This window comes from Triticum aestivum, chromosome 6A (assembly GCF_018294505.1).
Source record: "Triticum aestivum cultivar Chinese Spring chromosome 6A, IWGSC CS RefSeq v2.1, whole genome shotgun sequence".
NCBI classification, from domain to species: domain Eukaryota; kingdom Viridiplantae; phylum Streptophyta; class Magnoliopsida; order Poales; family Poaceae; genus Triticum; species Triticum aestivum.
In genome coordinates, this window is record NC_057809.1 from 13,771,814 (window position 1) to 13,843,902 (window position 72,089).

Genomic DNA, 72,089 nt, shown 5'->3' on the forward strand with positions numbered 1-72,089 from the left:
AAAGAAATTCAGATCTTATGATGTTCCACAAAAGGAACAGGATAAAAAGTTGTGGCATGGAGTACGAAATTCACAGAGGAGGAAACAAAGTATAAAACATGCATTGATGAAGTTCCTTGTTCTTCATGTGAAATTTTCAGACAACGCTTACCAGGAACTAAAAGTGGCAAAGCAAGAACAGGCATAACAGTCCTGTCATCTTGACCACTCCCATGACTCCAAGAATAAATAGTCCCGAAAGCAAGTAAGCAAGCATGAAATTGACGCATCAGAAGAGGCCACACCCTATCTTATAGCCTCGAAAGATGAGTCCTAAAAAAGTCAAAGAAATGATTATGTGATCCTATCTAGAAGATATGCATATTGCAATTCTGATATTCTATCTGAAAGATTTGGCTATATCTGCATGGAAGCCATTATGAAAGAAGATACGACCACCAAATTTATGGAGTATAATACTGTAAACATTTAACTTTTACATGCATGCTACAATTCTGATATTCTATCGACATGCGGCTCTATCTGCATGAAAACCATTATGAAAGAAGATACGGACTGAATTTATGGAGTATGATAATGCACTAGTAGAAAAATGCCCATTTGTCCCGGTTCATAAGGCCTATTTCTCTCGGTTCGGGAACCGGGATTAAAGGGTCGGTACTAAAGCCCAATACCTTTAGTCCCGGTTCTTATACGAATCGGGACAGATGGGGCTCCACGTGGGGCCTTTTGTCCCAGTTGGTAGTATCAACCGGAACCAAAAGACATCCACGCATCAGCAATTCAGGGGTTGGGGTTTTTGTTTTTGTTTTTGAAGGGGGGGGGGGATTGGGGTTTTTGGGGTTTTGTAGTGTTAATATAGGGGTTTCATATATTGTGTTAGCTAGCTAATAGAGAGAAGTGTCCTCTCTTATCTCCGTGCTTGGTCGACGCTACGTACTATACGTATAGAGAGGACTCGACACGCTAGCTAGTAAGCAAATGAAGGAAACCATTAAGTACAGAAGATCGTCATGAACATATACAGAGAGAAGTGATCGACCTCTCCTTCTTCGAGATTGGTCGAAAAACAAGTTTTCGTATATCTATCCGACGCTACTGGCTACATATATACAATATTAAGATCTCTTATAATTCCCTAACTTCTGAACTCAAGTTTCACATGGGATTCTTCAGCTTTACTGATGACGCGGTCAAGAAAGAATCCCGCCAATTTCTCTTGAATTGCTCGTATGCGATCTTGTGGTAGGAGTTCATTCCGCATCTGCCACGTCTAATTTGAAGAAGGGGTCAATACATATATATGAATGAAACTCAACACAAATGATGGTATAATAAAATGAAATTGTGAATATTATTGCTTACGCACTTCAAATTGTCTTTTAGAGTAGCCCCGCTTATTTTTGCAAGTCGCATTGTGAATGAACTCGCAAACATAGTACCCACAGTAATTATTCCCAGGTTCCTGCCACAAGCACTTTACGAGAAATAGAGGTCAATCAAACTGATAATAAAGCATTATAAATGGTATTGATAAAAGTAGTTAGAATCAACGGGAGATGCGCGGAACTAGCTAGCTAGTAGTACTTATTTTCGGGCATGTGGCAGTCCTGGAGCTTGTGCGGTGAATACTTTCCAAGCCCTGCGGGACAAACAAAACAATCACTTGATATCAGAAAATGAACAAAGTTGCGGATATGATGCGATAATGATCGATTGAACTTACTTCTCGAGCATTTTAGTCATGTCCGCATAGTCCTCGGGATTTTTTCGTCTCGAGTCTAAGACGGTTATTAGTCCCTTCTCAAGCTTAATCTCTAGGAGAATAAAATGAAAGTTGTGCACGCATGCATAACTCATCAATTACATTACTCGGACGACCATTGAAATGTAATGGCCATCAAGTTTGAATGCTCATATGATGTAGGAAATGTCGTACTCGGATGACGAAAGTCTCCCGGGGAGTGCGACTGGTGCCACGACGACCGAGGTATGTGCGACAGGCCTCACCTAGACGAAGATCGGCGCTTCAGCATTAAGCTCGAGGAGACTTTCGATGTTGAAACGGTACACAATGATGACAAGTGTTTTTTTCGTAATTAAGCACGACTTCAACTATTTCAACGTGTAATTTTCATCTTTTACAATTCGACTAGCTTATCCCATGTCATGCAAGACGCTATGTCTTGGAGAGGATGGGTTTTGAAGATCATGAAAGGATGAAAACAAAGAAAATTCACCTAAGGACCCATCATGGTATGGATTTCGAAGTAAAACTGTACAATTCTGAGAGCATCACCCATTTTGGTTGCACGGAGATAAGAGTGGACACTTCTCTCTATTGGCTAGCTAACAACCTAAATTAACCCCCAAAACCCCTAAACCACCCCCTTTCAAAAAAACAAACCTCAGCTCCTGCCAGTTGTTGACGCGTGGATGCCTTTTGGTCCCGGTTGGTGCCACCAACCGGGACCAAAGGCCCTCCTGCCTGGGCTCACCGCAGCGACCACGTGGAGGCCCATCTGCCTCGGTTCGTGTAAGAACCGGGACTGAAGGCCTAGGGCATTAGTAACGACCCTTTAGTCCCGGTTCGCCAACCGGGATAGATGGACCTTACGAACCGGGACTAATGGCCCTTTTTCTACTAGCGAGGGCCCGCCCTACACATATTACATTTTAATTGGTCATGTTTTCTTACAACCGGATACACAATATATTTGAAAAGTAGAAATCCTTTAGTGTTGAAGTTAACGACAATATAAATCGCGAGCGAGCGAAGGGAGGGAGCGAAGGGAGGAAACTAGTTGGAGGGTATCCTTAGCGGAGGATGAAGGGGTTTGTGTGTGGGCCTGATACGTATCAAATCGCGAGCGAGCGAAGGGAGGAAGCAAGAAAAGGAGGACATGCCGTTTGGCCTTTTGGATGCATGCAGCTCCAGAACGTCACATATGGATTCTACTACTAAGTCATGGTGCTTGATGCAATGAAGTACTGTATTTCTCTATCACCTCGTTTGGATGTTGATATTGAGGCCTAGATATTGATATTAGCATTGGGCGGCCCAAATGCCATTGTTTAGATGGTCAAGGAATTGAGTCGCTGAATTGGCCTAAGATATTCGTTGGCCCGCTCTCGCAACCCGCGTAGCTATTCCCGAAATCAGAGGTCAGGAGCTCGACTTGGGCTGATATTCGGGATCAAACGCTCGACTTACCGCTTCGCCAGACTCGAGGAAAGGAACAGACGAAAGATCAAGAGGGGAGGCGGACAGAGGCGCGACACGAAGCTCCTGACGGCGCAGGTCATTCCCTCTCCGCCGTCCTCCTCTCTCTCCTCTTCGGCGGATCTGCACCTCCTCCGCGTGCGCCGACCTCCATGTACGCTCACCTCCCCTGGCCGTCGTCTTCCTGACCCACCACCACGCGCTTGCCGCCGATGGCACGGGCAACCTCCCCCCATTGATGTTTCTTCCTCTAGCCCCATGGCAACCGTACCCTAACCCTCTAATCTCCTCTAATTCCCACATGTAGTGACTACCCACTGTATGTGCTTGTATGCTGAGATTTTTCCACTTTTGCAGGTCAATGGATTTGAGCATGGATCCACAACAGGCGGATCCAAAGTGTTTGATGTGGGTCATGCATGATGTGGGTCTGTTAGCCTTGTGATGTTGATACAAAATTTGGTTTTGGTCCTTTTCATGCTTGATTGATTGTACAATTTGTTGATTCATATGTTGTACAAATACTTGATGCTTAGATTTGTATTTCTGATGTGTAATTATTCACATATAATTTAGTTTTAGACATTACATCAAAGTACAATTTTCATCTGAGAAATGAGCAACTCCAATGTATCGAATGGACATCCATACAAGCTTCAGAATTGAGCCTCTTATGCGAGTTCCAAGTGTGAATTCTTTGCACATCTGAACAATAGAATTCTGGTTCAATGTCAATATGAAAAGGTCAGTGATATTTGATACTGAGCCCGATTCAATTCCGTGGCCTTGAATGATATCAACATCCAACACAAAGCATATGATCTATTGCGCTGCTATGCATCATGTCTGAGTAATTTCCTTTGTCCTCGTTGAAAGATCGTGGATGTCGCCTAGAGGGGGGTGAATAGGCGTTTTAAAATAATTACGGTTTAGGCTTGAACAAATGCGGAATAAACCTAGCGGTTAATTTGCCAAGCACAAAACCTAAAACAACTAGGCTCACCTATGTGCACCAACAACTTATGCTAAGCAAGATAAGCAACTATGTGATAGCAAGATATATGACAAGAAACAATATGGCTATCACAAAGTAAAGTGCATAAGTAAAGGGCTCGGGTAAGAGATAACCGAGGCACGAGGAGACGATGATGTATCCCGAAGTTCACACCCTTGCGGATGCTAATATCCGCTTGGAGGGCGTGGAGGCACAATGCTCCCCAAGAAGCCACTAGGGCCACCGTAATCTCCTCACGCTCTCGCACAATGCAATATGCCGTGATTCCACTAAGGGACCCTTGAGGGCGGTCACCGAACCCGTACAAATGGCAACTCTTGGGGGCGGTCACCGAACCCGTACACTTTGGCAACCCTTGGGGGCGGTCACCGAACCCGTACACTTTGCCAACCCTTGGGGGCGGTCACCGGTACCCGTCAAATTGCTCGCGGCGATCTCCACAACCTAATTGAAGACCCCGATGCTTTCCCGGAGCTTTGCACCACAATGATTGAGCTCCGAACACCAACAACCGTCTAGGGCGCCCAAGCACCCAAGAGGAACAAGCTCAAGGGTACCGAGCACCCAAGAGTAATAAGCTTCTCAACTTGTAACTTTCACGTATCACGTGGAGAACTCAAACCGATGCAACAAATGCAATGGCAAGGGCACACGGAGTGCCCAAGTCCTTCTCTCTCAAATCCCACCTAAGCAACTAATGCTAGGGAGGAAAATGAGAGGAAGAACAAGAAAGAGAACACCAAGAACTCCAAGATCTAGATCCAAGGGGTTCCCCTCACATAGAGGAGAAAGTGATTGGTGGAAATGTGGATCTAGATCTCCTCTCTCTTTTCCCTTAAAAACTAGTAAGAATCCATGGAGGGATTGAGAGTTAGCAAGCTCGAAGAAGGTCAACAATGGGGGAAGAACACGAGCTCAAGAGATAAGGTTGAATGGGGAAGAAGACCCCCTTTTATAGGGGCTCCCGAATCCAACCGTTAGTGCTCAGGTCGTGTACAAGCGGTACTACCGCTTGGAGGAGCGGTACTACCGCTTAGCACGGACAAAACAGCCCAACGAGAGAGACAAACACGAGCTGTAGATCTGCCAGAGAGGTAGTACTGCTCTGGGGAGAGGTAGTACCGCTTACCACTTATAAGAGGTACTACCGCTCGGGAGGAGAGGTAGTACCGCTTACCGCTTATAAGAGGTACTACCGCTCTACTACCGCGAAACCCGACATGAAAAGACGCATCCCCAGAAGCAGCGGTAGTACGCGCGGCACAGGGCCGCGGTACTACCGCTCTAGAGAGCAGTACTACCGCTTGAGGCTTTCACGAACACAACAGAGAAAACACAGGATGCAATAAAGCCTAAATTGCCACAACTTCTGCGTATGAGCTCCGAATTGAGAAAACTCAAGCTTGTTGCATAGATGATGACAAGTAGCATAAAAAATGACCTATTACAGCAAGAAGGGCCAGGGGAGGTATGCCTAAAGAAATAGAAGAGTGAAACCTCCAACAGAGAAGAACCGGCATAACCTCCAACACCGAAAACATCATAGAAGAAGCATGGGAACTCCGTTTTTGATGAACTCGAGCTTGTCATGAAAATGACCATAAGCTTCAAATCTCACAAGGAGAGGAACCAAACAAGAACCAATAAAGATGATGCAAGGATGCAATGGTTTGAGCTCTCTATGAAACGATGCGATCAATCTACTCATCGAGAGCCCCCCTTGATAGTACGACAATCGAACCTATAACCCGGTCTCCCAACTACCACCATGAGACCGGTAAAATAGAAAACTTATCAAGGGCAAACCTTTGCCTTGCACATGGTCCACTTGAGCTGGATGATGACGATCTTGACTCCCTCAAATTGGACCACCTTTCTTGATTGTGTTGACTCGATGAAGACTAGTTGATTGCTTCCCCATACTCCACTATGGGTGAGCCACTCTTCCGCACATCTTCACAAGTCCATTGTCACCACAAAGGACGGCAAGCTTCAAGCATTTGATCTCTTCATGATGCTCCACTTGAACTTGCACACCGCAACCTTTCTTGATTGTGTTGACTCGATGAAGACTAGTTGATTGCTCCCCCATACTCCACTATGGGTGAGCCACTCTTCCGCACATCTTCACAAGTCCATTGTCACCATAAAGGACGGCAAGCTTCAAGCATTTGATCTCTTCGTGATGCTCCACTTGAACTTGCACACCGCAACCTAACCCTACAAAGAACTATCACGAAGACCATGGGTTAGTACACAAAGCGAAATTGACAATGCTTACCATACCATGGGATCACTTGATCCCTCTCGGTACATCTTCTGCGCTTTGTGAGTTGATCAACTTGATTCATTCTTGACTTAATCTTGATCAACCTTGAATCTTTCCAATTCTCTTCATTTGGATGATGTCTCGAAGGTAGACATGAATGATCACACAATCTTCTTATTCAAGACATGCTTGCAATAAGCTCGACACTCACATGACCAATCTTTGGATAATTCCTTGAATGGCACCTTGGTCGACACAAACTCTCCTTGAAACCAACACATGTACTCCAAGAAAAGCCTATGGACAAAACCTTTAAATATAACTCAAGGCAACCATTAGTCCATAGAGATTGTCATCAATTGCCAAAACCAAACATGGGGGCATCGCATGTTCTTTCACTCGTGGCACTGGTGATCTTATATGACTAGACTTTTTTTTTGAGAAAAATCTTATACGACTAGTTTTTTTAGGGATTTTTATACGACTAGATGACCCGTTGCGTCAAGGCCGAATGCAGGGAGCAACTAGTTAACGAGCGCTTCTTTGGGAGCCTCGCAACGATCAACATCACTTGGTGCGCTCTTGGCCATTCGCCACGTGTCGCGCTCTGGACGCTTCCACCGGATTTTTTTATTTTTCTACACGCATTTTCGACTTTTTAAACGGTTTTTTTCTGTTTTTTTTCGATGTTTTGGTTTTCTCTCGGTCTTCCATAGCTTTTCGATCAAAAAAATTTCGATTTTTTTTACGCGAAAAAATGCGTTTTCTTTTTTTTCTTTCGCGAAAGTCACGGTTTTTTTTCCGCGAGACACGGTTGTGCTTTTTAATTAGTGACGTCGCCAAATGCAACCGAGAAGGTTGGCCGTCTTATCCCCCTCTCAGGCCCACCAAGGAAGGCCCGAATGATCGTGCTGTACAGCTGACCCAAACGGGCCGGCCCAGGCCCCGATCTGGGTCGGTTCCATTCCTGTCGTCTCGAACCGACCCGGCCTGGCCTGAGCTGACCTAGGCTATATTCCCGAGTCCAATCCAATCTCCGCCCCGCCGCCTTCTCTTCCCCCCAAATCCATCCCCTCTTCTCCCCCATCTCCGACGCCGACGACGCCGCCGCCCGAGGCCGCCGCCGCCGCCGCCACCACCCGAGGCGGCGGGAGCCGCGCCACGAGCCGCCCCCGCTAGCCCCGCCCGCCGCCCGACCCACAGGTAACAGCCGGCACGCCCCTCACTCCCCTCCTCAGAACCCTAGCTTCCAAAACCCTAGCTCGATCCGCGCCTGACCGCTCCCCCGCAGCGGCGAGATGGCGAACCTGGGAGGCGGCGCGGAGGCGCACGCGCGGTTCAAGCAGTACGAGTACCGCGCCAACTCGAGCCTGGTGCTCACCACCGACTCGCGGCCGCGGGACACGCACGAGCCCACGGGCGAGCCCGAGACGCTCTGGGGCCGGATCGACAAGAGGAGCTTCGGCGACCGCGCCGTGCAGGCCAAGCCCCCCGAGCTCGAGGACCGCCTCACCAAGTCCCGCAAGAAGAAGGAGCGCGACGCCGCCGCCTCTGCCGGCGACGCCGACGCCGACCAGCCCCGCAAGCGCAGGCGCCGCTCCTCCGCCGCCCAGCGCGAGGAGAGCGTGCTCTCCCTTGCGGACGATGTCGTCTACAAGCCCCAGACCAAGGAGACGCGCGCCGCCTACGAGGCCATGCTCAGCGTCATCCAGCAGCAGTTCGGCGGCCAGCCGCTCGACGTGCTTGGCGGCGCTGCTGATGAGGTGCTCGCCGTCCTCAAGAATGACAAGATCAAGAACCCTGACAAGAAGAAGGAGATCGAGAAGCTCCTCAACCCCATCTCCAGCGCCATGTTCGACCAGTTTGTCTCCATCGGGAAGCTCATCACAGATTTCCATGATGCCAGCGACCCTGCTGCTGCTCCTTCTGGTGATGGCGGGGACGCCACCATGGATGATGATATTGGAGTTGCTGTCGAGTTCGAGGAGGATGAAGATGATGAGGAAAGTGATTTTGATCAGGTACATACCCATATCCCATTGTGCTTACAGTCTTTCTCTATTTCTCTTGCCTGTTCCTGACTGGAAAATCCCATATGTTTGCTTGTGTGTATAACCTTCAATGTTTTGCCTTGATCAGGTGCAAGATGACTTGGATGACGACGATGATGATGTGGCTGAGTTGAACCGTCCTGGAGGTATGCAGATGGGCGGAGAGTTGGATGACGATGATATGCAGAACTCCAATGAGGGCCTGAACATAAATGTGCAGGACATTGATGCTTACTGGCTGCAGAGGAAGATAACACAAGCATACGAAGATATTGATCCCCAGCAGAGCCAGAAGCTTGCCGAGGAGATATTGAAGATAATTGCTGTGGGTGACGACAGAGATGTTGAGAATCGCCTTGTCATGGAGTTGGACTATGAGAAATTCGATCTCATTAAACTGGTACTGCGCAACCGGTTCAAGATAGTCTGGTGTACCCGCTTAGCCAGGGCTGAAGATCAGGAAGAGCGGAAGAAGATAGAGGAAGAGATGATGGATAACCCAAGCTTAGCCCCAATATTGGAGCAGCTACATGCAACTAGAGCCTCTGCAAAGGAGAGGCAGAAGAATCTGGAGAAAAGTATCAGGGATGAGGCCAAGAGGCTTCTTAACAATGACAGTGCTGGCGCTGATGGTCCAAGGGAGCGCCGGGCAGTTGAGCGGGATACGGAGAGTGGATGGCTAAAGGGCCAGAGGCAGCTGCTTGATCTTGATAGCCTCTCCTTCCACCAAGGTGGTCTCTTGATGGCCAACAAGAAATGTGAACTTCCCGAGGGATCATTTAGAACCCCTCATAAGGGGTATGAAGAAGTCCATGTGCCAGCATTGAAACCTAGGCCATATGGAACTGGAGAGAAGATTGTGAAGATATCTGATATCCCAGGGTGGGCACAACCGGCTTTTGCTGGAATGCAGCAGCTGAACAGGGTCCAGAGCAAGGTTTATGATACTGCCCTTTTCAAACCAGACAACATCCTTCTCTGTGCTCCAACTGGTGCTGGTAAAACCAATGTGGCTGTGCTTACAATTCTTCACCAGATTGGTTTGCATATGAAGGATGGTGAGTTTGATAATAGCAAGTACAAAATTGTCTATGTGGCCCCAATGAAAGCTCTGGTTGCTGAAGTTGTTGGAAACTTGTCGGCACGGCTTAAAGACTTCAATGTTAATGTTAGGGAGCTCAGTGGAGACCAGAACCTGACAAAACAACAGATTGATGATACACAGATCATCGTCACCACACCTGAGAAGTGGGATATTGTCACGAGGAAATCTGGGGACAGAACATACACTCAAATGGTAAAGCTTCTGATCATAGATGAGATCCATCTGCTTCATGACAACAGAGGGCCTGTCCTGGAGAGTATTGTTTCTAGAACAGTACGGCAGATTGAGACGACCAAGGAACATATTCGCCTAGTTGGCCTCTCTGCAACTCTTCCAAACTATGAAGATGTTGCTGTATTCCTGCGTGTTCGCTCTGAGGGTCTCTTCCATTTTGATAACAGTTACCGGCCTTGCCCTCTTGCTCAGCAGTACATTGGGATCACTGTGAGGAAGCCACTGCAGAGGTTTCAGTTGATGAATGAGATCTGTTATGAGAAAGTAATGGCTTCTGCTGGTAAGCATCAAGTGCTTATTTTTGTGCACTCCAGGAAGGAGACATCGAAAACTGCTAGGGCCATCAGAGACACTGCCTTGGCGAATGATACATTGACTCGCTTTCTGAAGGATGAGAGTGCAAGCCAGGAGATCCTTGGCAGTCATACAGATATTGTCAAAAGCAGTGATCTTAAAGACCTTTTGCCGTATGGGTTTGCTATTCATCATGCTGGGATGGCAAGGGTAGACCGTGAACTTGTTGAGGAACTTTTTGCTGATAAGCATATACAGGTCCTTGTTTCGACAGCCACCCTTGCTTGGGGTGTCAACTTGCCTGCACATACTGTTATTATAAAGGGCACACAGATTTATAATCCGGAAAAAGGTGCTTGGACAGAATTAAGTCCTCTGGATGTCATGCAGATGCTTGGTCGTGCAGGTAGGCCTCAGTATGACACACACGGAGAGGGAATAATCTTAACTGGCCACAGTGAATTGCAATACTACCTCTCCCTTATGAATCAACAGCTGCCTATCGAGAGTCAGTTCGTATCCAAGTTGGCAGATCAGTTAAATGCAGAGATTGTTCTGGGTACTATTCAGAATGCTCGGGAAGCATGCTCTTGGCTTGGCTACACTTATCTCTACATCCGGATGCTGCGGAATCCAACGCTGTATGGCTTACCAGCAGATATCATGGAGACGGACAAAACGCTAGATGAGAGGAGAGCTGACTTGGTAAGTACATGCTATACTCTGTTTTTTGAAGCTGCATAATCCCATCATCCTAGTGATTTATTTTCAAGCATTGTTTCATGTGTTACACTTACATATATGGACTAGCTGTACATTGCGGTGTTCAACAGGTGCATGAGCATATAATCTTTAGTAAATAAGCAATTGTTAAATTTTCTGGCTGTACATTGCGGTGTTCAGTATTTATATGTGGAGAATAGACTAGGCAACATGTTTCTACCTGACTAGGGCAATTGCATCCAGGGGAAAGTGTCTTCCACTGGTATTAGTTTTTTTGTGTCTTCAGTATTGTTATGCCAGATGTGATTAAGTTGCACATTTTGTAGATTGCTTATATGGAAAAAAATACTCTTTGGTAATTAGTGTCTGTTTGATTTCTTGATTTCTGTGTATCAGTAACAGCATCATTGCCCATACAGATGTGGCATTATAATGGAAATTTATTTTCCAAATTTTTCTAAAGTTCAAATATGGGTAGGCATGTAGATACAAAATTTATCATGGATAATTTGTTGTAATACAGGAGGCATTTGCTTGAGATTGGTTTTTAGAATTGGGAAAAATGAAGGTGGAAGAGGCTTCATCCTATCAGTAATGTGGTATTGGGTATTTTGCGGTGATAGGAAAAGAAATTCTCAGCTATTTGCTTTTCATTGGATGAGTTACTTATTATTTCATTTGTTGTATATGGGCGCATCTTAATACTGGTCCCAACCCTTAGAGAAATACCAGAGCAACATAGTTGTCAGTTAGCTTATGATTGGCATTGTTAATATTGTTCTTCAGATGCTCTCTTGATTTTGTACTTCTTGCCTGTTCCACTGCTGATTCTTGGTTTGCTGCTTCAGGTGCACTCTGCTGCAAATTTGCTGGATAGGAATAATTTGATAAAGTACGACAGGAAAACAGGATACTTTCAGGTTACGGACCTTGGAAGGATTGCCAGTTATTACTACATTAGTCATGGGACTATTTCGACATACAATGAATATCTGAAGCCCACGATGGGTGATATTGAGCTGTGTCGATTGTTCTCTCTGAGTGAAGAGTTTAAGTATGTTAGTGTCAGACAAGATGAGAAGATGGAGCTGGCAAAGCTTTTGGATCGTGTGCCAATTCCTGTAAAAGAGAGTTTGGAGGAGCCCAGTGCAAAGATCAATGTGCTGTTGCAAGCATATATATCTAGGTTGAAACTGGAGGGCCTCTCCCTTGGTTCTGATATGGTCTACATCAGACAGGTAACATGTTCTCTATGTTCCATACAATAACTGAGTTTGAACTTTGAACTGCTTGCTTATTTTGTCTAGTATTCTTACATCTCTTATTCTCAATGTTACAGAGTGCTGGCCGACTTCTACGAGCGCTTTTTGAGATAGTTCTGAAGAGGGGATGGGCTCAGTTAGCAGAGAAGGCTCTGAATCTTTGCAAGATGATTGATAAGCAGATGTGGAGTGTCCAAACACCCTTGCGCCAGTTTCCTGGTATTCCAAAGGAAATTCTGATGAAACTGGAGAAAAAAGAATTGGCCTGGGAGAGGTACTATGACCTATCATCGCAGGAAATCGGTGAACTAATCCGGTTTCAAAAGATGGGGAAGCAGCTGCACAGGTGCATCCACCAGTTGCCGAAGTTGAACCTTTCTGCCCATGTTCAACCCATTACTCGCACGGTTTTAGGTTTCGAACTGACTATAACACCTGATTTCCTATGGGATGATAAGGTACATGGATATGTTGAGCCATTTTGGGTTATAGTCGAGGACAATGATGGAGAGTACATTCTTCACCATGAGTACTTCATGCTTAAGAAACAATATGTGGATGAAGATCACACACTTCACTTTACAGTGCCAATATATGAGCCACTGCCTCCTCAGTATTTTATACGTGTTGTATCTGACAAGTGGCTTGGTTCTCAGACGATTCTCCCTGTTTGCTTTAGGCACTTGATTCTTCCAGAAAAATATGCTCCACCAACTGAATTGCTTGATCTGCAGCCACTACCCGTCACTGCATTGAGGAATGCACGATATGAAGGTCTTTATAGTGCTTTTAAACATTTCAACCCCATCCAGACTCAAGTGTTCACTGTCTTGTATAATAGTGACGACAGTGTATTGGTTGCTGCACCAACTGGTAGTGGGAAGACTATATGTGCGGAATTTGCTATACTAAGGAACCATCAGAAGGCTGTATCTGGGGAAACCAACATGCGTGTTGTGTATATAGCACCTATTGAAGCTCTGGCCAAAGAAAGATACAGAGACTGGTCAAAGAAATTTGGTGAATTTGCCCGTGTGGTTGAGCTAACAGGCGAAACTGCTGCTGATTTGAAACTTCTTGACAAAGGGGAGATCATTATCAGTACTCCTGAAAAGTGGGATGCACTTTCTCGCCGGTGGAAGCAGCGGAAACCTGTCCAGCAAGTCAGCTTATTTATTGTTGATGAGCTTCATCTAATTGGATCTGAGAAGGGACATGTTCTGGAAATAGTTGTCTCTCGGATGAGGCGTATTTCAAGTCATATTGGCAGTAACATCCGGATTGTGGCGCTTTCAGCGTCACTTGGAAATGCTAAAGATCTTGGAGAATGGATTGGTGCTACTGCTCATGGTCTTTTCAACTTCCCCCCAGCAGTGCGGCCAGTCCCGTTGGAAATACACATCCAGGGTGTGGATATAGCAAATTTTGAGGCAAGAATGCAAGCAATGGCAAAGCCAACATACACTGCCATCACACAACATGCAAAGAGTGGTAAGCCTGCCCTTGTGTTTGTGCCGACACGGAAGCATGCAAGGTTGACTGCATTGGATTTGTGTGCATACTCGAGTGCTGAGGGTGGCGGTACACCGTTCCTTCTTGGGTCCCAGGATGAGATGGATACTTTCATTGGAGGTGTCAATGAAGAAACACTTAAAAATACGCTGAGATGTGGTGTGGGCTACTTGCATGAGGGCCTTAGTGACCTTGACCAGGAACTGGTGACTCAGCTGTTTCTTGGTGGGAGGATCCAAGTGTGTGTTGCAAGCAGCACGATGTGCTGGGGCAGATCATTGCCTGCTCATTTGGTTGTTGTGATGGGAACCCAGTATTATGATGGCCGGGAGAGTGCTCATACTGATTATCCAATCACTGATCTGCTACAGATGATGGGTCATGCTAGCAGGCCTCTTCAAGATAACTCAGGGAAATGTGTTATATTGTGCCATGCACCTCGGAAGGAATACTACAAGAAGTTCCTATTTGAGGCCTTCCCTGTGGAGAGTCATCTCCACCATTTCTTGCATGATCATATGAATGCCGAGGTTGTTGTGGGTGTTGTAGAAAACAAACAAGATGCAGTGGACTATCTTACTTGGACTTTCATGTACAGGCGGCTGAACAAGAACCCCAACTACTACAACCTGCAGGGTGTAAGTCACAGGCATCTGTCAGATCATCTTTCTGAGCTAATCGAGACAGTGTTGAATGACCTGGAGTCAAGCAAGTGCGTGGCTGTAGAGGAGGATATGTACCTGAAGCCGCTCAACCTTGGTCTCATTGCTGCGTACTACTACATCAGCTACACTACCATTGAACGGTTCAGTTCAATGCTAACTCAGAAGACCAAGATGAAAGGTCTCCTCGAAATTCTAGCTTCAGCATCAGAATATGCAGAGCTTCCAAGTCGCCCAGGCGAAGAGGAATACATTGAGAGGCTAGTCCGTCACCAGAGGTTTTCTATTGACAAACCCAAGTATGGTGATCCACATGTCAAGGCGAACGCCCTGCTGCAATCCCACTTTGCAAGGCACACGGTGGTAGGGAACCTGGCAGCCGACCAGCGCGAGATCCTCCTTTCTGCCCATAGGCTGCTCCTGGCAATGGTTGATGTCATCTCTAGCAGTGGATGGCTCACTCTGGCTCTGAATGCAATGGAGCTGAGCCAGATGGTGACTCAAGGCATGTGGGATCGTGATTCTGTGCTGCTCCAACTTCCACACTTCACCAGGGACCTGGCCCGGAGATGCCAGGAAAATGAAGCGAAGCCCATCGAGAGCATCTTTGATCTGGCTGAGATGAGCATTGATGAGATGCGGGACCTGCTGCAGCTGTCAAACTCTGAGCTGCAGGACGTGGTCCAGTTCTTCAAGCGGTTCCCCAACGTCGACATGACATATGAAGTCCGTGAGGGCGACGACGTAAGGGCCGGTGACAACGTGACCTTGCAGGTGACTCTGGAGCGTGACATGACCAACCTGCCGAACTCTGAGGTCGGGCCGGTGCACGCCCCCAGGTTCCCCAAGACCAAGGAGGAAGGGTGGTGGCTGGTGGTCGGCGACAGCTCCACGAAGCAGCTGCTGGCGATCAAGAGGGTCACCCTCCAGAAAAGGGCCCGTGTGAAGCTCGAGTTCACCGCTGCTGCGGAGCCAGGGAGCAAGGACTACATGATCTACCTGATGTCGGACTCCTACCTTGGCTGCGACCAGGAGTACGAGTTCACCGTCGATATCAAGGAAGCTGGAGGCGACTGATTTCGAACACCTAGAACTTTTTTTTATACTGGGTTTTTGCTCTTATGTGAGTGTGACATGAAACTTATTATCATCCTCTTGTCTGTAATGTAACACCTGAAGTTTAGCTTTGATTCAGGGTAAGTGTAACCTGATGCACACGTACGTTATTGTGTTTTTGTATGGCAACGAGGAGGATCTGCACTGGTTGCTGATGATGTTTTGCTGATGTTCTTATGTGATGTTTCTTGATCTGATTTGACAAGTTATTATAATAGGATTAAGTTGAGCCTGATAAACACGTTATTGTGTTTTTGTCAGTCAAGATATAAATTGATCCACAAGACATTTTTGTCTCACCGTTACCTTGGTGGTACAATAGAAGGGAATAATGCGGTGGATCTCTCTTTCGGGCTAGGGAACGGAAAGATGGCGGCAGAGGCTTCGAGTTCGGGTGATCCGGATGATCTGGCTGCTATGATGAAGGAGCTGGGCCTCTCGGAGGACGATCTCGATGATGTGGTTGTGGATCAAGGATCCGTGCCGCCGGAAGCTACTCGATGGATGGCGGTGGCTAGGGTGAACACCGAGAAACAGTACAGCCAATTCGGGTTCTACAAAAACATGCGTGCGGCCTGGAATCTTGCTCAGAAAGTTAGTATCCACCCCCTGAAAGACAACCTGCACACTCTGCAATTCGCTTGTCTGGGGGGCTAGGAACGAGTCATGGGGGATGGACCATGGGCGTTTCGTGGTGATGCGGTGATCCTGGCACCGTACGATGGTTTCTCAAAACCGTCCTCTGTTAAGCTAGATTGGCTGGAAATCTGCGCTTAGATTCATGACTTTCCAGAGGGTTATGTATTATAGATCCCATCGCTTGCTGCAAAGCTGGGTGATTTTGTATATGCCGAACCAGCCTCGCATGATTTTGAAGGCAATTTCTATCGAGTGCAGGTTAAGATTAATGTGGGCAAACCCCTGAAAAATGCAGTGTCTCTGAAGGTGGGGGTGGGGGGGGGGGGAGAGGATGATCTTCCGGGTGAGGTATGAGCATCTCCCAAACTGGTGCGCTGTTTGTGGGAGGCTGGGGCATCTGTTTAAAGAACACGGCGATGGTGTGCATCCTCCCTCAGCTCTGGTGTTCAAGGGTCTAAAAGCGGACTGGTTTAGGGGCGCAGGGCCAGGACCTGGAGGTGCAAGGACCGGCAACAGAGGGAAAGCCAAGGGCTCGGGACAGCAGATCCGGAACAATCCTAATACAGATGAATACATGACTGATGCGGAAGGCAACAGAAAACGCACGCAAGTCTCCGATGCAATAGCCAACATACAAAAGGGATACAGGATGGCTGCAAAGGGGGCAGATTTGCTTGCCTTACCCTCATCACAGATGCCAGTGAGCCCGCCCCCAAAGCAAGACCTAAAGCGAGCTAGGATAGAACCAGGGACTGAACATGTGTTTCAGAATCAGAGCATGATCAAGCAGTTGGGCGGCAGTTCGGAAGCAACATCGGCGGACTCCTGTGAGGAGTACCGCCGGGCACAATGAGTATCTTAAGTTGGAACTGCCGCGGCGTGGGCAAAGCCGCGGCAGTTCGAGAAGTTCGCGAACTAGCGAAGAGATTTGTCCCTACCATACTTTGTATTGTCGAAATTCAACTAGATAGAGTTCGGGTAGAAAATTTAGCAAGCACTTTGGGCTTTGATAATTCTTTTGCAGTTAGTAGTAATGGCCGGAGTGGCGGCCTTCGTATCTTTTGGAACAATCCAATAAAAGTTGAGATTTTGGGGTACTCGGTGTATCATATAGACTGCTCTATCGATGAACCAGGGTATGATAAGTGGCGAGCATCTTGCTTCTATGGGGAGGCCCGAACACACTTGATTTTAGATTTGCCTCTATAACAAGTTCAAGCCACCTTCTGTGGGTGTGCATAGGCGATTTTAATGAAGTGTTACGTCCGGAAGAACATGAGGGCATAGGAGAACGCAGTAATGCCCATATCCAAGGTTTTCGAGATGCTATTGATGTTTGCATGCTCATGGATGTAGGCTATGAAGGAAATTTCTGGACCTTTGAAAAGAGAGTAACAGGCGGCAGCTACACTAGGTGCAGGTTGGATCGGGCTCTTATATCGGCTGATATGAGTGTTCTGTATCTAGAGGCAAATCTAAAACATGAAACTGCAACGGGCTCCAACCACTGTCCTATTCTGTTCAGCCTGAGAGGCGACAACGGGCGTCCGCCGGCGAAGCCCCCGTTCGGATACGAGGTAATGTGGGAGTCGCATGAGACCTGGCGTGACACGATCACCAAGCACTGGAGCGATGATCCGAATCCTATAACAATGGAGGGTCTCAGGGAAAAACTCATGGTGCTATCAAACAACCCAGATAGATGGAACAGGGAAACCTTTGGGTCTGTCCGGAAGGAGATCAAACACTTGAACTCGGAGCTGCATCGGCTGCGAGGGGAACCAGCTAGGGTGGGGCCGACACACGCGGAACTGAAGATCAGCGAGAGGCTCGTCGAGCTATACCATCGGGAGGAGTTGATGTGGCGTCAACGATCACACATAGAATGGCTAGCTTCTGGCGACAAGAACACGAGGTTTTTTCATATGAGAGCAAGCCAGAGGCGGAATAAAAATATGATCAAAGCGCTGTCCAACTCCTTGGGAGCCATGATCGATGACAAATCAGCACTAAAAAGCATGGTGTCTGACTTCTATAAAGATCTGTACTCGTCGGAAGGCGTCACGGGAATTGATCAAGTGTTGCAACATGTGCCGGTCAAAGTAACAACAAGAATGAATGAACAGTTATCTGCACCTTATACAAGTGATGAAGTGAAAACAACGCTCTTTCAGATGTTTCCCACAAAGTCTCCAGGGCCGGATGGCTTTCCAGCACACTTTACCAACGTCACTGGGACTTGTGTGGGGAGGAGGTAACAAAGGCGGTGTTGAGAATCGTTCGAGGGGAGGAAAGTGCCGAATGTGTGAATGACACGGTCTTGGTGCTTATACCCAAAGTGATAAACCCAACCGTGCTTACTCAATTCCGCCCAATAAGTTTATGCAATGTCATCTACAAAATAGCGTCAAAGGTTGTTGCAAACAGGCTTAAAGTGGTACTACCAGACATTATTTTCAAAGAGCAGTCAGCCTTCGTTCCAGGTAGACTGATCACTGACAATATTATATGTGCATATGAGTGTTTACACTTTATGAAACGCAGCAAGGCAAAGTCCAACAGCTATTGCGCTTTAAAGCTGGATATGATGAAAGCATACGACAGGCTGGAGTGGTCTTATCTTCAAGCAATCATGATCAAGCTGGGTTTCCACCTAAAGTGGGTGGATATAGTAATGAGGATGATCAGCTCGGTATCATTCTTAGTTCAGTTTAATGGAGAAAGACTTGAGAGTATTTTGCCTTCACGTGGCATCCGTCAGGGAGACCCGATCTCCCCCTACCTCTTCTTGATCGCACCAGAGGGCCTTTCGTGCCTTTTGAAATCCAGTTCTCGATCATCAGCACTCAGTGGGATAAAGGTGGCACCCACAGCCCCGGCTGTTAACCACCTTCTCTTCGTCGATGATAGCCTGTTGCTGTTCAAGTCAAGTGTTCAGGGGGCGGCAGAGATGTCAAAACTGTTGGATATATATTGTACTGCTTCTGGACAAAGGGTAAACCACAATAAGTCATCTATATTTTTCAGCAAGGGGACTCCGCAACTTGTGAGGGATAACATCAAAAACACGCTCAATGTACAAAATGAATCTTTGAGTGATCGATACTTATGAATGCCAACTGATGTAGGGCAGTCGAAGATGGGTACTTTCAGATATCTCCGAGACAGGGTTTGGGAGAAGGTTAAAGGCTGGATGGAAAAACTACTTTCGACAGCAGGCAAGGAGGTACTTATCAAGGCTGTGGCCCAAGCTTTGCCGGTTTACTTCATGGCCTGCTTCAGACTACCCCGTGGCCTGTGTGACAATATCACGACTATTATCCGTCAATTTTGGTGGGGAAGTAAAGCAGGCAGAAGAAAACCTAGCTGGATGGCGTGGGATGTTATGACACGACCGAAACACCTGGGCGGGCTGGGCTTTCGTGATATGGAAATTTTCAATCTCGCGCTGCTTGCCAGGCAAGCCTGGAGAGTACTTACAGACCCCGGGTCCCTAAGCGCCAGAATTTTGAAGGCGGCATACTTCCCGGACACAACATTGCTTGAAGCTCAACTCGGCGGGAGGCCGTCTCAGATTTGGCGGGCGGTATTGGATGGACGAGACATGCTTAAGCTTGGGATCATACGTCGCATTGGGGATGGGCAAACTACGCGTATTTGGAGCCACAACTGGCTTCCAAGACAGGGCATGAGGAGGCCGATCACGTCAAGGGTCCCATCGCCGCCGACTATGGTCTCGGATCTGATTACGGTTGCAACTGCCACTTGGAATGAAGCATTAGTCCGTTCAGTATTTTTGCCAATCGATGCGGAGGCAATATTGAACATACCCCTTTGTACAAGGAACATCTCTGACTTCTGGGCATGGAGTGCGGAGAAGAAGGGTGGCTTCTCAGTCCTATCGGCGTACAGGTTGATTACACAAACAAAGATCGCTAGGGAATCTTGGATTGACGAGGAGGAGGGAACCTCGGAGATTGGGCGTGATAGCAGTTCGTGGTCGTTGCTATGGGCAGCTAATCTACCACCAAAGATCAAACATTTCCTGTGGAGACTAGCAAGAAGTTCGATCCCGATCGCCGATGTTCTTGTTCACAGAAATATGAGTGTTTCTAAAGCATGCAAGCTTTGTGGCATCCAGGATTCTTGGCGGCACACGATGGTGGATTGCACCAACGCTCGCTGTATCTGGGCTCTTTCGGATGAGGACTTAGTTGAGAAGTTGAGCCAATACAGCAATGATGACCCTCGGCAGTGGCTGTTCGCCCTGAATGATGCACTAAACGCGCAACAATTCATGCTGTTGGCAGTTACACTATGGGCGATCTGGAGTGCGAAAAGAAAAGCGGTCTATGAGGATATCCACCAATCTCCTATGACTACACATCTATTCATCCAGAGATATATTTCAGAGTTTCAGACCCAGACTAGGGTTTCTCCGGTGAGAACGTCCGGCCAGGTGAATCAGAGACCGAAGCAATGGCTCAGACCGCCGCACAATATGTCAAAGATTAATGTTGATGCAGCAGTTGCAGAGAGACGCGGCGTGGGTACCATTGCAACAATAGCAAGAGATGAATTTGGAGCGTTCTTGGGGTCCTCAACGTTGGGCTTCACAGCGATCACCAACCCTACCACCCTAGAAGCTTTGGCAGTAAGGGAGGCACTAGCTTTGTCGGAAGATCTCCAACTATAGTCAATCCATGTTGCCTCCGATTGCAAGGAGGTGATAGACAACATAAAGGAGAAGAACTGAGCGGAATATGACGCGATTGTGCATGAAATCATAGCCTACTCTAGCAATTTTATTTCTTGTAATTTCGTTCATAAGTTTAGGAGCTCCAATGTGGAGGCTCACAATTTAGCAAAGCATGCTTTGAAGCTCGGGGTCGGCCGCCGTGTATGGTTAGGTCACTCCGGAAACCTCTCTTTCGTCCCGGTTCAACTGGTGACGACGTAATAAATCTTTGCGAATTGTCTAAAAAAGCAATATCAATTTTTTTTTCTGAACCATTAGCGCAGGAAACATACAATGTGCACTCGAAATTTCTGTGCAACCGGTGACCAGATGTCAAAAACACATGTTGCAGGTTCTCAAATTTCTGAAATTAATTGGGACCAGATATGCATGTGGCATGTTGCAAAATTTAAATCACAAGTTCAACTCACAGCTCGAGAAACCAATATAACAAATTCAGCTGTGACAATGTCAGCGTGCACAATTCATGGTCCACTTAGAAATGTGAACTATTCATAACATGATTTGTACTTACTGTTTTGCCAAGTTGTGAATCAAGTCTATAACTAAAATTTTACAGCACAAAATATGTATATTGTGCCGGTGTACTAACTTGTTTTCATAAAGAAAAATCTGAACGTTTTATCACGAGCTTTTAGCGTGTGTCAGTTGCACAAGAACTCCGGATGCAGATAGTGCTCTTTGGTGTACACCATGCTTAAGATTCTGCTTTCTTGGTCGTTTCCTCACTCTGCTGGTTAGTGCAATGTGACACTTGTAGATAACTGTGCTTCACTCCTTTTGTTGTGCACTGCTTTGCAGTTTGTTCAGGCTAAACAACTGTGCATGCATTTGCTTTCTTTGAAAACGTAACTAACAGAGGTCCCTAGGGCTGTTTTGTTCATTCTGATTAGCCCTACTTGTCTTCATTTTCATCGTTTTCATAAATCGGTTTGGAGATATATGTTTTCAATGCAGCATGCACGAGATGTGCCTTGAAAATTGTAGTAAAAAAACTGTGAGCTTTTGGCTCTGTCATGGTACTTTCATGTGCTTTGCTCCTTTTCTATGAGCAAGATGCAAAATTTAAAAAGGTACACTTGCCGCCCATCCAGAAAAAGCCAGAGGGACAAATACACGGATAGAGAGTGGGTGTGCGTCGGTCGCAGCGCGCAGGCTTAGATTGGTCAAGAGCGTGGATCCAAGCTCGGTTGATGCGAAGAGATGCTAGATCGGGGCATTCTATTGGCCATTTGCCTCAACCTCGGGTGATGCAAAAAGATGCTCGCTGTCTGGCTGGTGAGAAAGGCCATGCCCTCCCCCGTCGTTTCATACTTGAAAGCGAATGCATGAATACTTCTCTAGAAGTTTCTTGATTTGTGCCCCAAAATGGTAATTTTCTGATGGTTTTGTTGGTAAGATCTACTATGCGAGATATGTGATGATGTGGCAGAAAATAATAAATACATAGAGAGCATAATGTTTTTTTTCGAATAGAGGAATAATGTTGTACTTACATAAACAAAAGTGACCTTCTACTCACGAGCTCATATGCACCCTTTGTGAACAGTAAATTCAAAATAAATGGTAGAAAAAAAATTCTGATTATTTTGTCAAAAAACATTGACGAATGTTCTACATGCATGAAAAGTTTAATGTAGAAAAGATGTTCCACAATGCTTCCATAAAAAAACAAAATCGATTCTCCAAAATGCTTCCAAAAAACAGACTTTTTGGAGCTTCAATTTTTTTATGGAGCATTTTGGAATGTTGTTTCTTCATGAAAATTTGCTCACATGTTGAGAATTCATCAAGCTTTGTTCCCAAAAAATTCAAATTGTTTTGATTTTTTTACTGTTCATGAGGGAGCATATGAGTTCACGAGCAGAAATTTCATGCCCCACATAAACCTAGAACTCTTCCACATGCTACAAGATGCAAAGAGAAAGCATTCCATCACTTCCTATACATGACCCAGGTTCGCGCTATTAGAGTAGTTATATGATAGTTTGTTAGTTGATGAGATGGATAATTTTGAAATTGAGCGATGAGAAGAGAAAATAATATAATTTGAATTTAAGTTAAATGGAGAAAATAATTTTTGGGTGGCAAAGGAGTGAGGTGAAATGGGCTCTAGGACGAACAACAAATATATAAAAAATCTAATAATGCAACAAATTCTGGAAAAGATATATGATGTGTCATGCTTTCTAGTTGCTTGTATATTTTGACTAAAAACACAATTGTGCTCTGAGAAACAAAGCATGCTCGAAAAAAGTTTTAAGCTCTAAATTAGTTTTTCCATCCTTTTGCCATGAAGTTTTTTTAAGCAAACAAAATGCCTGTAAGTTTTTTAAAAAGCAGGATTTTTAATTAAAAAAACAGATTTTTACTGCAATTTCAAAAATAGTTTTTGCAGAAAGGGTAGTGATACTCGCTGCCCATAGAAAAAGCCAGTGAGATAAAAAACAAGTAGGTCAAGAATGAGTGCACATCGTTCGGAGCACACACACTTCATACTAGGGCTCAATCAATAAGAAAAAAAATACTTTGGGGCCTGCTTCTAGTGGGGGACAAGTGTCACGCTCAACGAGATTAATAAACATGGCATCACATGATGGGGACTTCTTTAATTTTAGTGTGCACCTGGATCCTCTCTCAGTGGCTAGAATACATTTATTTTCGGCTTTGTTGTTCATAATAATAACTATTTTTGCCCACGCAAAAATAACTATTTTTGTAGATGTTAATAATATTATAACACGTTATTCAAAAATCATATTCCATTTTGTATATGGTCTGTTAATACATATTTGCACACCTAGTTTTAAAAATAGCATATTGAAATTAATACACACGTGTTTGAAGTAGGCAGGGAGAAGATAGAATATAGGGTGTGAAGCAAATTTTCATGGTTGCGTGTCAAATACTGATTTCTATATTCTCTAAGCTATTGTTTTTAACCAAGTACAGTATTGTGTTCAAGACACAACTTCAACCATCAACTTTTCTATTGTAAAAGACATGTTCATAAAACCCACCAATATATATATATATATATATATATATATATATATATAGTCCAATTTTTTTCAAAGTTAATGAAAAGATAATTTTAATAATAATAATAATAATACAGTAGACAGTTAAAATGTTGGAACTTTCATTTTATCCACATCTATAATGAATACTCTTGCATAATCACGTGGATTACGAGTGAGGTGATTTGGAGCTCGGGCTCCAGTGAGCCCACAATTAAAAATATATTCATAAGATTAAAAAAACTGAAAAAACACATGCGTGTTATATATATATATATATATATATATATATATATATATATATATATATAAGTATTATACATATGCTATTACACACCCACAAATATGTCGTTTTTTTGTGCAATCATGTAAATAAACATGTATTAGATGACAATTTATGAGTACATAGATTACATCCATGTGTACATGTCTATTTTTTTCAAGAATTTTTTGGGACTTCAATAATCCATTTTTGCATATTTTTCGCAAATTGAGCTCACCGTATCCCGGGATCCAAAACACATTTCTAACTTTCTGAGTGATTACATGTGGCCTGTAGTTGACATGTAGTTAGTATAAAACTCGTACAAAGGCGTATGGTCGGCACTTTGGAATAAAATTCGTTAACCACACATCCACCCCTCACCTGTAGAAGATCACTTAGTAGAGATAATTTTTTTTACCCAACGGCAAAACTTTACGATACATATAGCTTTCCATTTCGCATAAGTTTTTCCTTCCAATTGTGGTCAGATGTTCTGGACATCTACAAGAGCATAGGTTTTTTCATGTGTATGCATGTATCATATATTACCCCGCAAAAAAAGAGATATATAAGAGATAAAGAGTATCATATATAGTAGTTTAGACAATTAGCCATCTTCATAAATTCAGTCATTATTGGACATCAACTCTCGTACAAAATGTACCTCTTAAATAGTCAGCAGATTGGTATTGCCATGTGAACAGGGATACCCGAAAAGTGCAAATGGAGAACTGGCTCCATGGATCCCGGCACTCAAATGCCAGTTTTATACATTCATAAACAAACTGAAAAAATTGTGCATACACACACATATATACTACGTAGATGTTTTCAAGGATCATATACTACGTACATCGGTACATGTGCGCTTTTATAACGAAAATGGGCTCTTTTTGTTGTTGGGTTGGATTTTTTTTTTTGCGTGTGTATCTTACAAATCACAATATATTCAAATGAAGTTTTACAGCTCCATAGTGAATATGTATAAGTTTTCACATAGTTTTTTCAATTTTCTTGAAACTTGAAAATCTATTGTTTTAGTTATTTGAAATAACATGCTCCAGACTTCCAAAATTCCGTACTCCGCAAATATGTGATTATATGTTTAAATTTCTTGCACGCATCGTGTGCTTTGCAAATTCCGTGATCCGGATAATCCCCAAGTAGTTGATATTTGTTTTTTTATTGAATTTATGATTCAAATTAATCTCTTTACACATATTTGTTTTCTACTCCCTCTGTTCTTAAATATAAGTCTTTTTAGATATTTCAGTACAAACTACATATGAAACATATGGATGTATATAGACATATTTTAGAGCATCTACAGCCGGACTTGGCAAATCCGGCCCTTCAAACGCCCGGGAATGACGACGCCTCATATCTCATGTCCGGAATCCACATATCTCAAATCCATGCATGTCCATCATAAACAACAATGTCGCATGTAATAACAAATGTTGGTACCAAAAATACATAGTTCATACACAAAATTTATTTTAAGTGCACAACTCAAGCATTAGCTATTTGGTTTCCATTGTGGGTTCACATATGCTCCACAAAATCATTGAGTAGTTGTGCGTACACCTAATGGTCTCGAAGATTTTGATGCATCTGTGGAAAGTTCATAAGCTGATTTGCATTTTGATCTTTCAAAATTTGAACTTGTTCTCTGGGCGCTTGGAAATCATTGGTTTGGCAACACCATCACTCTCATCCTCGATAAATCATATCGTGCAAAATAACACAACATGTCATCAACTGCCACAAAGTTTCTGACCCCACATCATTGAAGCTCCATGAACAATTCCTTTTCAGCCTTAAATAATCACTGTGTGCCTCTACTCACTCCATAATGCGCAATACAATGGTGCGAAAACGGCGATGAACCCATGGATCATTCGGGAAAGTTCGGTTAGGAGCAAAGTAGTCCTGTGCAGTATCCGTGCTTCGGACACCCTATCCTGATTGATCAGTCTTCTTCCTTTGATTGAGCCCTTCAATTTGAGAATATTCTCCACCTGGCCGGTCCATTTCCTCTTGCATGCTCATGAGCATGATTATGTCCACTTCTTCGCTCGAATCCGACGAATCGAAGAACTCATCTTGAATCATTTGATCAAGCTCCATCGGTCTATACTCCTCGCCCGACTAATGATCGGAATTCATCATTTTCCTTGCAAAAAAAAACCCGGTTGGAACACATAGAGTGCAAGAAGCAGCCCGAGAGTTGCCGGATGTACAGCGACGGTGTCCGGGCTGGTGACGACGTCCTCGGCGGCGAGAACGGAGAGAGGACTGTTCTGTCGATGCTGGCGACGCAGAGGCTTGGAACGGCTACGGAGCAATGGGGGCGGCGGAGCTGCGAGACGTCCGTCATGGAGGAGGAAGAAGAGAGGAGAGAGCAAATGGATCTCATAGGTCGAGGGGGTGGATTTGTGGTGGGGTAGGGTTGTCGGGTCTGACGTGGTGGACGCGCCCGGACGCCCCATATCCGCCCCATATTTGGACTGAATATGAGGCGTTTGAGGCGCCCGCGGCCCGGGTGGTTTTTTGTGACCGGTCAGTGTTCGGGTTGTCTGCCCGGTCGTTTGAAGCGGCTTTGAGACGTCCGACTGTAGATGCTTTTAGAGTGTAGATTCACTCATTTTGCTCTATATGTAGTCTCTGTTTGAATCTCTAAAACGATTTATATTTAAAAACGGAGGGAGTAGGATTTAGCTGTATTCAAATTTCTGAAGTACCGTCTCTAATCAAATAGTTGGTACTGATCTCCAACCCCAAGCCCTGAAAGTCACAATGAAAACTGAAGAGGCTTAACATACGCTTCCGCGCTATGAAAGCGTAAGACCTAGGTGCGCTTCCGCCGTAACCATCACTTCCCCCAAATCCCTTCTGCTCCTTCGACGGTACGGCGGCGGCGACGGCGGAGCCTGGCGGCGGGTCGCGATGGCATTCGATCGACGGGCTAGCGAGGTCGGATTGCGACGGGCGCGGCTACGGTGGTTGGGTCGCGGCAGGGCACGGCGGCGCGGCTACGGTGCGTTACCTACGGAGCAGAACACCTCCGCAGTGAGTGGTCGCAGTCTCCGGCGAGCTCCCAGCAGTGAAGGTACAACCTAGTAGTTTAATTTAGTTGCATTTCTCTGCCTCACGGTGTTGTGGCCAACCTAGTTTAATCACCAGATCTGTATACGCCCTCAAGCAAAATACTATAGACGACAACAGTAAGTGGGCGACAACTCTGCAGTAAAAGATTGAGCCTCCTCCAGCTGGGGTCAGTCGCTGCGTCAAATGTGCTCGCTGTAATCAAGAAGCCATACTCGTTTGTTTAATCACAAGTTCAGATTCAGACCCGGCCATGTAACTAGATTACCCAGCGCACATGATGGTGCCTCGGGCCTTGTAATGAAGATAAGAAAAATGCCAACTTGACACAAAGCTTGTAGCTGGAATGGGTTCACCTTACTAATCCACATGCCCTTGCCAGCTGCTAGCTAGACTCACATCTGCCATTAGCACCACCACGTCCACATCACAGTGAGAAAGCAGAGCCATGGAGGCGACGGGGGTGAGCTTGGGGAAGGCCGCGCTGGGCGGTGCACTGGGCTATGCCACGTCCAAGGCGGCGGAGGAGATCGCCCTGCAGCTTGGCGTCGAGCGCGATGTGAACTTCATCAGGGACGAGCTGCAGATGATGCAGTCGTTCCTGATGACGGCTGATGAGGAGCAAAGCCAGAACAAGGTGCTCACCACCTGGGTGAAACAGATTGGGGTCCTGGCCTACAAAGTGGAGGACAGCCTCATGGATTTTGGCCTCCACTCAGAGAAAAGGCCATTTTTGGGGTGCATTCCCCGCAACCCAGGTGACCGACGCCGCATCGCCAAGGAGGTGAAGGAGCTGAGGGCTGAGGTGGAGGATGTGAGCAACAGGAACCTGCGCTATCGCCTCATCAAGGAGAGCTCATGCTCCAATCCTACCGCGGCAGAGGAGCAGGCCAGCATTGCCAGTGTGGCAATGTTTGGCATCACAGAAGCAAGGTTTGCCACCTTTGTGCATGAAAAATCATCAGTGGTGGACCTCCATCAGCTGATTAACAGCAACGATGTGAACCTTAGGGTAATTGCCATGTGGGGAACTTGCGGTGATATTGGGAAGACATCCGCCATCCAGGAGATTTATGATGACCCGAAGGTATTGAAAAGGTTTGGCTTCCATGCTTGGATTAGATTGATGCATCCTTTCAATCCACAAGAGTTCCTCCGGAGCTTGGTAAGGCAGTTTTATGAAAATTCACATGATGAGGTTGGAAAGCCATCTTTCAATCCACAAGAATTTCTTCAGAGCTTGGAAAGGCAATTTTATGAAAATTCCTATGATTACGTTGGAAAGCCTGGAAAAGAAACAAGTGTTGGGGCTGTTCTGGCCAAGATGGAGAAGATGGATCAAAGTGATTTAGTCCATGTGTTTAATGCACTGTTGTGTAGCAATAGCTACCTGGTTATCATAAATGACCTGTCCACGATAGAAGAGTGGCATTGCATTAAGAAGTACTTTCCTGACAACAAGAAACAAAGTAGAATCATCGTTTCCACGCAGCAAGTTGAAATTGCATGCTTGTGCACAGAGAAACCGTACCAAGTTTCAGAGTTCAAGCAGTTGTCCTGTGATCAAACTATTTATTTGTTCCACAAGAAGGTAAGTCTGTTTCTTGCATTGTTTTGTTATAGACTTGTTTATTTCTTATTACAGATGGTTGATTCTTCTTTTCATTTCACGTCTGATTGCAGAATTCAGTGGGACAGGTTAACATGGGCACTGTTAGTGTAGCAATGGTCGACAACAACGACGAAGCAAAGGCTGCTACCGTGGAGGAGAAACTGAAGGTGGGACTCCAGCACTGATTGAAAAATCGAAATTCAAATCTTGAATTCCATATCCATAGATTATATTTGGGATGTATAAATGTTCACTAGTGTTTTCTTTTTAGCCACACACACGCGCACAACCTAGCAATCTAGCTTTAGTAGCCTAAACAACTGTGTACGAACAAGCCAATCTTGGTGCTCAAACATCAAAATTTGAGGGAAAGAAAACTGAGACATACCTCCTAGTATCGCGAATTGAAAAAATAAACATTATTTTTAAAAGTGGAACCAAGGATATATATGAAGTTAGATAATTTGTTGGGCATAGTGCTCTCACTAAAATTGGCAAACATTTGTGTATAAATGAGCTAATCCTGGTGCTCAAACTTATTTAACAAACTTTAAAGTTAGAGGGAAATAAAGCTGAGACATGCGTCTTCGTATAATGCACACTAATTGAAAAACATATTGTGCTTTAAAGTTGAGTAAGGATGAACACATTGTATATGGACTTAGATAATCTGTTGGGCATACTACTCTCACAAAAAGTGTGCACCTGAAAATCCTCAACATTTAACTCTGAGCAAAAGTACATAAATTCTCATAGATCTGTTCTTTTTTGTTTAGGTTAACCGAGCATCATGTTCCACCGAGCCTATTTCCTACAGAAACAAAGTTGCTACCAGTGAGACAGACACAGCATTGCCCAGCGATGAAATACATGAGGAAAACCCAGAACCTAACATTGCAGGTGAAGACAAAATTTGTAACTCAACTGCTAGAAAGAAGTTTGATCGCAGCAGGACACTGGCACTGGCTGATGAATTGCTTTGTGGGCGAGAAACAGAGAAATTTTTTCTTATCAAATTAGTTGGCCAGCCCGACAACAAGAAGTGTTGTACGGTGATCTCAGTTTGGGGAATGGGAGGTCTTGGGAAAACCTCTCTTGTTCGAAGCATCTACCGGAGCCAAGAACTTGGTGGCTGGAAGCGTGCTTGGGCCACTGCATTGCGTCCTTTTAAGCCAGAAGTACTCCTTAGAGATTTGGCTTTGCAGCTTCAGAATACTATCCAAGAAGATCCGGCTGGAGCAACAACTGGGGCACAGAAGAAAAGCATATCAGTGATGAATCTTCAAGAGTTGAAGGAGGAACTAGCTCGGGTACTAAAAATGAAAAGGTGCCTTGTTGTTCTTGATGATATATTGTCCACCTCTGAGTGGGAGTTGGTCAAATCGTGTTTGTATAATGCTGGAAGGATCATAGTCACCACAAGAGAAAACAGTATTGCCAAACATTGTTCAGTAGAGGACAAGAACAGGTACCATCTTGGTGGTCTGAAAAAGGATGCTGCACTTGACCTCTTAAAAAAGAAGGTAATTTTAGAACTAGTAGCCCTTTTTCCCTTTCATATAGTTTTTGCTTCACATTTCATTACTCTTACCTCATGTAACATTATATTTTTCTCTCAATCTGCAATTTAGAAGTATAAAAGGTGACGTCTTCTCTGAAAAAAAAATGTTTAAACTCTAATAATCTTGTACTTGCGTAATTTTAGATCTAGGAAAATGTCCATTATATCTAGGAACATATTAGATCTGGACCGTCTTGCTAAATTTCAGGAAGGTGCCGTGGTGGGCTCGTGTGACTGGGCAGCGGGCTTGGATGCTACAAGCGGAGCCTCCGTACACGCGGCATGTTGGGGCCTCCGCAGGGTGGTGGGGCGGTGATGGCCAGCAGCTGACATGTTTGTCGGTGCTATCGGGATTCTGCCGCTCTGGTTGTCTTAGGTTCGAGCGGAGGCCAGGACAACAGCAAGCTTGTTGCTGTGTTCATGTGAGCCACAGTTGGTGTCTCTCTGGGTCCGCGGGGCATCGTTTAGCTTGCAAGGGCGTGCGCATATATCATGTGTAGGTATTTGTGGCTTCGTGTGGCAAGGGAGTGAATGTTGAGGAACTTGTGCCATGTTGTCCCACCAACGTTGCTCAGACGCTTGTCTTGGCTGGTGTCTGAGTGTGTCAGGGTTCGTAGACGATGACCATGCTTTGGCTAGCATGGTTTGTCTGCATCACGAGGCAATGGTCGGACAACATCTGGTGACTTGGAAGTTCACTGCAATAGCTGTTGGGTGGGGATGCAATAGCTAGGTTGCCAGCCACAGTTTGTGGTACAATAAATGTGCCGATCTTTCTTGTGTGCTGCGTGGGCCTGCCAGGGCTTCCTCATTGTGTGTGTCACACCCTATTTGTCCTACTTGGTGGGAGGAGGGTTCACCTTGGGTGTGGCAGGTGCGAATTTGTCAATGGCGTGAGGAGGTAATTCACTGTTGTTAATGAGCCACCATTTTCTCAAGTTGGCATGGCCTAGCTCTACCCTTCTTGCTATATTCTCTCTCCCTATGACAGGCTTTAGCCGGTCTGTTGTAGCGGGTGTAAGGCATTAAGGTTATCATTGGTTTGGTGGAGTGCCTGTTGCAATGAGCGTCTAGTGGTTACCGGTTCTCAGCTGTTGTCCTTTCTGTTGATGTTTGTTTGTAATGGCGTAGGCTTATTCTTGTAAATTGTTCCTTTTTTAGCAATGCATCAAGACCAAAGATTTGCAACCTCTTGAACAAAGTTTCATAAAAAAGTTGCAGTTTGTGTGCAAGCAAGTTTGTGCCCTCAATTTTGTTTCCACATGGCACAGAAATGCGACGAAGTTTTTTGTTGAGATTGTAATTAGGTAGGTCCTTGGAGCAATCAACTACATTCTTTCTTGCCCTGAGAAACGTTGTTGTAAAATTCTGCTTCCTTGAGTTAATTGCAGCGTCAAATGTTCTCACCATAGTCAAGGAGTTATATCTGTTTGTTTAATGGAAACCATCAAAGTAGCTAAATTACTTTGTTATGAGTGTTAATGGACGCCATCGAAATTGCAGCTAAAGTAGCAATTTTTTCCTTCAAATTTATTTTTCATTTCACGGGCAAAATTTTTGTACCTTTTAGATTTTTTTGTGAAGTACATTAATAGTTTTTTTTCACCCAAAGCATGTTATTGTAGGTGAACATTTCAATAGTAGCAGTATCTATGATTACAGTTTAGTGCACACCCAGGATACAAGGAAATTTCAATGCTTAGTGAATTCCCCATATGCTGAGAATTTTAGTTTTGTAAATGCTAAATCCATGGAGAGGATAGTTTTTCATAAACATACCCTTAGGGCCAGGGCTTTGACTTCCATAAGGTAGAAGTGGAAACTAGGACAAACAAGCTAATGTTACTAAATATTCTTAATTTAACAACACTAATATTTTAATCCAAATAGTTAACTTTTTCAAATTACGTCCGTTGCAGGTATTCAAGGACAATAGTGAAAAAACAGATTTAGTCCCAGCTATGATGGAGCAAGCAAGACTTATCCTGCAGAAATGTGATGGACTTCCTCTTGCAATATCCACTATCGGTGGATTCCTAGCCACTAAACCAAAAACTGCTATTGAATGGAAGAAGATGAGTGATGGTATTAACACTGAATTGGAGATAAATTCTGAACTTAGGACAATAAAGACAATTCTAATGAGGAGCTACGATGGTTTGCCATACCGTCTGAAGTCTGCTTTCTTATACTTATCTATATTTCAAGAAGACCAGAGAATTAGGTGGGGTCGCTTGGTGAGGCGGTGGACTGCAGAGGGTTATTCAAGGGATATGCATGGCATGACTGCAATTGAACTTTGTCGGAGGTACTTTGATGAGCTCTTGGATAGGAGTATGATTCTGCCAGGTGAAGGGACAGACCGATACAGTCAGAAAATCAATTCTTGCCAACTTCATGATATGATCCGTGAAATATGCATATCAAAGGCTAGGGAGGAAAACCTTGTTTTGACGCTGGAGGAAGGATGTTGTTTGAGTGACACACAAGGTGCAATACGCCATCTTGTCATTGGCAGCAACTGGAAAAGGGATAAAGATGTGCTGGAGAGCAAGCTAGACTTGTCACATGTACGGTCATTGACTGTGTTTGGAGAGTGGAGATCATTTTTCATCTCCGACAATATGAGGTTTGTGCGAGTGCTTGACTTAGAGGACACACTAGGGTTAAGAGATCATCATCTTGATCAAATTGGGCAGCTCCGTCACCTCAAGTACCTTTCTCTTCGAGGATGTTGCAGCATTTTATGCCTGCCTAATTCCTTCCAGAATTTGAGGCACCTCGAAACACTGGATGTTAGAGGTACACATATATCTGATTTGCCAACAACAATCACCAATCTTCGGAAGCTACAGCACCTTCGGGCAGATGGTTATTGGGACCGTGTCAAGAGAGAGGATGACATAGTTGATAAGCATGAAAATTACATTAATCGTATTTCCACATGTCAAACATGCAATGTTTTGTTGTCCAGAGGTCATCTTTTCTTGAGACCACAAGTTCTAGATGCTGGTTTGAACAGGTATGATATATTCAATCTATACCGCTTCCAGGAGATGAAGCTAGATGGCGTTGTACTTCCTAAAGGGATTGGTAAGTTGAAGGCCCTTCATGCACTAGGTGTTGTGGATGTTTCCGGGAGAAACGGAAATGCCACTATAAAAGAGTTTGGAGAGCTTACTCAGCTACGTAAGCTTAAAGTGGGTGGTCTGAGCTACAGAACCATCAATGAGTTATGGTCTGCCATTGCTGGTCATAATCAACTTCAATCTTTAACAGTTGAAATAGGGGACCTGCATGAAGAGAAGAACATGTTAGATGGCTGTTTGGGTGAGGATTTGTTGCCACCAAGCAGCCTCGAGAGCCTCGCTCTGCATGGTAGGCTAGTCAATGTAACAAAATGGATCCATAAGCTTCAGAATCTCTCCAAGTTGGTGCTAACCAATAGCAGATTGGAGCAAGATGATGCCATACAAGCCCTCGGGGTGCTACCAAATATAGCAGTACTACGTCTGCACTATGACTCGTTCAGGGGGACACAGCTTCATTTGCAGAGGTCATCTTTCCCTAGCCTCATGGTGCTGGAGCTCCGAAGGTTATACAAGCTCCAGTCGGTGGTGTTTGAAGAAGACACAATGCCCAAGCTTGAGCTGCTACACATTGGTGTGTGCGAGGAGCTGAAGGACATCTGCGGGCTGTCAGCCCTCAAAAGCCTCAAAGAAATCCAGTTGCCTAAATATGGTGACAGTTTATACAGTAAAATATTTGAGGCGCAGAGGGAAGCGGTGGAGAGTCAGGTAGCGGAGCACGTGAGAGTGAACATTATTGACTGACTATTAAACTCTCCCTCCCTCCGTCTGGGTGTGTGTGTGTGTGTGTGTGTTTCCATCGGATTCTTATTACCGTACTTGTCCTGTATTCTACCTACTATACATACAGTAGGACTAGTAATTGATGTACCTGTTGCAAAACTGGGTCACTGTAAGTCTGTAATGCAGCAGTGGTATGTAGGTATCCATGTGTCACAGACTAACGACAGGATGCATCCATGTGTATTCCTTTGTTGTACTCCGTCCGTTGGGGAAAACTTGTCATCGTGGTAGTTTTTCGAACCCCCCCCCCCCCCCCCCCCCCCCCCCAGCAAATTACCTACAAACACAGCGCTCCTCTGCTCCCCCACTCCTCTCCCGCGCCGGAGATCCCCTGCTCAGCTCCCCCACGCCGGAGCTCCCCCGCTCGCCCCACGCCTCCCCCGCAGCTTCCCTCTCCTTGTTCCCCTCATCCTTCCCCATGGTGAACCACGACGAGGACAAGGCTCAGTTTTTCCCCCTCCGGCTCTCCGCTCTGCTTGTGCCACTCGCTTTCCCGGGGCTGCTTCTGCCGGTATTCAGGTGAGGAGCTCGTCTTCTGCAGCCTCCATCCACCTCGCGTCCGCGTCCCCGTCCCTTCCCTCCCGGGGCCCTCCGCCGCCAGTAGTCGGAGATGGAGCTGCATGGAGGACGCCTCGTGAGGAGGAGCGGGAGGACGTCGCCGTGAGGAGGAGCTGGACGCTGCCGTCACCCAACTTCCCCCACCACCACCACCACCACAACGCCGACGCCGTGAGGTGAGCTAGTGCTGAACATTCTTGCTATAGGTGCATCATGCTGTACTAGATGAACTTGCGACTATCCTGTTGTTGATGAACTCGTGAGTATCCTGCTGTAGATGCATTAGTTGTTGATCCATCCTGCTCTAGGTTGAAACTTGTGAGCATAGACAACTTTTGTAGATGAACTTTTTGTGGTGTGGTCATCTACCCAAAAATAAAAATGAAACTTCCAAATATTTGTAAAAGTTTAGAGCAGCAGAGGGAGTATGTTTGCAGCTCAATTCTGCAGACATTTTACACTGAAACTTGAGGGAGTTTTACTTGAGGGAGTTTTGCAAAGTTCTACAGCATGATGACATTCTGCAGACATTTTTTTACTGGAACCTAAACAGCGAAAACCACTAATATATCAGGGTCATACTCTCTCACAGACGCTTTTTTGCAAGTTTTTCGTTTGCAATAGGTCATACAGTCCACCGAGACATTGCATGTTACTGAATTTGGCTCTCTCACTCTGCTTTTGACTGAATTAGTGCATCAAGTGATGTCACACTCCACTGCTCCACCCTGCTACTTACTGAACTGGTTTTGAGCTCACTAACTGATGCAACTCGCTCACTCACTGCTCTCAGGGAGGCTGTGTGGCGCCGAGCGGATGTACGGCGAGGTCTTCGTAATGGCATCAAGTCACCCTATTTTAAATCTGGGACTGTGAAGTCCATTTACACTGTCAGAAATCTCGGACTTTTTTCAGAGTTGCTACAACTATGGAATTTTCAGTTTGACAAAACAGTTTAAACTGAAAATAGATGTGTCATCCATAGACACACTTTTCTTTTCTTGTATTCCAATCACACCCTATGGTGACCTTGGTTCAGCCAAGAACATGTGGTGATAGATGTGTCCTCTTGTTTGACAAAAATTTAGTCAAAAGTTTGCTTTACTGAATGCAATTTGTCCTATTTTGTCTGAACTTGGTTCAGCCAGGAAAATGTACTCCATTCTTACTGAAACTTACTGAACTAACAACAGGAGCAGTGCAAAATAGAGCTGCAGCCAAGCTAACAAGAACCAATCTAAAGTTCCGAAGCTTACTGAATCAAGATGCAAGAAGATGAGGATGCAACCAAGCTATACTCCGTTTTTATTTACTAAATCTGAAGTTCTGAAACTTATCGAATCGTATCTAATGCAGTTTTCAAGTCTAGTTAGTCAACCCACTCCATTAATTCTGAGCTTAGACTGAACATTTGGTTACTCCAATTTATCCAAGTTACTCCAATTAATTCAAATTACAGCCACCACTCCAAATTACAGTCACTATATAGGATAGACAATTCAGTTTTACACGCTCCTCAAATTATAGAACAAACATCCAATTAATCCAACTGGATGATCCACTGGTGCTCTAATTCAAATCAATTTCACATCAGTCTGATCTACAATGATGCTGCCATGATGCTATCCAAACAATCTCACATCAATTTGCCCATATGGCAGCAATTTCAGGGCGGGGCGCTGGTACCTTCAACAACAGCACAGTCGGGGTCGCCTGGACGAAGAAGAAGAAGATTGTGGCCGCCTGGACAAAGTTCGGGAGCTGCACCACCACTAGCAGAAGCAGCAGAGGCGTAGGAAGACGGAAACAGCAGAAGAGGCCGGAGTGGCGGAAGACAGCGTGCCGGCGGCCGAAGCGGACGGTGCATGCCCTGCGAGCGGCGGTGGTCACCTCTGTGGCAGCTGCGCAGGTGGGCGGCGGTGCTGGTGACGCGATCAGGACGACAAGGAGGTAATTACTATGGATGTATGCCGATATAGGTAGGATTTGAGCCTGGAGCAATACCTCACGCTCTAACAGTACATGTTCGGTAATCAGGCCCTTGCATCATTACTCTACCAACAGGAGTTTTTAAGGATTTCAAAGGTGTCCGTAGTACATTCTCTTCTATTTTTGGTATGGACAATATGTTGCAATTTTTTCTTCCATTTGTCTCTGTCATAAGTCAGAGGTGAAACTGTGGTGGCTAGGCAATAATAAAGGAATTTAATTTGCTTCTTGGTAGTTTCTGCAGATCCGTGGATCTGTATATTCCAATACTGCACACCATTCTCTACATCTTTATCTTTACCTACTAATAAAGCACCGATGGCTTCTGGTCGTACGTCGTCGCGCGCGATTTTGCGAAAACCCCCCTCTATTTCTTTGAAATCAACCCGCAGTCCCTGTTTAAGTGACACCCTGGAAAAATGTTTAGTTTTTGCATAAAACCCCCTGCATTTGTTACAAACACAAACTGGTACTCCGTACATGCGAGATAAAAGAAAAAAAGAAACAGCCATGACCCGTCCTCCTCGGCCATGTCTGCCTCCCGATCCCACCTCCAGCCCGCCGCCCATCCCGCCCCACCGTGCCCGCAGGTCGCCGCCGTGCGTCGCCACCGCCTACCCCGCTGGCGGGCCCACCCCTATCTCTGGATCGAGGTGGGTCAACGAGCGTGTGGGACGACGACAGGCGGCTCTCTCGCTTGATCCGATTGAGTGAGGTCTGCACAGGGTGGTGGCAGACGAGTTGGATGCGTGGAACGACGACGGCGTCCGGATCCAGGCGAGCGGCAGATGGACCTTGCAAGGCGTTGGGGTTCTCCTGGGTGGCGCCATGGTTGCGCCGCCGTGCTCCTCAAAGAAAACGAGGAAGCATGAGGGGGAGAGAGAGAGGGGAAAACCAAGAAGAAGGAGAGAAACGAGAGATGGCACGGCATGGCGAGCATGGCGGCGAGAACCCAAGCTGCTCCCTCCAGCGCGCCCCTCCATGGCTCCCGCACTTCTCTGTGAGGATTAGAACTCAAAAATAGTCCCACCTCGCTCATGTGCATCCAATCCAATCAATTTATATACGCGAGCGACTTTGCCGCATCAGAAATCAACCAGTGAAGGAGGAACAGAACGAAGGAGCTTATAATCAAAGAGGGAAAAGAGGGGAGAATACACGCAATCCATAGTTCGAAGGAAGAACTCTGAATCAGATAAGCGCGCAATCAGCAGCTAACAGAACAGCCATAGGTCCAAACCAAATCGGATCAATCGACAGGCGATGGCCTGGGAAATCAGATCGGCAGGTCTGTCCGTTGAATCAACAACATCTGTAAAAAAGCAGATGGGGAGGATTAAAACAAGCCGCATCAAAATGGGAACGGAGCGAATCCGGGCATGGTCACCACCGCGAGCTAGGCCCCAAGCAAGGCGACTACAAGACAGTGCCCGGCCCGGGGGAGCACGGCCTGCACGACGGACCTGGCGCTTCGCTCGACGGACAGGACAGAGCTAGGCCCCAAGCAAGGCGCTTCGCCCAGCTCCGGCGTCCTCTCCTGGCACCGAGGATCATCAGGGCGGGAGGGAGGAGTGTTCATTGGTTGTGGAGGGGGTTATGGCTGGAGCAGAGCACCACCAGGGTGTGTGTGGATGCAGCACATCGCGCGTTGGAAGGGGGGTAGGGGCGGAGAAGACGAGCCAGCGCTCCTCTGGTAATGAGGACTCCACGCAGGATAACTCTCGGTGGGGATTCTTTTGGTGCTGCTTTTTTTAATGGCTCCACCGACCAGAAGCTGCTGGATATTTCCAGGTGTGTGTGCTACCGATTGCAAAAAATAAAATCCTGAATGAGCACCTTTTTTTAACAGAACATAATCTTGAAAACCAAGCAACCAATATTTTCTAAAAAAAATCAACATAGTAATTGAATATTAACAAAAAAATTATATATTAACAATCTCACTTGAATGCACCACTACTCTTCCACCAAAAATAAATTCATGCCTTCCACATCTTATGAACACATTATCAGATACAATAATGAAAAGTGAGTGAAATTTTAGACAAGGCATACACGGCGTGGCCTCCACATAAAATTTACTAGAATTTTTTTCCTTTTTATGTTGATGATGGGGAGTGTGTGAGGTTCGATCTTTGGGCCAAGTTCAAATAGTGCAAATGAAAAAGAATGGAACATAATCTTGCAAACCCAGGAACCAACATTTTCTATAAAAAATCAGCATAGTAAAAACCTATTTGCTTTCGAATATCAACAAAAAAATGTATATAAACAATCCCATTTGAATGCACCACTACTCTTCCATTCAAAATAAATTCATTTGCATTTAAATCTTTTAAAAATTCTAAGAAAAACCTTTTGGATTAAACAATTTCACCATCTGTATATCCCACTAAAAACACTTACATCATTCCTCTTCCACGCCGATGATAATGCCAAGATGAAGGAGAAGCCATCAAAGGACATCCCGACGATTTTCTCAACTTTATAGTATGTCTGGGCACTAACAATACTTTTTTTAAGTGCGGACACAGAGCGAACGTGTTTTTTTAAGATAAAGAGTGAATTTTTCTTGCTTTCCAAACCTTCATGCTTTTAAATATGTTCACGCTTTTTTTTAATGCACAAAACTCCAAAAAAATTACTCCGAAAAGCGATAACATTATTAACTTATTACCGATGTTTATCAAAACTGGATATAAGATATAGCCCGTACTGTCATACGGAGCAGGTTTTACGATATTTTTAGCCCGTTGCAACGCACGGGCATCTGTACTAGTACAATGTTCTATTTTAAAAGCCGGTCATATTGTTAATCTTAAGAACCTACTGTGGACTTCAATGCGGGCGACCTGTCCCAGTTGTAGCTATGCAGCACCACCACGCTGTCTTCAAATAGCATTCGCATTCCTGGTTGTAGTAGCTGCTGGCCAACAAAACTCTACAACATTGAAGCAGAGCAAGCAACAGAGAGATATCGTCCTCACAGACCTATTCCTTTTTTCTTAAGAAGATAAACATCAGCATAGTACTCTGAACTACTCCCTCCGTAGACAAATATAAAAGCGTTTAGAATACTAAAGTAGTGATCTAAACGCTCTTATATTAGTTTACAGAGGGAGTACAGTACATAACAGTTCCAGAACTAATGACTGAATCTTGGATATGGACTACACATGATTGACAGCCAAAGAACTGTCAGCAACACATCCCCCGAGAGAGAAAGCAGAGGTTTGACACATAATCAACAAATTGGACATGTTAACCACTGAGAAAAAGATACATGTATGTATCTTTGTTCTCCACAATGAATTTAATTTCACGACTGTTCATCTGGTGCTAACTCCCAGGTTTATAATTCTGCCCACAAGCGGCAAGCATACAGCAACAAAGAAGGATGTATTGCCGCAGCTTCAGGATGCTGTGAGATTAGTCGTAACAGAGGTATTATATGGCTACGACTGCTTCAAGACTCTGCTTGGGTGGCTCAATGGCCGCATCAGCAATTCCTCACGCTCTAACTTCATTAGTCACCCACTGCAGGCACAAAAATGATGGGCAAAATATGTTTATTAACTTCACAATTCACAAACTTGCTGTGACTCTGAATCCTCAAAGCCAGGCCATCCCAGCAACAATAGGTAAAGTAGCATTTCAGTGCGAGAAAATAGTGTGAACCTTCACATGACTGAAACATCCAAGTAACGAAAAACAGAAACTTTGTCAATTCAGCCATATAAGCGTGGGAATAATATATATATGTCAAAAAAAAGCATGAAAAGAGGGTTATGACTGAAACTTCAGAAGCTGTTAACAAAGGGCTTTCTCGACAAAACAGGGGCTGAAACATTAAATAAAGGATTGAAACATTGGAAGAGGAACATGTGAAAGAGGAGGAATATGCTTTAAGACATTGGAAGCGTAAACAACCAACCCCCAAGTACGCTTTGCTTCACTGTATTGTCTATTCTGGCATCGCAATAGCGTTAATGTAGTGGTCAGTCACCCACCCCTCAAATCAGAAATCGGTGCCTCGATTGGTGTGATAAAGCAAAAAGCATCAACCACTTGGACATTTTAATCCCACTGCTTTGTTCTCGCCAGTCGCCACTGAGTTTAATTTCACAACTCAACCTTTCTCGGCTCAGGTTTACAAATCTTTGATTTTGCATGCATTTCTCTTTTCCTTAGAGCAATAGGTGTTCCCTATTTCTGCAACTCACTGAATTTAGGCACCTCATGGAGTCGAATGCTCCATCTGCAACTCCAAGTTTATGAGTCTTCACTCGTCGATTTTCGTTTCAGCGCATCAACCTTACAATACACACACTGCAGTTGGCAACAGATGCTTTTTGTTGGGTCCATGACACTCTGTTCTTAGTCCTCGAGCCTTGAAGGGGAAGATGCTTCGTGGGTCACTCCCTTAGCAGCATAGGAGCCCCCTCCCCCCACCTGCGAGTTGGCTTATGTCGTATAGATTTGTTTAGTTGCCATGGTGCCCGCCCAGTTCTCCTCGCGTGGCCCTCGTGTGACAATAATGACGATACTAAGTGGTGCTTATTGTTCTTCTGTTGAAGTCGGAGCTTCCTTTTTCATCGTAGGTCACAAAATTGCCACTACTATGGGGTTCTTTGCATTTTTCTCAAAAATGGATCCATTGTTGTTGTCCTGGTGTCGATGTTTGTCGTTTCTTCAATGTGTGTCCAGGTCTGGGTTTTCCCTGTGCCGTTGTAACCGGGAGTGGTTTTTCGTCAACATTTTCCTTATTAAGCAGCTAACTCTCTACTATCGCGGAACTTTCGTCTCTTGTCGGCCCAAAAAAATCGTCATGAATTATGTTTGTTCGATATTCTAGTTGTGGAACAATTTTTTTAACTGTCGTGGAACAATTTTTGTCAGTTCCATACTGTGAAAACAATCTTGGGAAGTTATTTTGGGCTCTGGTGTTGTGTGGTTGGAAATAGGCCGTTGGATGTTATTTGAGTGGCAGGGATTGAATGGAGCTCAGCCAAGTTCAGTTCATTTCAGAACATCCAACGCCACTCGAATTCCCCACCGCCGCCGCCGCCGCCCGCCGTCGCGGCGTCATGCTCCTCCTCCGACAGCGCGTCCTCTCCCATCTCCTCTCCGGCGCGCCCTCTCCTCCCACCTCCCCACTCCTCTCCCTCCACCGCCTCCTCTCCACCACCGCCGCGCCCGCCGTTTCCACCAACCCTAGCTTCGCCGTGGAGGAGTACCTCGTCTCCACCTGCGGCCTCACCCGTGCCCAGGTACTCAAGGCCTCCGCCAGGCTCTCCCACCTCAAGTCCCCCGCCAACCCCGACGCCGTCCTCTCCTTCCTCTCCGGCGCTGATGTCGCGGCCGTCGTCGCCAAGGACCCGCGGTTCCTCTGCGCCAAAGTGGAGACAACCCTGGCCCCAATCGTCGACGGGCTCACCGGCCTCGGACTGTCGCATTCTGAAATCGCGCGACTCGTCTCGCTCGCCCCGTGCAAATTGAGCCATAGATCCGTCGTCTCCAAGGTAGAGTATTACCTGCCGCTCTTCGGCTCCATCGACAACTTGCTCCGGCCCCTCAAACACGGCTCCGGCTTCCTCGGCTCCCACCTCGAGAGGGTGGTCAAGCCCAATGTCAATCTCCTAGCAGAGTGCGGGCTAGCTGTTTGTGATATTGCCAAGCTGTTCATCCGTGAGCCAAGGATGATTAGCGCCAAACCAGGGCGTGTCCTGGCGATGGTTGCGTGCACAGAACGTCTAGGTGTGCCCCGTGGCTCTGGAATGTTCAGGCAAGCGCTGCACACCGTCTCATGCTTCAGCGAGGACAAGATCGCTGCCAAAGTGGACTACTTGAAGAGGACACTTAGGTGGTCAGATACCGAGGTTGGCATTGCTGTGTCCAAGGCTCCGGTTTTGCTGACAAGATCAAATGGCGTGCTGCAGCGTATGTCAGACTTCCTAATCTCTGAGGTGGGATTGGAGCCGGCCTACATTGCTCGTCGCCCCGCTATGCTCACTTACAGCCTGGAGGGACGGCTCAGGCCCCGCTACTATGTTATGAGGTTTCTTAAGGAAAGTGGATTGCTAAATCATGACAGAGACTACTATAGTATGGTGGTGGTCGGCGAGAAGGTATTTGTCGAGAAGTTCATATGCCCTCAGAAGCAAGCTGCACCACACCTTGCTAAAGACTATGCAGCTGCTTGCACAGGGCAGGTGCCTGCTACATTCACATTTACATGAACCAAGAAGTAGGAAAATGGATTGCTAGAGCGCGAGTGGAGCTACTATTCAGCAGTCTTGGTGACAAAGAAGATTTTCATGGAAAAGTTCGTATGCCCTCACGAGGAAGCTGCCCCCACCTCGCGGAAGACTATGCTGCCACTTGTAGGGAAGTGCCTTCTAATTTCAGAATTACATGACCAAGAACGGGCCATGAGAATTTGTAACTGCGTACGGTGCAAAAAAGTTCACCCTGTGTGTAGTGAGCTGGTAATCTCTGTCTGTGTGCCTGAGTGGATGTTGGTTGTCTGCTATAGTATGTCAGATATACATGCTAATTTAGCGTCGCTAGTCTTGAATGAAACAGGTAATTTTATCGTGAGTCCTTCTATGTCCATTACATCATTCAGTAGAGAAGAAAGAATTATAGTACAATTAACCTGTCCATCGTGATGTCATATTGTCATGCATACTAGAACTAAAAGAGTGTGACATCAGGGCATTCTGCAAATGCTTTCAAATATATTAATGAAGAGTATATCTGCACGCCCTATATGTTTATGTTCTCAATTGCCATTGCAGCTTTCAATTTAATCCTGGGTCAATCTATCTTTCCATGAAAAAAGGTTCTCATTTTTGCCATGAAGATGATATGAAATCCCAAAATTAGCTGAATGTCTTTTTTCGTGGCAACAAATCTGGAATGAACGTGTTAGTCACTGCTGAGGTTGCAGTTTTGATCTATTCTGTTGGTTGCTTCCTCTAGTTCTTCTGAGCTGAAAGTCTTCATCCTTCCTGCAGTAGCTTTGTTTACAAGATATTAACTGTTGTGAAAGCAGGTCACTGTTTACTACTAATAGTTTGTATCAGTTTTTTCGTTTGTTTTTCTCTTATATTCTTGGATGGCCTACTGGCTGATACTTTTTCTAGGAGCATCTGATGTCAAAACTGAATAATTCAGTAGTTGGCCAGTAGCATTTTGTTGACAGCCTACCCATGTAGCACTACGTAACGGATATTTGTACCGGAGACACTTCTAACTGAAGCCAAAGAGTGAGAGAGTCCATTAATTCAGCACCGTGAAGTGGCAACTCCCAGATTTACATTTACAGCTCCATGAGTTGACATTCGTTCACTGTAGTATCAATAATCAAATTTGATACGGCACGATGCATACACATTATAACTGAAAATAGGAAATGGAAACTTTTTCTGTTTACTTTATCTGGACAGCACAGGGGCTGAGAGACAACCAGTGACTGATTTCGCCTTTCACGACGAACAGCGATGATGAGATGACCTACCTTACTTGGCTGCCAGAACAGCAAACAAGGGTGATTATTGCTTTAAATTAGAGGAGGTGATGCTCCATTTATAAGAGTGATTTGATTACTGCTTTTGGGATGCTTACTGTGAGTGCTACATATTTATACACCTAGGACTAGGTGTACGAGGAGAGCAAAAAGACGAACCGGTTCAGAAATCTTCAGATTTGGAATGTGAAAGATGATGGGCAGAGCTGGACAAGATTCTTTGCTGCCCGCCAAGGTACATGTCACCCTTACAAGTCTGAGCAATAAGAGGATCTGGATACCGAGGCTGAAAGAGCAAGCAGCACCTGGGAGTTGCAATAGGAACATGCTGGTTGTTACTATTAGAAAGCAGAGGAGGTACAGAGTTGGGAATCTGGTTTACAGTCTGCCCAAACGACACTGAAAAAGCTCTAAAGAGGTCCGTGAGGGCGATATCATAAGGGCGATGACATAAAGCCCAACTCCGAGGTCGGCCCGGTTCACGCCCCCAGGTTCCCTAAGACCAAGGAGGAAGGCGTAGTGGCTGGTGGTCGGCGACAGCTCCACCAAGCAGCTGCTGGCGATCAAGAGGGTCACCCTCCAGAAGAGGGCCCGTGTGAAGCTCAAGTTGCAGGGAGGGGCAGCGGGCAGGAACGGCCCCTAAGAATGTACAACATGTGCGGTTGCACTGGCCTCCAATGTCCTAGGGCCCCCGTGTAGGCACATACAATAAAATACTTTGTAGGTACATACAATGAATACTTAATACTCTCTCCGTTCCAAAATAGATGGCCCAACTTTATACTAACTTTGTACTAAAGTTAGTACAAAGTTGAGTCATCTATTTTAGAACGGAGGGAGTATTTAACAAACACTTATTAATGCAATGTAGCAAGTAGTATAATATCCAACAACATAAATTACAATCTAAAACGCTAACTAGCAACAATTCATGATGATAGGAATGAAGAAGTTGGACACCTATCTCCAAAACGAATGGAAATAAGTCTCCTAATGACACCATGAGCAGGACTAAGTCAAATGATCCACTAGGCGAGCTCTAGTAGTTAGTCATTGACTAAAGTGCGCTATATGTAAACATACGACCATAACATGTCCCAAACAGTTGCACCTTTGAGATTCTGCAACCTGACTTGAGAATTGAGTATCTACTCATGCTGCCTTTTTAGTGCGTGTGGTTCATCATGGCCTAGGCCAAGCTCATCGTGTTGTTCTTCATGATTGTATTTTTCATCGGCAACACGCCTCAGCTGCACACCTGATTCCAGGCGAACCCGACTACCACTATGAGGCTTTGTTATTTTGAGCATGTGGCCACCCGGCCGCATCCCTACCTCTACACCTCGTCGGCGGGTGCCACCCATCAAGATGGTAGTCAAACTTTGGTTTCCTTGAGGTTAGAGTGAATCCATGGACCAAGTAAATACAATGACGCCCTCGGGCCCTATGGTGGACGCTCACACATGTGTGCGCGCGCACACACACAAACTATGCATATAATCATCACATTATTAGTGAAAAAGTGTTGCATCCAAGAGCGTGCTAAATATAAATAAATCATTGAATATCTAAACAAAATAAGACCCACAAATTCATATTATAAAGCAATTTTACTTAGGATGCAAGTATCTCTTTATTATGAATGATTTACAAGTTGTACTAAAGGTTGTCTTAGCTAGAGTGATATTATTTCAGTACCAAGTATATATCGTATACACATCATCAACATATTACTGAACCCATCGTAATATGTTACACACATTTGACCCAAAAAATGAATAAAGAAAACTGCAGTTATTAGGTACCAAGCTTCTCATAAACATCTCATGAACTCGAGAATTTTCTATTTGCGTATATCTAATAATAAAGACCACTATGAGGGTGTATTTGTATACCACACACTTTAAGGTATTTATTAAGATTGTTAACGACACACATGCATATACGCCACATTAATACAAGCACAAATAATCCAAGAAGACATGATATCTTCTAGTTTCTTATTTAATCATATTTATGTAAAATTGATTTAAATGTGTTTAAGTAGTATTTTATTGAGAAATGTAACTTCTATTATAAAATATTGTTAAAATTTACCATAATAATTAGCTATGATTGTAAGCTGAAAAAAGTGTATTATAAACAAATATTAAAGTTTAGTATAAATAGTGATATTTATTTGACTCGCACCAAAGCCATATGTTTGGTTAAGACGATGACAACCATTTTCTATCTCCGGAAGCGAAGCAAGCTCAATGTTCCCACATCACTTGTTGTAAAGGATTGATAGTTCTGTTGAAATATGAGATGGGCCTAGAGCCCATATGACAATTTCAGATTTGATCTCTAAGGGCCCATGCAGGGCCCATGTAGGTGGCATGAAGGTGGTGGGAAGTTTAGTCCCCCTCCCCCGGAAGTGGAAGGAGAGTTGGAATGGTTTATAAGGGATCCTCTTCACGCGCGGCCGCACATATATATGTGGGACGCTGTCAACCCTAGCCGCTACGAAACAGAACGCATCTCCGCCTCCACGCCCACGTCGTTCCTCTGCTGCCGGCGATTCCGTCCCGTTCACCGCGTACACGGTTGACGGGAGAGCAGGCCTTCGAAACCCCGCTTCTCCAGATCCTGTACGGGAGAGGGGCGATTAGGTTTTTGGGTAGCGATTACGCGACTGCTCGCTTCTGTTCATCTACGCCCGCATCACCTTCGTCATCACCATGTCGACCGACGCCGACCATGCCGCCGCTAAGAAGGCCGAGGCCGACAAGAAGGCCGCCGCGGCTGCTGCCGCCGCCACCACCGCTGTGTGGCCGATTGGAGGGTATACATCGTTTATCCTTCTCGTGTTTCTTTTTGTTGTAGCAGTACTAGCGATATGCGTAGATGTTTCTACTATATGCGTAGTACATGCTCTGTTAGATCGTAATCAGTGTGTTATCAATGATGTCCATGTCATGCTCATGATTTATTCATGAATTAACTTAATCGAAAAACTGCCTATTTTCTTATCAAGTTCGGTAATGTTGGACAATGAAGAGAGATGAAAATGACCTGGCGGGCTACATAGATCTAGCGATGCGAAAAAAGGTTCCGGAGCAGATTTCTGGTATGGTGAGATGCAACGACTCACAACAAGCATAACAACTGTTTTGCCATCTAGAATCTCGTCCCTCCGAAGCACCTGCACAAGAAAACGTAAATTACAATGAGTACTGCCAATCAGTATGATTTAAACCAAAATAATAATAACATGTGGTAGGAGTTATAATTTTAGTTGTAGTATCAGTAGAATATTAACATGGAAATAAAAAATTATTTGAAAGAAAAAAAATACTATATGCATAAGTTGTAATATTAGCATACAACACTGGCCATAGGCACGACATCAGGATATGGTGAATAGTTTCAGGGGCTTGGCAACAAAGAGGATAGTGTGACTTGTGTTGAAGTCCACGACACTGCAATTGATTAGGTCTCAAGTTTCCAAATAAATTGATCTTTCATCTTGTCGTTGAAGACCATGGCGCGGAGAACTTCCCAAAGTTGAGAAAACCTCTGGCGCCTAGTCTAAAATAGCATCATGGACTTAGATCCCTATTAAGCACAAATGGTCAGAGGCTTGGATCTATGAGTGTGTGATTAGGAAATTTACAATAGAATACAGGGATACCATTGTCTTCCAGAAAAATAAATCCTCTTGTCTCTACAAGTGAAAGCAACAAACTGAAAATTTCAGAGCATGCGTGGTTTGACCAGTTGGGGCGCGTGTCCGGGAGGTGGGGCGCGGAGGCGGGCACCATGGCTGGGAGGTGGGGCTCCATGGTCGGGAGGTGGTGCGCGGCGGTGGGCGCCATGGCCGGGAGGTGGGGCGCGGCGGCGGGTGCCATGGTCGGGAGGTAGTGTGTGGCGGCGGGCGCCATGGTCGGGAGGTGGGGCGCGGCAGCGGGCGCCATGGTCGGGAGGTGGGGCGCGGCAGCGGGCGCCGTGGTCGGGAGGTGGTGCGCGGCGGCGGGCGCCGTGGCCGGGAGGCAGGCGCGGTGGCGGCCGCGATGGCCGGCGGTTGGGTTGGGGGTGGTGCCGGTGGATAGGTCGAGGTCGGCTACGGGGCCGATCCAGGGCTCGATTTAGGACAAGAGAAGAGATGAGCACAGAATATTATTCTGTTACTAATAACAGAATAGTCCGTGTCTATATATGGTAATAGCACACGCATATATAGTATTGGAATTAATTGTCGTTACGGGCAGCCACAATTTGCACGTCCGCCCCGCCGCTCTTGTGGCTAGACATAGTAAAAAAGATGGCTCATATGGTAACGTGATGAAACCATTTACCGGCTCCCGTGCATATATGTAATAATTTCAGTAAAGGTTCATGCAAGAAATAGTAACGGGATCAAAACCATTACTACCTTGTGACCAGTCAAAGTACGTGGTACATGCTAAAAGAAAAATATGGTATAAATTTTTATACCTTATAATGCAGCTCACATTTTTCATCTATAATATGTGTCCTCCTAGTTACACATGGTAATGAACCTTGGTAAATATAGTAATTGATTACGGGATGCATACAATGATTCACCGCTCTATCATATTTTTTCTTAATTGTCCTAGTTAAACACGCTAATCAACCTTGGAAAATATAGTAAATGTTTTAATTTGGTTACCAGATGCATGCAATGACACTATTTTTGTGTGTTGCTAACTAGACATGGTAATCAAATCTCAAAAATATAGTAATTGATTTAAATTGGTTACTGGATGCATGAATTGATTCACCTCTCGCCACCATTTTCATTTTATTATATGTGTGTTTTTGTATACGTAGTTATAAGCCATGTAAAATATAGTAACTTAACTAATTCAGCATAGTAATAAGCCACGTAAAATATAGTAATAACGTAACTAATTCGGTTCCCATCTCGTAAAAGTGTACCTCTGAGATACCACTTTTGCTTTGCTAATTACGGCAGACTTTTTGCTTCGGCAGGGCTTGCTACCCATTACCACATTACGATGACTAGTTACGATGAATTAGTGGCCCGAGAACAAAGGTGTGTATTTGGGTGGTTTGGGATAATTAGTGCACCGATGTCGCTGTTTGTCCCCTACCCTCAGGCTTATCTTAGCGTGCCTATCTCTACTCCTAATGGAGCAGTTGGTAGTCTCGCTTCCAGGTTTTTTTTCGTCCCACCACTTTCATCCGTTTTTTTCGTAGGTTAATCATCATAGTTTTTTTCGATGCTGGTTTCTTATTCACCGATTTATTTACCCCTCAGCTCTTTCCTTGCAAATCAGCACTTTCCAAACGTGCACGCAATCACGGATCTAAATTTACTAACTTATCCAAATCAACCGATACCTTCCATTATTGCAAATTTCTTTAGGAAACAAATAATAAATTTTAAGGAAACAAATAAAAGATTTTAAAGACACATCATACTTTACTAACAATCACTAAAAATCAAATCTAAATTAATTAACCTTACCTTAAATCACTCAATCACTTTAATTAGAAAACATTTTCTTTCCTAACTGCACCCCGCTTAGTGTGCACATAACAATCTCTACTCCTAATGGAGCAGTTGCTAGTCTCGCTTCCAGGTTTTTTTTCGTCCCACCACTTTCGTCCGGTTTTTTTTCGTAGGTTAACCGTCGTAGATTTTTTTCGATGTTGGTTTCTTATTCACCGTCTACTCCTAATGGAGCAGTTGGTAGTCTCGCTTCCAGGTTTTTTTTCGTCCCACCACTTTCGTCCGGTTTTTTTCGTAGGTTAACCGTCGTAGATTTTTTTCGATGTTGGTTTCTTATTCACCGGTTTATTTACCCCTCAGCTCTTTCCTTGCAAATCAGCACTTTCCAAACGTGCACGCAATCACGGATCTAAATTTACTAACTTATCCAAATCAACCGATACCTTCCATTATTGCAAATTTCTTTAGGAAACAAATAATAGATTTTAAGGAAACAAATAAAAGATTTTAAAGACGCATCATACTTTACTAACAATCACTAAAAATCAAATCTAAATTAATTAACCTTACCTTAAATCACTCAATCACTTTAATTAGAAAACATTTTCTTTCCTAACTGCACCCCGCTTAGTGTGCACATAACAATCCGAAGTAATTAGAGTCACATGATTGAATCCATTTATTTAGAGCGACATGATTGCGTTCCGGGATGGAGGCCATGATTTCGTCGAGGTCGTTGCTGCCTCCTACACTCAGGGTGTGTCGCCGAGATCGAGGCGAGCATGAGGAGCTGTGGCCACCGCCATGGTCACCCCATCGCAGGGGATGGAGCACGCCGTCGGCCTACAGCTTGTGGAGATCACTGTTGCTCTTCAGGTCGCGTGGTGACCGGATCTTGCCGATGTGTCCCTCCCCGACGACCTCCTCTTCGCCCGGTTGGCTGGCATGGATCTCGCCACTACTGCCCTCAACTTCTCTGCCTCGAGCTCGACGGTCAGCCACCATGGATCCCCCAGCTGGAGGGTCACGTGAACCAGCCGTCCTCCCATGCTGCAGCGGCGAGAATGTGACATGGCTCTCCGTACACGAAGAGTGGAGTTCGGTCAAGTACTTATATACTTGGCCTCTACTGCTGATCCATGTACATGGAGAAGAACAGGCAACCGCTCATTCATGCTTCGTTCCACTCCTTTGCGCTACATTACTGGAGGTGACATTTTTCTATCTCTCTATGTTGTAACAAGCCTGCTGCCTGCATAGTTAATGGATTTTTTATTTAAATTTATCGCTGCTTAGTGCTTTGTTGCAATTGTTCACCCAAGATTCTTATATATAATCTGAGCGTATGTAGGCATACTTAGCTTTGCTATTCCATTTTTTTCTGGCGCATAGAAATAAGAGTATTGTCCAGGTTAGGTATTCAATTGAGTATGGTATTTGGATTGCTATCAGAATGTCTTTTCTATGCATGTGATTTCTCATATCTGATTATAATATTTGTGAAGTCGTGCATTGCACGTGCACTTGGAAGCGGGCCCATGGCCCGCGCTGGACGGCGCCGACGCCGACCCGAACCACCTCGTCCGCGTATTCTTGGAGTTGTGGCTGGTCGATTTACATGAAATTAATTCCCTCAATTCTGGTGGCAAATATAATACACATAATCCATATTGTTATGCACTAGCGTGTATGTGTGAAATAGATGGATTATGGCCCCGTACCCAATAAGATGGATATGTGTGTGTGTTAGAGCGAGAGGGAGACAGGGATAGAGAGTGAGGAAGAGGGAGGGAGAGTGTGGTTCTGTGTGTGTGTGTGAAGATTTGATGGTAAAAAAAGTCGCCAATGTCATAATATTGAACTCTTAAAGTTAATGTGGCCCCGTTGCAACGCACGGGCGTTCTTCTAGTATATACAAGTAAGAGGAAGAAGTCTAGCAACAAGACAACCACGCACAGAAGAAAAGGCAGTGCAAAAAGGCCGGTAGGGGACAAGGGTGCTAGCAAAATGCTATTTTTTTTCCAGAGAAGAGGTTGGCGCCCGACTTTAAATTAATGAAGCCCTTACAACCAACAAAGCAATACAACACCGCAACAACAAAAAAAAGAAGGAAAGAACAAACTATGGCGCGATACAAGGGTGCCCAGGAACAACAACGAAGCCCAAAAGCAAGACAACAAGGCATTGGGGCCCTCAAACATGATCGAAGGACCGAAGCTGAGAAGGAGGCCACCTCGCAAAGGATGCCAGCCGTAGAAGGAGGCTATGCCTTTGTCATCACCTGGACGCCTGGCACAATAGGCCAGCCTGTTCCAACATCGAGAGGACCCCCCTGCTCCTCGCCATGGCTCGAAGGGCGCCGCACTGTCGGACATTGGAATGCTCAACTCCCTAGAGCGCAGCTCGACCCCAAAGCCAAGATCCCAAAGGGAGACCTTCGAACACAACCACCTCGCCAGACCTAGCTCGCCGAGAGGGCACCACCATCGAAGCATGGAACCGTCGCACAAAGAGAAGAAGTTGTCATCCACGAACTCACTAGGCGACCAAAAAAATGGAACCCTGCTTGCAAAACAGAGCCTCCAAGAAGGGAAGGACACCAGGGCGCCGTGACCATCCGGTCTGGGACATGTCAGGGTTTTCACCCAGAGCCCATGGTGGACGGGGGCCACCCACAATGACACCTCCAGGGAGGGAGCGCCGTACAAGAGCGTCACTGTCATTGGCACCTACAAAGTCAGGCGAAGCTTTCGCCCGGGACATGACCCCCACCACCAAGATCCAACTACCATGGTCGACCAAAGAGGCATGAATACAACGACCAAAACAGAGCGGGGGGGGGGGGGGGGGGTAACGGAGACCACACCCGCATAACGGAAGGCTCCAGAGTGCGCCACCTCGCCGACCAAACAGCCGAGGGAACACATGAGCACCCATAGAACGGCACCCACCGGAATGATGCTGCCGCTCCGGTGACCAAGGAGATCGACCCTCACCCACCACCGCCCGACGATGGACCGCGAGCACGCAGCTGGCCGCCCTGCTGCTGCACTAGCGCATGTCCGCCACCCGTAATTACCCAAAGTTTGCACCTTTCATCACACGAAGGAGACCCATGACTGAGATCTGAGTTGCGGGGCGCCCAAAATATCAGCCACAAGGGCCATCGATTAGAGAAGGGCCATGGCCTGACTCCACTGGACCCTGCCAGATCCAGCGGCGGCCGGGAACACCATCCACGACGACCGGCCAGATCCAGTGGCGGCCAGGAACACCATCCACGACCACTGGCCAGATCCAGTGGCGGCTGGGAACCACTTCCACGACCACCGGCTCATACGCGAGGAGCCGCACCAGCAAGGTTGAGTGGCCGCAACCCGCACCACCCCCGCACCCGCTGACGGCCGTGCCACCCCAGGCAAGCCAGGGTCAGCGGGGAGGAGGGGGGTTCAAGATCCAGAAGGGGTTCACCGATGTGCGGGAGTGTGCGCGCTAGGAAGCAGGGGAGGGGCGCCCCGCCGCCGCCGCCGACGGCGGTGAGGGGGAGGAGTGTGGAGGAGGGGGTGGTTGGGGCGGCGGCGGGGTTCGCCTCGTGAGCCGTAGTGCGACCCACGAGACGCGGCTCTTGAAGGCAAAACCCTAGTTTTAAGTCTCTATGTACTCGCTTGTGTCTAGAGACGGCCTCAAGAGACACTTCCATCCTCTCTCACCTCATTAAGACAATGTTAATTTGAAAACACTAGGAAAGGTCTTAAGAGTTCAGCCCTCACATGTCCAATTCCTTTTCATGCTAAAGAACTCTATAACACCAGATACACGCCTGAATGTGTTTTATATGTTCCTCTACTTGTCCACGAACATAATTTATTTTCCTATCTTTAACCCAAACACAATTACATTTAGCTATATTTGAGGATAAATCAAGATTAGCCTGTGAAAGTGTTGTTCATTGCTGCATGAACAAATGAAAATCTTTTTGTGCGAATCGAGGCGTACTTGTACGTGCACAGACCTTAATTTTAGCTTACTTTCGAGAGATGTTCAACGGATACATATGGATAGAATCAGCCCAAGGCGTGCCAATATCGGTGTTGCTGGCCGGCCTGATGCACTGCCACACGGCGCTGTTGCACTTGAACCCAGAACCGAACCCAACCATCCACACCCGGTCGCCCTTGCACATCCGTCTCTTCGCCTCGATGTATGCAAGCTCGTACCATAACGAACTGCTAGATGTGTTCCCGAACCGGTGCAGCGTCATCCGCGATGGCTCAATATTCTCATCCGATAAGCGTAAGGTAGTTTGCACCGCGTCGATCACAGCCCGGCCACCACAATGGATGCAAAAGTGCTGGAAGGCCGTGCGGAAATCGGGGACGTATAGCTTCATCTTCTTGTTGAAAACCTTAAGTGCAACGAACGAGAGCGCAAAGAGCAGCTTCTCCGATGGTGGGAGTACGAGGGACCCCATTCCGACGATGTTGGCCTGAAGCGTGTCGCCGGCGACAGCCACGAGCTCCTTGGACAGGTTTATTCCCATCTCCCCCACGTCGTCCTCTTCTTGGTACGCGCACCGGTACGCTCTGTCTTGCGCGGCGGTGATCGTCCGCACGATGTGCGTGAGCCGGAACCGGGACATGGATGTGGACGTCGACAGCAGCACCGCAGCCGCTCCCATGCGGAACAAGGCGGCAGGCAGCAGCATCGCGCGGTTCTTCCCCGTATAGTTGACCAGCGAGGTGGACTCCGTGGACACCATTAGGGCGCGCGCGCCACGGGGCGCCGCGTGCAGGAGGTTCCTCGCCACCTCCAAGGAGATCACCCCGGCGCTGCACCCCATGCCGGAGATGTGCACGCTCCGGATGTCGGCTCTGAGCTTGTACCTGTTCACGATGGTGTCAGCCAAGCTCGGCGTTGGGTTGAAGGTGGTGCAGTTGGTGACGAGTATGTCGATCGCCTCAGGACTTATGCCCGTCTTGGCGAGCAGGTCGTCGACGGCCGCAAAGATGACCTGCTCCGCTTCGTCACTGCATGAACTTAAGCTGGAGCGCGGCGGAATGTAGTGCAACGAAGGGTGGACGTAAGTCTGGTCACCGAGGCCCGAGCGCTTGAGCATGCGCGCCATGAACTGGTGACCGCCATCATCGAGCGAAAAGCGAGCATTCTCGGTGGCGGAGGCTATGGATACGCGGCAACTGGATTTAGGCCGGCAGCAAGCGTAGTCGACGAGGTAGACGCTGCGAGGGCGACTCATGAGGTAGAGGGTGGCCAAGGCGAATGGAAGGAACACTGCCAGCGAAACGTGAACCTGCCACAAGCCATGGAGGCGGGAGAGGATCTCGCCGGGTCCGAGCTGCGCGGCTTTACGAAGAACGACGAGGGCCATGGCCGGTGTGGCGACGAGGAGGAGGAAGTTGTTCACGATGATCTCGAACGAGTGTTTGAGATGGGATGGTGAGATGAGCATGTCGCTGAGGCGCACACCCATCGTGGAGCTTCGTTGTTGAACATGATGAAGGTGTAAGAAACACTTTATATTAGGAGATTTTAAAAGCACGCCGTAATTAATGTTTATGCGTCCAACTGTTTACTAATTAGGTGCTTCTTTCTTGCACTTGTAGCCGCCGATGCTGTCACCATTACAAGCAACCATTCTGATTCCAAAATATCTGGCATGGACATGGTCCACATACAAATAAATGAAGCCCATGCATTGCACCATCCTTTCACAATATTAAGTCTCGTGACAGTTGTCGTTGGCGACTGTCACATCCCGTCGCCTTCTCGACTCGTGGTTTCATGGATACAAACTCGATTATCTCCTAATTCTCATGTTTCGAATCTCACAGAATGCATGATAATGTGCCACGGAGTGGCTGTTGACGTGTACCGGCCGAGATTAATTCCTCTCTCCTAACAAAGCACGTGTTATAGTTCGTCACTTTGTTATTGGTCGCTGGGTGAGAGCGATTGATACACTAGCGCATTAATTTCCTTGTTCAAATATCATATACATGGTGTTAGAGTTGTGTCGAATATAGTTTACGAGTTAGGTTACAGTTGGACTTGTAGTTGTATTGTGTTTAGATAAGATATGAAGTCGTGTCCTAATAGGACACTTGTATACTAGGCCTCTCATATATAGCGGAGATAGACACACGATGTAATCTATACCAACATAATAGCACAGGCGCACAAGGGGGAGCCGGCGGCATGTGTCGGCGACCGGGTGGCCGGTGTGCGGTATTGTGACGGTGTCATGGGGAGGAGCGCCCATAGTCAGGGCCCGGAGATGTAGCCATATCGGTGAATCTCGTTAACAAATCTCGGTGTCGTGCTCGTGTGATTGCTTGATCCTCGGATGATCGACGGTATGCCTCGAATTTATTCTAACAAGTGGTATCAAAGCAAGGTTCGAGAAGATCGCGGTCTAGTTGATCGGAAGCGTCACCTGGTGGCCAGAGTCGAGTCGGCGATCTCAGCGAGATTGTACTGCACAGGTGGCAGCAGTCGCAAGTCAGGAGGAGCACGTGGATGCGGCCCGTACGTCCGGCTAGCATGCAACGCCGTGACACACAAAAGCTGCAGGCGCGCGTGGCGCGTACGTGCTAGTGGGAAGCCCAGGCTGGTTGCTGGATGCAGTGGCGGAGCTACAGGGTGGCCAGGGTGGGCCGCGGCCCACCCTGGGATTTTGACCCGGCCTATACCTATATAGATGGGCCAGAGAAGGAAAAAAATGGCCCAACAACAGTTTGACCCAAAACAATCAACGCTCTCGCTCTCAGCTAGACCCCAGGCACCACACACATACAGGCATACAGCACGCTGACCCTCTACGCGACACCCAGCCGCCGGCCGCCCCCATCCCGGCCTCTGCCTGCCTCGCGGCCTCGCCGGCCGCCCAGGAGGCTCCTCTGCTCCTGGCCTCATGCCTCCCCATTGCGCCCTCGCCCTGCCAGGCGCTCGGCGCCAGCCTTGCCACCGCCCCCGGCCGCGACCCTGCCCTGTCCCGGCCGCCTGGCGCCCCTGCAAGCCGGCGGCGCCGCCCAGTCCGCACTACGGCACTCGACTCGGCCTAATTTGAGGTACCATTCATCCATTCCCAAATTCCCCAATTTTTGATTTAGGGTTTGCTTGCTATTTGTTGTGTTGTGCACTGCTTGTGTGGTAATATAATTTTTGATCCGAGTAATTACTAGTTACAAGGTACTCCCTCCTTAAACTAATATAAGAGCGTTTAGAATACTAAAGTAGTGATCTAAACACTCTTATATTAGTTTACAGAGGGAGTACACCACAACATCCTAAACTGAGAAGAAAAGGCTAATTCAGACATCTTACACTGGTTGATGGTTGCATCAGAAATCTGAGACTGTTAATTTTGTTTTATACTTTTGAGGCATTGAACTGAATGTTGAACTTACTGTCCAGGTCCAGCCATGCTTAATTAAACAGAATTCATGTTGTATTATGGGTCTTAATTGGATTGAGGGGCTGTAATAAGGTTGTGTATTTAGTTTCATGCTCACAACATCTTCGCTCAAATGGCCAGTAGCTTAAGCTACTGTTGGAAAGGCGTGTAATTTACGCATGCTTTCAAACAGAGTTGGAAAGGAGTACCAAACTACCCATCTGTTCCTTTCCTTTTCTGCCATGAGTTTAGTCAAGAGCAAGTTGAGAAATAAGATGGGCGATAGTCTTTTGGATGATTGTCTAGTCACATAAATTGAGAGGGATGCTTTCTCCGAGGTGAATGAAGATGATATAATTGATACCTTCATGGCAATGCAAAAGCGTAAACCAGAAACATAGTCTCATTGAACTTCTCAAGGTATGTACTATGGTCCATGTAGTATGTACTATGTAGGCTTTTTTATGCAAAACAGAGATTTAATTGAGGATTTTAGTGTTTTTGCAAGTCCATATTGTGATATTGATCTATTTCTTTGTGATATTGGTAATTAGTTAGAACTTTCACATGTCATATTGCTTATCAAAAAAATTTGGGGCGGACCACCCTGGTGTCAAATGCTAGCTCCGCCACTGGCTGGATGCGTCTAGCGTTGACGAGATTTTGTTTTGAGAAACAAAAGGAGACCGAATCTCCATAGTACACGGACAGGCAGGAAAATCAGTCGAGCGAAGGAAATATCCATTGATACGTCCATCGGAAACTAGAAAAGGGCTTGGGCAAGGCAAACAACAGCATCGGGGTTGAGCCAAGGGAGCAGATTCACTTTAACTGATGGTCACAACAGCGCATCGCCCCTGCGTCGCCCCCGCTCGGGCGACTTGGGCGGGATCTCAACCCTAGCCGCCGAGGGCTCCCCGTCCTTCCATACCTCCCTTCGCCGCCGCCGAAGGACGCTGCCGGCCTATAGCCCGGGGGCTGACGGCGGTGGCGGGGGCCTTTCCTCTCTCCTGCGCCTATGGGCGGTGCGGAGCCCCGCGGCGTCTGGTGTCATGGCCGATCTGGCCTTGGTGGCGTGGCGGGCCTGCCTTGAGCGGCGGCGGCGCGGCGGCCGCCTCAGCCTAGGGCGGCGATGGTGGCGGGCACGGCGGCCGGCCCTGCTTCGGGCAGCGGCCTTGGCTACGTTCAGCGGCGGCGGCCGGGTCTGCGGCGATGGATCATCTGACCTCGGATCGGCGGTGGCGGCATGGAGGGCCTGGTGGTTGGGTCCGCGTCATGCGTGGTTTGCCCTCCGGATAGATCGGATCTGGCCGGTGCGGCCTGCTCGATGTGCGGTGACTCAGATCGGCGACGACCCGTGCACACGATGCTTGATGGAGGTTCTTCAAGCAGATCCGGGTGAAAACCTCGTTCTCGTCTTGATGCCAAGACCGGCGTTGATGGCACCCTTTTGTGTCATTACCTTCTTGAAGGCATCGCCGCGGAGAAGCTCGAGACCTCTATCCGCTACCTCCGGGGGAAACCCTAGATCAGATGACGGCGGCATCTTGGTATCGTTTTCTCCGTGGGGGCGTCATTCTTGGAGGCGTACATGGGATCAAGGGACCAGTGGGCGGCTTTTCTGGTGGAGCGGTGCTTCATCCTACACATTGATGATGGCGGATCTCGGCGGCGTGGCGCAGTGGAGACTCGGTGCCCGATGCGCGGTGATGGACTCGCGCAGGAGGAGGTAGTTGTCTGGCGTCAGGTGGCGTCGATGGTAGTGTGGCCTGACAAGGTAGAAGCCTCAATGTCTGCTCTGAAGACGGACCTATGGAAGATGGCGGCGACGACACATGTGAGTGCGTCAGACCAGTTTATGCCCCAGACCCGGTATGTGGCTCGGCTGGGGCTTCTAGCTTTTGATGATAGGCTTAGGTGAGTGGTATGGGTATTTGGCCACCCCTTCATCATATGGATAGGATTAGTGGCATATGTTGACAAGACGGCGGATTCGGGTATATTGTTGTAATACTTTGTAAGGTCCTCGAGAATAATCAATAAAGTGGCCACATGCATCTCCCAGATGCAGAGGCCGAGAGTCATCCTCCTTTTCTAAAAAAAGTTGAAATTGTTAGTAGTATGTGTTGGGTAACGTAGTAATTTCAAAAAAATTCCTACGCACACGCAAGATCATGGTGATGCATAGCAACGAGAGGGGAGAGTGTGATCTACGTACCCTTGTAGATCGACAACGGAAGCGTTTGGTTGATGTAGTCGTACGTCTCCACGGCCCGACCGATCAAGCACCGAAACTACGGCACCTCCGAGTTCTAGCACACGTTCAGCTCGATGACGATCCCCGGACTCCGATCTAGCAAAGTGTCGGGGAAGAGTTCCGTCAGCACGACGGCGTGGTGACGATCTTGATGTACTACCGTCGCAGGGCTTCGCCTAAGCACCGCTACAATATTATCGAGGACTATGGTGGAAGGGGGCGCCGCACACGGCTAAGAATATGATCACGTCGATCAACTTGTGTGTCTCTGGGCTTCCCCTGCCTCCGTATATAAAGGTTCAAGAGGGGGAGGTCAGCCGGCCATCATAGGGCGCGCCAGGAGGAGTCCTACTCCCTCCGGGAGTAGGACTTCTCCCCCAATCCTAGTTGGAATAGGATTCGCGAGGTGGAAAAGAGAGAGAGAGAAGGAGGGGGGCGCCGGCCCCCTCTCTCTTTGTCCTATTCGGACTAGGGGGGAGGGGCGCGCGGCCCAGCCCTGGACGCCTCTCCTCTTCTTCCACTAAGGCCCACTAAGGCCCATATAGCTCCCGGGGGGTTCCGGTAACCTCCCGGTACTCCGGTAAAATCCCGATTTCACCCGGAACACTTCCGATATCCAAACATAGGCTTCCAATATATCAATCTTTATGTCTCGACCATTACGAGACTTCTCGTCATGTCCGTGATCTCATCCGGGACTCAGAACAACCTTCGGTACATCAAAACGTATAAACTCATAATATAACTGTCATCGAAACCTTAAGCATGCGGACCCTATGGGTTCGAGAACAATGTAGACATGACCGAGATACGTCTCTGGTCAATAACCAATAGCGGGACCTGGATGCCCATATTGGCTCCTACATATTCTACGAAGATCTTTATCGGTCAGACCGCATAACAACATACGTTGTTCCCTTTGTCATCAGTATGTTACTTGCCCGAGATTCGATCATCGGTATCCAATACCTAGTTCAATCTCGTTGCCGGCAAGTCTCTTTACTCGTTCCGTAATACATCATCCCGCAACTAACTCATTAGTTGCAATGCTTGCAAGGCTTAAGTGATGTGCATTACCGAGAGGGCCCTGAGATACCTCTCCGACGATCGGAGTGACAAATCCTAATCTTGAAATACGTCAACCCAACATGTACCTTTGGAGACACCTGTAGAGCACCTTTATAATCACCCAGTTATGTTGTGACGTTTGGTTGCACACAAAGTGTTCCTCCGGCACACGGGAGTTACATAATCTCATAGTCATAGGAACATGTATAAGTCATGAAGAAAGCAATAGCAACATACTAAACGATCGGGTGCTAAGCTAATGGAATGGGTCATGGCAATCAGATCATTCAACTAATGATGTGATCCCATTAATCAAATGACAACTCTTTGTCCATGGTTAGGAAACATAACCATCTTTGATTAACGAGCTAGTCAAGTAGAGGCATACTAGTGACACTCTGTTTGTCTATGTATTCACACAAGTATTATGTTTCCGGTTAATACAATTCTAGCATGAATAATAAACTTTTATCATGATATAAGGAAATAAATAATAACTTTATTATTGCCTCTAGGGCATATTTCCTTCAGTCTCCCACTTGCACTAGAGTCAATAGTCTAGATTACACAGTAATGATTCTAACACCCATGGAGCTTTGGTGCTGATCATGTTTTGCCCGTGGAAGAGGCTTAGTCAACGGGTCTGCTACATTCAGCTCCGTATGTATCTTGCAAATCTCTATGTCTCCCACCTGGACTAGATCCCGGATGGAATTGAAGCGTCTTTTGATGTGCTTGGTTCTTTTGTGAAACCTGGATTCTTTTGCCAAGGCAATTGCACCAGTATTGTCACAAAAGATTTTCATTGGACCCGATGCACTAGGTATGACACCTAGATCGGATATGAACTCCTTCATCTAGACTCCTTCGTTTGCTGCTTCCGAAGCAGCTATGTACTCCGCTTCACATGTAGATCCCGCCACGACGCTTTGTTTAGAACTGCACCAACTTACAGCTCCACCGTTTAATGTAAACACGTATCCGGTTTGCGATTTAGAATCGTCCGGATCTGTGTCAAAGCTTGCATCAACGTAACCGTTTACGATGAGCTCTTAGTCCTTTTCAGGTACTTCAGGATGTTCTTGACCACTGTCCTGTGATCCACTCCTGGATTACTTTGGTACCTCCCTGCTAAACTTATAGCAAGGCACACATCAGGTCTGCTACACAGCATTGCATACATGATAGAGCCTATGGCTGAAGCATAGGGAACATCTTTCATTTTCTCTCTATCTTCTGCAGTGGTCGGGCATTGAGTCTGACTCAACTTCACACCTTGTAACACAGGCAAGAACCCTTTCTTTGCTTGATCCATTTTAAACTTCTTCAAAATCTTGTCAAGGTATGTGCTTTGTGAAAGTCCAATTAAGCGTCTTGATCTATCTCTATAGATCTTTATGCCTAATATGTAAGCAGCTTCACCGAGGTCTTTCATTGAAAAACTCTTATTCAAGTATCCTTTTATGCTATCCAGAAATTCTATATTATTCCAATCAGTAATATGTCATTCACATATAATATCAAAAATGCTACAGAGCTCCCACTCACTTTCTTGTAAATACAGGCTTCTCCGAAAGTCTATATAAAACCAAATGCTTTGATCACACTATCAAAGCGTTTATTCCAACTCCGAGAGGCTTGCACCAGTCCATAAATGGATCGATGGATCTTGCACACTTTATTAGCTCCCTTTGGATCGACAAAACCTTCCGGTTGCATCATATACAACTCTTCTTCCAGAAATCCATTCAGGAATGCAATTTTGACATCCATCTGCCAAATTTCATAATCATAAAATGCGGCAATTGCTAACATGATTCGGACAAACTTAAGCATCGCTATGGATGAGAAGGTCTCACCGTAGTCAACCCCTTGAACTTGCCGAAACCCTTTTGCGACAAGTCGTGCTTTGTAGACAGTAATATTACCGTCAGCGTGAGTCTTCTTCTTGAAGATCCATTTATTCTCAATTGCTTGCCGATCATCGGGCAAGTCAACCAAAGTCCATACTTTGTTCTCATACATGGATCCCATCTCAGATTTCATGGCTTCAAGCCATTTTGCGAAATCTGGGCTCACCATCGCTTCTTCATAGTTCGTAGGTTCATCATGATCTAGCAGCATGACTTCCAGAATAGGATTACCGTACCACTCTGGCGCGGATCTCACTCTGGTTGATCTACGAGGTTCAGTAGTATCTTGTCCTGAAGTTTCATGATCATTATCATTAGCTTCCTCACTAATTGGTGTAGGTGTCGCAGAAACAGGTTTCTGTGATGTACTAGTTTCCAATAAGGGAGCAGGTACAGTTACCTCGTCAAGTTCTACTTTCCTCCCACTCACATCTTTCGAAAGAAACTCCTTCTCCAGAAAGTTTCCGAACTTAGCAACAAAAGTCTTGCCTTCGGATCTGTGATAGAAGGTGTATCCAATAGTTTCCTTTGGATATCCTATGAAGACACATTTCTCCGATTTGGGTTCGAGCTTATCAGGTTGAAGCTTTTTCACATAAGCATCGCAGCCCCAAACTTTCAGAAATGACAACTTTGGTTTCTTGCCAAACCATAGTTCATAAGGCGTCGTCTCAACGGATTTTGATGGTGTCCTATTTAACGTGAATGCGGCCGTCTCTAAAGCATAACCCCAAAACGATAGCGGTAAATCAGTAAGAGACATCATAGATCGCACCATATCTAGTAAAGTACGATTACGACGTTCGGACACACCATTACACTGTGGTGTTCCGGGTGGCGTGAGTTGCGAAACTATTCCGCATTGTTTCAAATGTACACCAAACTCGTAACTCAAATATTCTCCTCCACGATCAGATCGTAGAAATTTTATTTTCTTGTTACGATGGTTTTCAACTTCACTCTGAAATTCTTTGAACTTTTCAAATGTTTCAGACTTATGTTTCATTAAGTAGATATACCCATATCTGCTTAAGTCATCTGTGAAGGTGAGAAAATAACGATATTCGCCACAAGCCTCAATATTCATCGGACCACATACATCTGTATATATGATTTCCAACAAATCTGTTGCTCTCTCCATAGTACCGGAGAACGGTGTTTTAGTCATCTTGCCCATGAGGCATGGTTCGCAAGTACCAAGTGATTCATAATCAAGTGGTTCCAAAAGTCCATCGGTATGGAGTTTCTTCATGCGCTTTACACCGATATGACCTAAACGGCAGTGCCACAAATAAGTTGCACCATCATTATCAACTCTGCATCTTTTGGCTCCAACATTATGAATATGTGTGTCACTACTATCGAGATTCAATAAGAATAGAACACTCTTCAAGGGCGCATGACCATAAAAGATATTACTCATATAAATAGAACAACCATTATTCTCTGATTTAAATGAATAACCGTCTCGCATTAAACAAGATCCAGATATAATGTCCATGCTCAACGCTAGCACCAAATAACAATTATTTAGGTCTAATACTAATCCCGAAGGTAGATGTAGAGGTAGCGTGCCGACCGTGATCACATCGACTTTGGAACCGTTTCCCACGCGCATCGTCACCTCGCCCTTAGCCAATCTTCGCTTAATCCGTAGTCCCTGTTTTGAGTTGCAAATATTAGCAACAGAACCAATATCAAATACCCAGGTGCTACTGCGAGCATTAGTAAGGTACACATCAATAACATGTATATCACATATACCTTTGTTCACCTTGCCATCCTTCTTATCCGCCAAATACTTGGGGCAGTTCCGCTTCCAATGACCAGTCTGCTTGCAGTAGAAGCACTCAGTTTCAGGCTTAGGTCCAGACTTGGGTTTCTTCTCTTGAGCAGCAACTTGCTTGCTGTTCTTCTTGAAGTTCCCCTTCTTCTTTCCTTTGCCCTTTTTCTTGAAACTAGTGGTCTTGTCAACCATCAACACTTGATGCTCCTTTTTGATTTCTACCTCCGCAGCTTTTAGCATTGCGAAGAGCTCGGGAATAGTCTTATTCATCCCTTGCATATTATAGTTCATCACGAAGCTCTTGTAGCTTGGTGGCAGTGATTGGAGAATTCTGTCAATGACGCAATCATCTGGAAGATTAACTCCCATCTGAATCAAGTGATTATTATACCCAGACATTTTGAGTATATGCTCACTGACAGAACTGTTCTCCTCCATCTTGCAGCTATAGAACTTATTGGAGACTTCATATCTCTCAATCCGGGCATTTGCTTGAAATATTAACTTCAACTCCTGGAACATCTCATATGCTCCATGACGTTTAAAACGTCGTTGAAGTCCCGATTCTAAGCCGTAAAGCATGGCACACTGAACTATCTAGTAGTCATCAGCTTTGCTCTGCCAAACGTTCATAACATCTGGTGTTGCTCCAGCAGCAGGCCTGGCACCCAGCGGTGCTTCCAGGACGTAATTCTTCTGTGCAGCAATGAGGATAATCCTCAAGTTACGGACCCAGTCCGTGTAATTGCTACCATCATCTTTCAACTTTGCTTTCTCAAGGAACGCATTAAAATTCAACGGAACAACAGCACGGGCCATCTATCTACAATCAAACATACATAAGCAAGATACTATCAGGTACTAAGTTCATGATAAATTTAAGTTCAATTAATCAAATTACTTAAAGAACTCCCACTTAGATAGACATCCCTCTAATCCTCTAAGTGATCGCGTGATCCAAATCAACTAAACCATGTCCGATCATCACGTGAGATTCACGGTCATTGGAAGCGGTCGACCTTTCGGTCTCCGTGTTCCGAGGCCATATCTGCATATGCTTGGCTCGTCAAGTATAACCTGAGTATTCCGCGTGTGCAACTGTTTTGCACCCGTTGTATTTGAACATAGAGCCTATCACACCCGATCATCACGTGGTGTCTCAGCACGAAGAACTTTCGCAACGGTGCATATTCAGGGAGAACACTTCTTGATAATTTTAGTGAGAGATCATCTTATAATGCTACCGTCAATCAAAGCAAGATAAGATGCATAAAAGATAAACATCATATGCAATCAATATAAGTGATATGATATGGCCGTCATCATCTTGTGCCTGTGATCTCCATCTCCGAAGCACCGTCATGATCACCATCGTTACCGGCGCGACACCTTGATCTCTATCGTAGCATCGTTGTCGTCTCGCCAATCTTATGCTTCCACGACTATCGCTACCGCTTAATGATAACATAAAGCATTACAGCGCGATTGCATTGCATACAATAAAGCGACAACCATATGGCTCCTGCCAGTTGCCGATAACTCGGTTACAAAACATGATCATCTCATACAATAAAATTTAGCATCATGTCTTTACCATATCACATCACAACATGCCCTGCAAAAACAAGTTAGACGTCCTCTACTTTGTTGTTGCAAGTTTTACGTGGTTGCTACGGGCTTAAGCAAGAAACAATCTTACCTACGCATCAAAACCACAATGATAGTTTGTCAAGTTGGTGCTGTTTTAACATTCGCAAGGACCGGGCGTAGCCACACTTGGTTCAACTAAAGTTGGAGAAACTGTCACCCGCAAGCCACCTATGTGCAAAGCACGTCGGGAGAACCGGTCTCGCGTAAGCGTACGCGTAATGTCGGTCCAGGCCGCTTCATCCAACAATACCGCCGAACCAAAGTATGACATGCTGGTAAGCAGTATGACTTATATCGCCCACAACTCACTTGTGTTCTACTCGTGCATATAACATCAACACATAAAACCTAGGCTCTGATATCATTGTTGGGTAACGTAGTAATTTCAAAAAAATTCCTACGCACACGCAAGATCATGGTGATGCATAGCAACGAGAGGGGAGAGTTGTTGGGGAACGTAGCAGAAATTCAAAATTTTCCTACGCGTATCACCAAGATCTATCTATGGAGAGACCAGCAACGAGTAGAAAGGAGAGTGCATCTACATACCCTTGTAGATCGCTAAGCGGAAGCGTTCAAGTGAACGGGGTTGATGGAGTCGTACTCGTCGTGATTCAAATCACCGATGATCAAGTGCCGAACGGACGGCACCTCCGCGTTCAACACACGTACAGCCCGGTGACGTCTCCCACGCCTTGATCCAGCAAGGAGAGAGGGAGAGGTTGAGGAAGACTCCATCCAGCAGCAGCACAACGGCGTGGTGGTGGTGGAGGAGCGTGGCAATCCCGCAGGGCTTCGCCAAGCACCTACGGGAGAGGAGGAGGAGGGAGAGAGGCAGGGCTGCACCAACGAGAGATCAAATCGCGTGTTATGGGCAGCCCCATGCCTCAATATATATAGGGGGGAAGGGGGCTGCGCCCCCTTTAGGGTTTTCCCACCCCCTAGGGGCGGCGGCCAGCCCTAGATGGGTTTTGGGGTGCGGCCAAGAAGGGGGGGGAGGAGTCCATCCTCCCCAAGGCACCTCGGAGGTGCCTTCCCCCTTGAGGACTCTTCCCTCTAGGGTTCCCTAGGCGCATGGGCCTCTTGGGGCTGGTGCCCTTGGCCCATGTAGGCCAAGGCGCACCCCCTACAGCCCATGTGGCCCCCCGGGGCAGGTGGCCCCACCCGGTGGGCCCCCGGGACCCTTCCGGTGGTCCCGGTACAATACCGATGACCCCGAAACTTGTCCCGATGGCCGAAACAGGACTTCCTATATATAAATCTTTACCTCCGGACCATTCCGGAACTCCTCGTGACGTCCGGGATCTCATCCGGGACTCCGAACAACATTCGGTAACCACATACAAGCTTCCTTTATAACCCTAGCGTCATCGAACCTTAAGTGTGTAGACCCTACGGGTTCGGGAGACATGCAGACATGACCGAGACGTTCTCCGGTCAATAACCAACAGCGGGATCTGGATACCCATGTTGGCTCCCACATGTTCCACGATGATCTCATCGGATGAACCACGATGTCAAGGACTTAATCAATCCCGTATTCAATTCCCTTTGTCTATCGGTATGTTACTTGCCCGAGATTCGATCGTCGGTATCCAATACCTTGTTCAATCTCGTTACCGGCAAGTCACTTTACTCGTTCCGTAACACATCATCCCGTGATCAACTCCTTGGTCACATTGCGCATATGATGATGTCCTACCGAGTGGGCCCAGAGATACCTCTCCGTTTACACGGAGTGACAAATCCCAGTCTCGATCCGCATAAAACAATAGATACTTTCGGAGATACCTGTAGTGCACCTTTATAGTCACCCAGTTACGTTGTGACGTTTGATACACCCAAAGCACTCCTACGGTATCCAGGAGTTACACGATCTCATGGTCAAAGGAAGAGATACTTGACATTGGCAAAGCTCTAGCAAACGAACTACACGATCTTTGTGCTATGCTTAGGATTGGGTCTTGTCCATCACATCATTCTCCTAATGATGTGATCCCGTTATCAACGACATCCAATGTCCATAGCCAGGAAACCATGACTATCTGTTGATCACAACGAGCTAGTCAACTAGAGGCTCACTAGGGACATATTGTGGTCTATGTATTCACACGTGTATTACGATTTCCGGATAATACAGTTATAGCATGAATAAAAGACAATTATCATGAACAAGGAAATATAATAATAATACTTTTATTATTGCCTCTAGGGCATATTTCCAACAGTCTCCCACTTGCACTAGAGTCAATAATCTAGTTCACATCGCCATGTGATTAACACTCACAGGTCACATCGCCATGTGACTAATACCCAAGAGTTTACTAGAGTCAGTAGTCTAGTTCACATCACTATGTGATTAACACTCAATGAGTTTTATGTTTGATCATGTTGCTTGTGAGAGAGGTTTTAGTCAACGGGTCTGAACCTTTCAGATCCGTGTGTGCTTTACAAATCTCTATGTCATCTCCTAGATGCAGCTACCACGCTCTATTTGGAGCTATTCCAAATAACTGTTCTACTTGGAGCTATTCTAAATTATTGCTCCATTATATGTATCCGGTCTCTCTACTCAGAGCTATCCGGATAGGTGCTAAGCTTGCATCGTCGTAACTCTTTACGACGAACTCTTTACCACCTCCATAATCGAGAAAATTCCTTAGTCCACTAGTTACTAAGGATAACTTTGACCGCTGTACTGTGATCCATTCTTGGATCACTCTTGTACCCCTTGACTGACTCATGGCAAGGCACACTTCAGGTGCGGTACACAGCATAGCATACTGAAGAGCCTACGTCTTAAGCATAGGGGACGACCTTCGTCCTTTCTCTCTATTCTGCCGTGGTCGAGCTTTAAGTCTTAACTTCGTACCTTACAACTCAGGCAAGAACTCCTTCTTTGACTGGTCCATCTTGAACACCTTCAAGATCATGTCAAGGTATGTGCTCATTTGAAAGTATTATTAAGCATTTTGATCTATCCTTATAGATCTTGATGCTCAATGTTCAAGTAGCTTAATCCAGGCTTTCCATTGAAAAACACTTTCAAAATAACCCTATATGCTTTCCAGAAATTCTACGTCATTTCTGATCAACAACATATACTCATCAGAAATTCTATAGTGCTCCCACTCACTTCTTTGGAAATACAAGTTTCTCATAAACTTTGTACAAACCCAACATTTTTTTTGATCATCATCAAAGCATACATTCCAACTCCGAGATGCTCACTCCAGTCCTTAGAAGGATCGCTGGAGCTAGCATACGTTTTAGCATCCTTAGGATCGACAAAACTTTCTGATTGTATTACATACAACCTTTCCTCACGAAAACTGCTAAGGAAACTCGTCTTGACATCCATCTGCCAGATTTCATAAATGCAGCTAATGCTAACATGATTCCGACGGACTTTAAGCATCGCTACGAGTGAGGAAATCTCATCGTAGTCAACTCCTTGAACTTGTCGGAAAACACTTCGCCACAAGTCGAGCTTCATAGATGGTGACATTACCATCCACGTCCGTCTTCTTCTTAAAAGATCCATTTATCTCAATGGATTGCCGATCATCGGGCAAGTCCATCAAAGTCCATGCTTTGTTCTGATATATGGATACTATCTCGGATTTCATGGCTCCTAACCATTTGTCGGAATTCGGGCCCACCATCGCTTCTCCATAGCTCGTAGGTTCATTGTTGTCTAGCAACATGACCTTCAAGACAGGATCACCTTACCACTCCGAAGTAGTGCGTGTCCTTGTCGTCCTACGAGGTTCGGTAGTGACTTGATCCGAAGCTTCATGATCACTATCATAGGCTTCCACTTCAATTGGTGTAGGTGCCACAGGAACAACTTCCTGTGCCCTGCCACACACTAGTTGAAGAGACGGTTCAATAACCTTATCAAGTCTCCACCATCCTCCCACTCAACTCTTTCGAGAGAAACTTTTCCTCGAGAAAGGACCCGATTCTAGAAACAATCCATATTGCTTTCGGATCTGAATTAGGAGGTATACCCAACTGTTTTGGGTGTCCTATGAAGATGCATTTTATCCGCTTTGGGTTCGAGCTTAATCCTGAAACTTTTTCACATAAGCGTCGCAGCCCCAAACCTTTAAGAAACGACAACTTAGGTTTCTCTAAACCATAATTCATACGGTGTCATCTCATCGGAATTACGTGGTGCCCTATTTAAAGTGAATGTGGTTGTCTCTAATGCCTAACCCATGAACGATAGTGGTAATTCGATAAGAGACATCATGGTACGCACCATATCCAATAGGGTGCAACTATGATGTTCGGACACACCATCACACTATGGTGTTCCAGGCGGTATTAATTATGAAACAATTTCCACAATGTCTTAATTGTGTGCCAAAACTCGTAACTCAGATATTCATCTCTATGATCGTATCATAGACATTTTATCCTCTTGTCACAATGATCTTCTACTTCACTCTGAAATTACTTGAACCATTCAATAATTCAGACTTGTGTTTCATCAAGTAAATATTCTCAAGATCTACTCGAATCATCTGTGAAGTAAGAACATAACGATATTCACTGCATGCCTCAGCACTCATTGGACTGCACACATCAAAATGTGTTACTTCCTACAAGTTGCTATCTTGTTCCATCTTACTGAAAACGAGGCTTTTCAGTCATCTTGCCCATGTGGTATGATTTGCATATCTCAAGTGATTCAAAATCAAGTGAGTCCAAACGATCCATTTGCATGGAGTTTCTTCATGCATATACACCAATAGACATGGTCCGCATGTCTCAAACTTTTCAAAACGAGTGAGTCCAAAGATCCATCAACATGGAGCTTCTTCATGCGTTTTATACCATTATGACTTACATGGCAGTGCCACAAGTAAGTGGTACTATCATTACTATCTTATATCTTTTGGCATGAAAATGTGTATCACTACGATCGAGATTCAATAAACCATTCCTATAGGTGCAAGAGCACTTATTCAGGTTTAATACTAATCTTGATGGTAGAGGGAGCGTGCGATGCTTGATTATATCAAACTTGGAAACACTTCCAACACATATCGTCAGCTCTCCTTTAGCTAGTCTCCGTTTATTCCGTAGCCTTTTATTTCGAGTTACTAACACTTAGCAACCGAACCGGTATCTAATACCCTGGTGCTACTAGGAGTACTAGTAAAGTACACATTAACATAATGTATATCCAATATACTTCTATCGACCTTGCCAGCCTTCTCATCTACCAAGTATCTAGGGTAATCCTGCTCCAGTGGTTGTTCCCCTTATTACAGAAGCACTTAGTCTCGGGTTTGGGTTCAACCTCGGGTTTCTTCATTGGTGCAGCAGCTGATTTGCCGTTTCATGAAGTATCCCTTCTTTCCCTTGCCCTTCTTGAAACTAGTGGTTTCACCAACCATCAACAATTGATGCTCCTTCTTGATTTCTACTTTCGCGGTGTCAAACATCACGAATATTTCAAGGATCATCATATCTATCCCTGATATGTTATAGTTCATCACGAAGCTCTAGCAGCTTGGTGGCAATGACTTTGGGGAAACATCACTATCTTATCTGGAAGATCAACTCCCACTCGATTCAAGTGATTGTTGCACTCAGATAATCTGAGCACAAGCTCAACGATTAAGCTTTTCTCCCTTAGTTTGCAGGCTAAGAAAAACGTCGGAGGTCTCATACCTCTTGACGTGGGCACGAGCCTGAAATCCCAATTTCAGCCCTCAAAACATCTCATATGTTTCGCGATGTTTCAAAACCATCTTTGGTGCCTCAATTCTAAACCGTTTAACTAAACTATCACGTAGTTATCAAGACGTGTATGTCCGATGTTCACAACATCCACAAACGACGTTTGGGGTTCAGCACACTGAGCGGTGCATTAAGGACATAAGCTTTCTACTGATCGCATAATCGCTACTATCAACTTTCAACTATAATTTTCTCTAGGAACATATCTAAACAGTAGAACTATAGTGCGAGCTACGACATAATTTGCAAAAGGTCTTTTGACTATGTTCAGGATAATTAAGCTCATCTTATGAACTCCCACTTAGACAGACATCCCTCTGGTCATCTAAGTGATCACATGATCCGAGTCAACTAGGCCGTGTCCGATCATCACGTGAGACGGACTAGT

The 72,089-nt window shown here is 45.9% G+C and overlaps 3 protein-coding genes and 1 pseudogene across 3 annotated transcripts; 3 read left to right on the forward strand and 1 right to left on the reverse strand.

Annotated features, from left to right (window-relative positions):
- The first annotated feature begins 7,535 nt into the window (after positions 1 to 7,535).
- LOC123131673 (DExH-box ATP-dependent RNA helicase DExH12) lies at positions 7,536 to 15,624 on the forward strand. Its single transcript, XM_044551342.1, has 5 exons — positions 7,536 to 7,710; positions 7,799 to 8,528; positions 8,647 to 10,896; positions 11,763 to 12,152; positions 12,254 to 15,624. Exons 2-5 carry the CDS (start codon positions 7,806 to 7,808, stop codon positions 15,425 to 15,427), a joined length of 6,537 nt encoding a protein of 2,178 aa, XP_044407277.1. The 5' UTR covers positions 7,536 to 7,710; positions 7,799 to 7,805; the 3' UTR covers positions 15,428 to 15,624.
- An 11,429-nt stretch (positions 15,625 to 27,053) lies between these two features.
- On the forward strand, positions 27,054 to 35,055 carry LOC123131674 (disease resistance protein PIK6-NP-like; annotated as a pseudogene).
- A 6,833-nt stretch (positions 35,056 to 41,888) lies between these two features.
- On the forward strand, positions 41,889 to 43,507 carry LOC123131675 (uncharacterized). The gene has a single exon (XM_044551343.1). It carries the CDS (start codon positions 41,937 to 41,939, stop codon positions 43,086 to 43,088), a length of 1,152 nt encoding a protein of 383 aa, XP_044407278.1. The 5' UTR covers positions 41,889 to 41,936; the 3' UTR covers positions 43,089 to 43,507.
- A 10,282-nt stretch (positions 43,508 to 53,789) lies between these two features.
- Positions 53,790 to 55,358, reverse strand: LOC123129989 (3-ketoacyl-CoA synthase 6-like). The gene has a single exon (XM_044549943.1). The coding sequence runs from the start codon at positions 55,345 to 55,347 to the stop codon at positions 53,884 to 53,886; it is 1,464 nt and encodes a 487-aa protein (XP_044405878.1). The 5' UTR covers positions 55,348 to 55,358; the 3' UTR covers positions 53,790 to 53,883.
- Between the last annotated feature and the right edge of the window lie 16,731 nt (positions 55,359 to 72,089).

What these genes read in the sequence shown, in the direction of transcription:
- LOC123129989 (XM_044549943.1), bottom strand. Translation starts at nt 55,347, where the DNA reads ATGGGTGTGCGCCTCAGCGACATGCTCATCTCACCATCCCATCTCAAA.
- LOC123131675 (XM_044551343.1), top strand. Translation starts at nt 41,937, where the DNA reads ATGCTCCTCCTCCGACAGCGCGTCCTCTCCCATCTCCTCTCCGGCGCG.
- LOC123131673 (XM_044551342.1), top strand. Translation starts at nt 7,806, where the DNA reads ATGGCGAACCTGGGAGGCGGCGCGGAGGCGCACGCGCGGTTCAAGCAG. An exon ending in AGGAAAGTGATTTTGATCAG is followed by an intron (nt 8,529 to 8,646) that starts GTACATACCCAT and finishes TGCCTTGATCAG; the next exon opens with GTGCAAGATGACTTGGATGA. An exon ending in ATATGGTCTACATCAGACAG is followed by an intron (nt 12,153 to 12,253) that starts GTAACATGTTCT and finishes TCAATGTTACAG; the next exon opens with AGTGCTGGCCGACTTCTACG.